Here is a 66981-nt window from a genome sequence, read left to right as displayed (position 1 = left end):
CTTGATGAACAGCCGTCGCTGTGCATCGTCATATGCAAGCTCACTAGGAGGAGGCTTTCAAAAGTACAACACACACGTGGGTGCATTCTGGTATTGCCTACTGCCGAAGGCAACGCGTTGCGGGCCTCAGGCTTTGCCAGCTAGGTCATCCAGTCTCATCCCCCATGCGCCACTTCCTGCCAGCCCTTTGGAACGCCACCACGTCGCCACCTCACGCCTCCGCCTTCTTTGCTGTCTAAACATATCTCAAGTTTGCGCTTTGCCACTCGGCACTTGTCATGTCGGTGTTAACAGGCGAAGAACGAGGACCCGGCTGAACGGCGGGCGGTGTTCGTGGTAAGGAATGTGTTCTAACCTTAACGGGGCTGCCGGGACAAGTGCCACTCGCGCTGTGCGTGTGTGTTTCGAAGAGCAAGCTTCTGAGCTCTTTAGGGAATGAAGTTGGAGACATGCACCCATGGGTTTTTTGAGGCACTGAAGCACCTGAAAGGATCACCCTCACGTGCGCTCGAGGCTTGGTGCTACATCCGCTCTTACCACGCCGGCGCCTCCATGGCGCCACGGTTTATCCCGCGTGCTCAAGGGGAACTCGGAGGGTGTGGCAGGCAGCGGGAGATCAAGGTAGCGCAGAGACCTGTCGAGCTTGGTGCGGGGTGCGCAAAGAGTGGTGGGGTTAGGACCGCACAGGATCGCACGGCAGGGCCTGGCGGTAAGGACCGGTGGTCGTGAGGGGTGCGGCAGGGCCTGGCGGTAAGGACCGGTGGTCGTGAGGGGTGCGGCAGGGCCTGGCGGTAAGGACCGGTGGTCGTGAGGGGTGCGGCAGGGCCTGGCGGTAAGGACCGGTGGTCGTGAGGGGTGCGGCAGGGCCTGGCGGTAAGGACCGGTGGTCGTGAGGGGTGCGGCAGGGCCTGGCGGTAAGGACCGGTGGTCGTGAGGGGTGCGGCAGGGCCTGGCGGTAAGGACCGGTGGTCGTGAGGGGTGCGGCAGGGCCTGGCGGTAAGGACCGGTGGTCGTAAGGGGTGCGGCAGGGCCTGGCGGTCCTGGCCTGTGCAGCATGGCCTCCCTCGAGCAGTCTGGAAGAATGGACATCGGGGGCTCTCGCGAGGTCCACCGTTTCATGTGTTATACCGACCTCTCTCTTTGCTTGTTGACAGTCCCCTCTTCCCATGCTGCCAAACAAAGCGCACGGGACTTCCGATAAACATTTTCCTGCCCTCCACACCCAGCGGCTCGAAGGGTGAATGTGACTGTCTTAAGGACTTGCTACTTAAGTATTTGGTGTCTACCCCACCCTACGTTTTCCACCTTCTCCCCATCCTATTACAACATTCACTCATATGTACGCGGCTCAAAAAGCTGTAACATGGCGGAACATACGAAGGTTGTTCATGTAACCTCCATCGGTATTTCCCTATATCGCGGCTCTGAAGATGATTACAACAACACACGTACGTACAACATGCCCGCCCAGGACGAGTTCACGTGCATTGGCTGCAAGCAGTGCGTCTGGTGCGCGCCAGCCACGTTCCGTATCGAGCAGGAGCATGGCCGGTCGCGGGTGTTCGCGCAGTGGCTCGATACGGAGGATAACCTGCAGGCGGCGATCGGTGAGTCATCATTACAGCGCGTTGAAAGGGGATTCCTCCCGTCTGCCTGACGGGGACGGAAAGGGAACATGGAGGGGACAGAACACGGAGGGACGGACTGGGCCCCTCTAGGCAATGGGGTTCCGACTGATCTTCTGAGGTGAGGTTCCCCTCTGAGAAGACGCAATGTGACGCAATGTGTGTATCTGAGATGGGGCGGTAAGCGATCTGGAGGGTCCCACCAGTGTTGCTTCAGGTAAACATTGCCCCCCCGTGGGGCTTCCTTCATCAGCCGCCTCCATGGCGCGTGATTGCCCGAGGCGGAGAGCATATCTAATTCGTGTCATTAAGCTGGTTTGGAGATCCTACATGGCAGCTGCTGTACATGCATAATGTCTTTTAGGTAGGGTTGTTTTAAGTTGTACGCCTCGGCACGCGCTCGCGCCCCCTGCCCAGCGTGTGCGTGTCCAGTTTTTTTCCAGCAGCACGCACTCACCGACCTGGGCTGCACACCCACCTATCCTCTTCCTTCCCACTCGTCTCCCCATAACCCACAGACGGCTGCCCGGTGAGCTGCATCCATTGGGTGGATCGGGCGGATCTTCCAGCGCTCGAGTTTGTGATGCAGCACAGGATGACCACCCGGTAAGAGCCAAGGGGCTACATTATTCTGGGCCAAGTGGTAGTGAGACCGGTGACTGGCGCAGGCGAAGGGTAGACTCAGGGGAACGAAGACCTTGCCCGCAGGTAGATCGCAAACCGGACGGAACGGAATTATTCCGCTTGGGAGTCCTCCGTTTGAAGATTGTCGGTCTCCCACGTACCCGCATCAATGCCAATGTACCGTCCATGGGCCCCCGGCTTTTTCGGAAACCCCTCGCGCGTGTGGGACCTGTAACTTGTATCATCAAGGACACTGTGGGGTTGGTCGGCAGTCCTGCCGAACGGCTTGTCAACGCCCCCTCCGGTGCGCGCTGGTGCACTCTCTGCAGGGTGAATGTGGGGGTGATGATGGCCGGGCAGGGGGCACAGTTGGACGTGTTTGCGGCGACGGCGTCTTTCCTGAAGGAGCGCCGCCGGAAGGAGGAGGCGCGTGCACGAGCAAACAAGTATTACAGTCCGCAGCAGGAGGAGGCGCGCAGGTGCGTGCATGTGCCGGGTACGATTTCAGTGCTTATTTTTTGGAGGGGAGGGACGCGTCCCAGAAAGGATTGGGTTTTTGAAGGTGCGAAGGTTACGAGCAAGCGATGAAATAAACATACTAAAATCGACAAAGAAAGCTTGCGGTGTCCTTGCGGTGGATTGCAGGTAGGTTAGCAAATAAAAGCTGGTCGCGATACTATTTTGTCGTGTTTTGCTGGTGTACGAGTTTCGAGGCTGCAGCATGAGGTCGTGCTGCAGGTCTAGTGATCTAAGGAGGCTTCTTCAACCCGCTAGCTTGGTCTTGCTGCTGCTCCTGCTACTAGCCCTGCTGCGAACCTGCCACTCCACTCCTTTCCACCGCCACATTTGAGCCATGTCACCGTCGTATCAACCGCCCTGTTATTTGCATCGCTCGTTTTGGTATCCCCAATCAATCCTCTGTTGGTCCTGCCGTTACTAATACTGAGTTGTATTCATTTTCCTTTTCCGCCAACTCAGACGCGCTGCGCAGGAGCTGGCCAAGCAGCACCTGGGGTTCTTTGCGCAGTTCACCAGCGCCTTCGAGACCGCCTTCGCGGGCATGAACCAGGTGGTGTCCACTGGCCAGGACACGGAGGAACTCAAGCAGGTGCGCAACTTGTATGATCCCTGGCTCCGTGGCTTCCTGATACCGGGGTGACCTAGTGATTGCTTGCAGAGGCGCCTCTTTTAAGGCAGACAGGTGGTGGTGCTTCCAATGGGCCATACCTGAAGCAGCGCACACACTCAGGAATGTGCCGCATGATATCATCATCATCATCATCTCGCCCGTGCTCGGCTTGACTCCAGTTTGTTGCGTCGTTCCTTTCTTCCCTTCCTTGTTTTCTTTCCCTTACATTCCCGGCCGACTCGGTGTGTAAAATTCCTTGGTGTCTTATTCTCACACTCCCTCCTTCCCTCCCTCTATGCCTACATGTCGACATGCCGGGGTCTCTCCTCGTCTCCTAGGTGGGTCGCCGTAAGCGGTCCCAGCGGGCTCGTTGGGACTGGCTGGAGCAGCAGCGGGCTCGGGGCGGCTGGATGGTACCTCCGGAGCGAGCTCTGGTTCCCATCAGCGTGTATGCCGAGTCCCTAACGGAGTGAGGAGGAAGTGAGGGTTTGGGTGGGTTTTGAGCACCAGGGGAGTTGGGCCAGATCGGTGTGACCCGGTTGCCCTCGGTCGCAGTTGCGGCGGGTGCGCGGCGAGGAGGGGCAGAGGAGGCGGGTTCATCCGCTTAATGGAGCCATCAGCTGGCAATGTGATGGACGGGCGACTGTGCGGCGGCATGGTGATGGATGTATGATGGCGGAACGTGAGTGAGTTCCTGGTTCATCCTGTGATGTGAAGATGGGGCGTTGCAGCTACTCAAGAGCCGGCCGGCAGCTGTTAGGCGCTGGGACGGTGAGGCATGCATGATATATGCTGCATGCATATATCGTAAAAGAACGAAACGAGCAAAGAGGCTGGAGCGATTTGGAAGCCGCGTGTGACCAAAACATCCATCCCTTATCTTTTGAGGTAATGCATCGTCGCCATAATGTGTAATTATGTGTCCGCAGTTTAGTTGTTGTTATTTTCTTTGTTTGATGAGAAGAAATCAAGATGACATTCCTGTCCAATATATATATATATATATATTTGCGGGCATGGCCTAAAACGTGTCTTCTGTGCGATGTCTCGTGTATAAGGTGTGCCACCACCAAGGGCTCAAATGAATCCGTCTATTCGTATGTATTGCTCGTCCTGCTCTTGCTTTAGTTTGTTTCATTGCGTGCTCGGCTTACGATGATGACATTGTCGTAGACTTGCCTTTGGGCTCTCTCGGCAGCGCTTGCATGGGCTCGTTACACCTTCGGAGAGTAACGCAATTCAAGGTGTGACACACGCACACATTATCTTGTTTGTTCACAAAATGAAGCCTTGGAGCGGTTCCTGCGGTCTGCGTAGGATTTGTGTATGTGTTGAAAGATTTGGGGGAGTGCGTGGTGTGCATGCATCGTTGGTGCTTACGAACAATATCATCATGCCACAGCTGGCAGCAGCTGTTGAGGCTACTGCAGGAAGCTCATGATGTTGCGTCCATTGCTCTCCGTTTGTTTTGGGTTGGGGGAGAAGAGTGGAAACAGCTTGACCGGAACTTGACCATGTGCAAGGGAGCACGGCGCACAACGAAGCCACATAGGCAAACCTGCTTGATTCCGTTAGGATTTAATGACGCGTAGATTGCAGTACCAAAACGTGTGTTGTCAAAAGACGGTGTTGTAATTTAATTGGTGCTTTGATTTGAGAGCTTTCCCTGATGTTGTTACAATAATGTGTGGACGGCAATGTCTGACCTCGGGGCAGCTGAAAGGTACGTGTTCTATGTTTCAGTTTGAAATAAATAGATATGTCTAGCGGAACGATGGAGACACGTTGCTATGCGGTGTTGTTCTGTGTAAAATTCGTGTGTCCCCAAGCGGAAGGGTAGCAGGAACTCCACGCTTCGAAACGAAGAGCTTAACAAGAGAGACTGATTTCAAGGTTTTTTTACCGTGGGGGGGAGATACGGGAGAAGCTATGGGCTCCCGAAGTCGGCTGTACGGCATAGGTGCTTTTGGAGCCCGAATAAATCCTTTAAAACACACAAGGCTAGAATCCCCGGTTCTGTATGTGAATTTCCAAAGCCATTAGCTTGCTATGGGTTAGGAAATCACCTTCGAATTTTGCACTCCTTTTACATCAGTTTAAAAAGATTGATCCTGTAACACAGCTGCACAGTGCCGATCCATTGTAGGGTGGAGTTGAGCGGTCGCGACCTAGGCACTCCCACCACCGTTTAGCGAGCTTCAGTAGAATATGGCCACATCAAATCGTCACAGACGGGGCCGCCACCGCTTTACTCTCGAAAAAGGAAAGCGGCTGTAACATAAAGCCAGGGACAACCACGTCACATCTCCCCCTGCTCCATGGCCTTCCCTGACCCTGACCGTGCGTGCGCTACCTCTGGGTTTGTACCATTGCCGGCATGATTGCGTGCAAAAGCTACCAGATTTTACGGCTGTACAGCCACTGCTTTCTGACAAAGAATGATAGCTTGATTAGGCAGCATTGTTATTAATTTGGTTGCCTTGCCGTGGTGGATCACTTGTAGACAGACACCTGGCGAAATGTGGATGGTCTGCGCCCAAAGAGATGCCGCAAGCTCCCCCATGAGAGGTACTTGACTTTTAGCCGACTGAGCACCTTCGCCAGGAGCGGCAGCAGTCGAATGAGGAAGTGGTCCGGACAAATCGTTCGCTGCGTCTATCGGTCGTAAGGCTCCCATTGGGCCCTGTGCCTTGCTGTGAAGTCAAAACGCCGTGCGACTGGTTTTAAATGATGCCTGGTCTCGGTCTCGACACTCAATGCACTAGCGGGGTCTGCATGCGGAGTGCGGCGAGGTGTGGCGCGCCCCACCGCCATTCCCTTCCGGAGGAAGGAGATTCTTCAGCGAATAGGATGCGTGAGGCTTTGGTCTTACACACCGCCCTGTGCTGGTCGAGAAGTGTGAGCAGCAAAGGATTCCTTGCTGAAAGGAAATTTAATGGCAGGGCTGTGGCTGGGTGTGACAGATACGGAACACGTTGAGAATGGGATGGCTTGAGGAGCTCCTGGTAGGATGCGCTTCGTCACGGTAAAATCATAACATATAAGGCTACAACTCATCTAATCCCGTAAAATTGTTGGCTTCTTTTACCTCCAAGAAGAATTGTCATCGATACTCATCGATCTCAGAATGTGAATGCTTCACATCTTCTCCCTGCCGCTCGCATCAACCTCGTACTATGCTGAACGTCAAACCTGGTACACACGAACTTCGTATGATGCGATCCTTGTCAACCTCGTATGCTGTTTCCACAAGAACCGCTGCACGGCACACCAAAACATTCATTGCGCTGTTCTGAGCTGAGAAGAGTTGTTACGTTTCGTGTAACAGTTAATCTGCTGCAGTTGGCGTTCGGTGAGAACAATCGACCTGGCAGAGTTGCCCAATGTTACGGCATATGACCCATGGGGCTGTCAATCAACGCGATATAACGCCACATGTCGATCTGGTCTGCAGCTATCGTGACTTATACAGCACATCCCGTATGATTCCTGTCTTTTGTTGGGCATGACTACGACAGCTGCGTGTCTTTTCATACAAGTTGATCTCTTCCGTGTATAATTGCTCAACGATCAAGGTAGCAGCTCTCGCGCCTTGCGCCACCAGCAACAGGCAAAGAGCTTCTAATATCGCAAACGAGTAGGTGTAGTCGCAGCAGCGAATTCTAAGTGAGAACCCAACCTCACACTTCACTGTCAGAGCGGACCGAACTCGTCTCCGAAATGTTCAAGTTCAAGTGTGACCCTGTCTACCTCCTAGGTACGCTGGCACACGCGAGGCGCAGGGACTGCTATGTGCGCATCCCTTGAAAGGAAAGGCTTAGGGACCAGGGTGCGCAGCGGGTGCCGGGACCCTTCATGCGGTGGAGAAGCGTTGGAGAGGGGAGCTCATGGAAGCGGGTAAATAGGCAGAAGGCATGTAGAAAGAACACCAAATATACGTCCTTGGGTGGAGGCAATTGCTGCTGTTGATGATAGATGTTACTTATTGCTGTTGTCGGTGCTGCTGTTTTCGCTGCGCTCAAGACTTTTACTGCTACAAGCCGTCCGAGGAGCTGATGGTGTCGATGGTGGACATCGATGCCGCATGGAACGAGAAGCGCAAGCAGGAGGGCAGCGTGAGTGATTACTGAAATTTGAATGTGCGGCGCGTGGTCTGGCCGGGGTCTTAGGCACTTGACTGAAAAGCCTTTTTATGTCACCTCTAGGCTCACCCTCCGATCTGAGCTGTGAACATAAGAATATAAAAAGCATGGTTATAAGTGAACGGCCCTTCAATTGAATTGCCATTATAGCAAGTTACGATAGACCTGTTCTCACCGTAAGCCTATGTTGTGCGGGCCCGAATTCCGTTCCGTCCTTCCGTTCCGTCCACATCCACATCCTCCCACAGATCTTCGGCAAGCATGAAGTAACGGCGGAGGAGGCCGCTAAGGCGGACGCGGAGGCCCAGGACATCATCGACTTCCAATATCGCGTCTGGCAGAAGGCAGGTCTGTCCGACAACGCCACCTACCTGCCAAAGTCCATCCACCCCAAGTTCTGTGGTAACACACCCCGCACCGATCTGAACGCCTCCGCGGAGGAGTGCCGCATGGCGGTGTGCGGCGCAGTGGAGGGCGTGCTGAAGAAGGTATGCGAGTAGGTCGATGAACAATCAGGGAGCCAGGAGCGAGCCAGCCGGCAATCTCACCATCTCTTCTCCTCGTCGCCAACGTAATCGCCAACGTAACCCACAATACACCCACAACGCTCCTAAAAGCAACCCCAACCCCAATCCCAACCCCAATCCCAACCCCAACCCTTCAACTCGCGCAGACGGGTCTACGCGCCACCGACATCGACTTCCTCATCACCACCACGTCAATTTACTGCCCCACGCCTTCCATCTCGTCTATGGTGGTCAACGCATTTAAAATGCGCAAAGACGTCAACTCCTACCACCTGGGCGGCATGGGCTGTGCCAACGGGGTAGTGGCGGTCAACCTGGTGGCGGACCTGCTCAAGGTGCGGGTTTTTGCCTTGCCTTGCTTGTAAGGCACCGCTTACAAAAAAGAATGGCGAACTGCGTAGAGGGCCATGCCCCCCTTAAAGCCGCACTTCAAGAACGCCTTTTTGTCAGCTCTTAACGTCTGGTACACTCTTGCCCTGGCAGCACCTTCACTCGTTCACCTGGTTCGTCTTTTTCCCCCTTCTGTGAGGGGGGAGCCAGCGCCAGCGCCGTGGATTTAATCCGTGTATGGGTGCCTCGAGATAGCGGCGCCCCCTTAGATGCTGTGCCAAATTCGCGCCCTGTATGCCTGCACTTAAAGTGCACATGCACAGGGTCGGGGGGTTTGTAGCGTCCACACAGCCCCCTAAATTACCGCACGGTCTCCCCCGCAGGCGCATCCTGGTTCCATTGCGCTTTTCGTTACCAACGAAACGACCACTCCCGCCTTTTACAAAGGCCGGGACAAGCATCGCCTGGTCACCAACGTGCTGTTTCGGTTGGGGGCTGCGGCCATGATCATCACCAACAAGCCCTCCTTGGTGCGCAAGGCCAAGTACCTGCTGGAGCAACGAGTGCGGGTGCATATCGGGGCAACGGATGACGCGTACAGGTGACGTTGACGGAGGAATGGTGACGGGAGTGGTGTGGCGTGGGCGGGAGTGGGGGGTTGGGTAGGATAGGATATTTGATCGCAATCCTGTAGAAACAAGTTTTGAGTAAGGGATGTATAGGGGGTCTGGGTCTGGGTCCAGCAGAGGGCACTTCGTTGTGTTGCGGCGGGGTGGCTGCGCGAGAAGGGGTTGCCTGCTGGCGTGCCTGCCGGCGTAGGGGGGGTTTCCTTGGACGATGGATCTCACTGCCTATAGGAGAGGAGAGGAGAAGAGAGAACGACGTTGGTACTCGGTAGTGGACGTGAGAAAAAGGGCTGGGCCTGTCAGTTCAGCGGCTTTGTGTGTTGTATGTGACCGATAATGACCAGGATGACCGATGTGCAAAAGAATTTGTGCATTCCGACGGGCAGGTGTATCTGGTACGGCCCAGACGAGGAAGGTCTCAACGGCATTTACCTGGGCTTGAACGTTGTCAAGGAGGCGTCCAAGGCTCTTACGCTGGCTATGACGAAGGTGCAGTTGGTGGTTGGTGACGGTTGGCGGTTGGTGGTTGTCACGGTTTTTGATTGCGATAGATGGCGACACACAGGAGCGTTGCAGTGATCCATTCGCCCGATGGTCTTCCGCGCTTCTCTGCTCCTCCTCTATTCCTGTTCTCTGTCGTGACCGGAAACCACGTAGGGCAGTTCGGGATCTCTTTGTTTTGTTGTTGAAGGGGAAAGAGCAAAGGGGATATAACACCAAAGGGGAACCTTTTTTGTAAAGAGATCCTCGAGGTTATCTTTAGATTGGGCTGCTATTAGGAAAAAGGAAGGGGAATAAAGTAGCGTTAAACACCCGAAAGAGAACACACCGTAACCTGTCGCGCGCGCGTGTTTTTTTTTTGTGTGTGTGTGTACCACACTTGTTCCGCGACGCAGGTGGGTTCCAAGATTCTCAACTGGGACCAGATCGCCGCCTTCGCCTGGAACCGCATCCAGCGTAAGGTCCTCAAGAAGCCCGGAGTGGAGCCGTTCATCCCCTGCTTCTCCGATTGCATCCAGCACTTCCTCATTCACGCAGGTGGGGAGGACAGCAACACGCTGGTGGTTGTACCACACCCACCAGCAGTAGTAGAGGAGGCGGGACCGGGCGAGTGGGAAGGGAACTCAGGGAAAGAGGATTTCCAGATTTTCAGAAGAATTGAAGAGGAACGTTTACTTTTAGTGAAGTATAATGTAAGCCAGTTGGGAGGCAACTTTTATTAAACTAACGTTTTTTTTCAGACCAACTGGCTGTTGTATTGCCGCTGGCGCTGGCGCTGCCGCTGGCGCTGCCGCTGTAGGGGGCGCCAAGGTGTTGGATAATATCGGCAAGAACCTGAAGCTCTCGGAGCGCTATCTGTGGCCCTCCCGCACCGTGTTGCGCTACTTCGGCAACGTGTCCAGCTCCACCACCTGGTACACGCTGTCGTGCGTGGAGAGCCTGCGGGGAGTACGGCGGGGCGACAAGGTCCTGCAAATTGGAGTGGGTAGCGGCATCAAATGCGGCGTCAACGTATGGCGGGTGCGTTTTTCTTAAAAAAAAAGAGGTGTGCCGCAGTATACTCTTTACAGCAATGGTGTCCACGTTCTTTGCTGCGGCCGGTAAAAAACAATCCTTTTGGGCCCTGTGATTTTTGACATATTCTTCTTCTCTTTCAACGGCATTTTTTTCTAAGAAATCCTCTTGAATGCACCTCAGGCCCTACGCGACATCGAGGATGTGCATGACGCCTGGCGAATGCGTGCCGACGCCGGTGACCGCACCCGTCTGGCCAATGTCTCCCACGGCAGTCTCCACATCGCCCTCCGGCTGCTGTCCCTGGCCATCTTGGCGGTGCTGGTGGCGGTCCTGTACCGCTTCTTCGTCGAGAAGGGCGGCATTGTGCTGCCAGAGGACGGCATCATCTCGCGCTTCTGGTAATTCAAGAATTCTGGTAATTGAAAAAACTACTACCCTACTCTTCAGGTGCACACTGAGGATCTACATCACGCTTTGCTGCCTAGGGGGGGGGTGTACCTGCTAGCGGGGGATATTGATACCATGTAAAAGGACACCGCAAAGGTGCGCTCCATGGATGCACACTCGCCCAATAGGAGCGCGAGGCATGGCGCGATGCGGTGCGGAACTCGCGTGTTCGTTCCAACTGGACATGGGTCGAGACCCATGGGTCGTAAGCGGTCTGTTGGGTGGCAAAGCACTTACTTGCCGTTTAAAACAACGGCTGCGGCGGCGGCTGCGGTGACTGGAGGTTCAGTCGCCAGGGAGGGTGGGTCGGATAGGTGTGAATTGGGTGGTGGGAGCTGGATAACACTGGCCTGATGTGGCACGGCGACAGGGCAAGGAGTCGCGTGCCGTGGAGGGGTCCTCGGGACCAGGAATGGTAGAGCGTGTTGTCTATTGCCTCCCCTGAGTGCTGTTGGGTCAGGATAGGAATCAAATATTTTTGCCCTTCGAATATTTTTGCCCTTTATCAATTAACCTACTAATGATTTTTTTGCGTAATGCGTAAATCAACGGTACGAACGGTATTGTGGGCTGTTTCCCAACAACCCAACGGGATTGCGTTTCGTATAATATATATCTGTATGTTTGACATTTGCCCGCGTGGCCAGTAAGCGTAAGTTAAGTGCATACGCTGCTTGACGCATGATAACGGTGGGTAAGGTAGTGATAATCTGTTGCCTTTGTGTCAGTGGTTGTCAGTAAATATTATAATCACGGCATGCGTCGTATGTGTATCGTATTAAAGCGACTGTGGAGTTGGGCGATGCGGGCGATGTTGAAAGAGGAGGAGCAAGCTGCTGCATCTGTGTACTTTGCGGTCGTGCCAATTTAAATGGATTTGTAAAGATGACTTTGTGGTGGATTATGGGAGAGGGTTGGAGGCTGTTGTGTTAATGGTGGGAATTGCGACTACTAGGCTTCTGGCTGCCTCGCCGCGACGCAACATGTCGCGAGCGTGAGCTTGAATGTTTACAAGCATTCCTGAACTGGTGGATTTGGGTCGTTACCACCTTCTATCATGATAATGAATCTTGATTGCCGCAAGCGGATCCAGACGATTTTCGTGAACACCGTACAGATGTATGGTCGGATTTTCCGTACCATGTTTGCAGGTTGTTCGTTGTACCCTTGAAAATTTCGAGGCTGATTTGCTGATGTTGACCGATATGCATTGACATACGGATATTAGTCTGTCGCATGTACTGCCGTACACCTGTACATGTACGTCCACAACACGTACAAGCCTGCTGCAGTAATTACCCAATTAACCACCAAGTCCGGACATAACTCTAATGCACTTGTGACGTATGCACAAGCACGCAATGCCGAATTTGGCCCTGACCGAGCGCTGAGTCCTTCCCTTCGCCACACGAGTTGCCACCGCACCCGCCGCGGCCGATTTACGGAATGTGACGACGCGTGTGCTGAGGGAACACAGCGTCAAACAAAAGACTGGTCCACGAATTAAATGACGGACCAACGGACAGATTGAGCGACGTGAACAGAAAGCCACAGAAGTTGAATGCACCACACACATAATCATCGTTGATGCAGATTAGTACAAGATATATACTAATAATTACGTTCAATGGCAGATGAGTATCGTCGCAAAAAAGCGCAATTCCGCTAGCTGCCTCCAAACAATTTCAACCCAAGCTGCTCAAATCGCTGCAGAGCCTCCTCGTAAACTTGACGATGTGCCAGGTTGGGAACAACTACCTAGAGCTCGTGCACCACGTGCCGCAAGAGGGGTGTGGGGAGAAGGGGAGAAAGGGATGAGAGAGAAGTCTGTTAGGAGCGGAGCAGAACAAAACTGCCTCGTAGCTTTAATAATAGATCTCAACCTGGTTGTCGCATCCGATTTATGTTTATGTATGATGAGGGTGTTAAAAAGATGGCAGCCCGCGCCTTCAGGATTTACAACTACACATCATAGCAATATATACGCGGTGATATCTATTTATTTATACCTACCTCGTTATGTAGGGGCGGTGGGTACTTGGACACGTAGGATGCTACGGATTCTCCCGTCACCACGGCAGCAGCCTGCAAGGGGCACACATGCGTACGGCACGTACGGCATGTCACAGCTGGCGCGAAGGGAGACGGGAGATGGAGTTCACAGAGGAAAAGGGGAAGGGGCCCAGCGTCGCCGTAACGCTCGCAACGGCGGGGGGCAACAAAACACATCTGAACGCACAAGGACATGACGACTACGCGGGTCGGTTAGTTGTGTATCGTTTGGTCAGGGAATAAATGCCGTACATGGGTAGTTGAACCCTCACGCTGCAACACACCCGTGTCAAAACCCCAGTAACGCCCCCCTTACATCCAAACACAGACGCACAGACGCACAGACGCACACACACACACACACACACACACACAGACGCACACACACACACAGACGCACACACACACGCACACATCTCCAAGCGTCATTGGGTCCATAAGGGTTCAGCGTTATTGGGTCCATTAGACCCATACCCTAACAGCGCCCATGCAGCTATCTCCCTCCACGCAACATCTAGCTAGACGACACCACGTGGGTCACCTTCATCCCCACGGCCTTCCGCAGCCCCCCCCCTACATCACCTGCAACGCCGCCCCCAGTGCCGCCGAGTCCGGTTCCGAGGGCAGCAGCACCTCCATCTGAAACACGTCCGCCACCATCTGCCGCCACAGGGGGTTCCGAGCGCCGCCGCCCACCAGCCGCAGCCGGCGGGAGGGCCGCAGACCCGCAGCCACCATCCGCCGGAAGCCGCTCAGCAGCGACAGCGTGGCGCCCTCCACGGCAGCCCGGTACACGAGACCCGGCCGCAGACAGCCTTTGGGGTTTTGGGTTCCAATGCGCGCACGTGTGTGTGTGTGTGTTTTGGGGGGGAAAGGACGGGGAGGACGGGGGGGAAGGAGGGGAGGGAAAGGAGGGGGAGGAGGGGAAAGGAGAGGGAAGGAGGGGGAAAGGGCAACATGGGATGCATGAGGCGGCAGTCAAGGAAAAAACCAGCGCCGTTAGCAGTTGGGCAGTTGGGCAGTTGGGCAGGCAGGCAGGCAGGCAGGCAAGGGAGGGCAGGAGCAGGAGCAGGCACGTGCACATATCCAAAGGCGCAGACTGAAAACAAACATACATACATACGCACTCCCGCACCCGGTCGAAGTCCCAGCAGTGCCCCGCTGGAGTGCGGCCAGCAGGGGGTGCGTTCGCCGATCATGTACGGCAGCCACGTCACCCCGCAACAGCCCGGCGGCTCCTTTCCTGCCAGATCCGTCAGCGTCGCGTGATCCATTCCGAAGGCCCCGCACACCTGCGAGTGGCGGCGGGGAGGACGACGAGGAAGTAGAGGAACTAGAACCGTGTGCGGATCTAAACTATGCACTATCCATGATGAACACAACGTTGCAACAAAAAGCAAAAAAGTCAAACACACGTAGAAAAATCGCACGAAGTCCGTACCAGTCGGGAATGACGAGCAGCTGAGGAGCCACATGCCGCCATTCCAAATCAGCGGACATCCTCACCACCACATGTTCACAATTCCGCAAGGTGTTTGTTACTTTGCTGGCCCCTCCCCTGCCTCACCCCCCCTCCCCTCCCCCTCCCCTTATCTCCCCTCCCCTTACCTCACCTCCTCCAATACCCGGGTGCAGTTCAGTGTACACAGCAGCGGCAGGTAGGATCCCGTGGTGTCACAGAAGGAGCAGATGACCCCCGTGCGGTCCAGCAAGGGGCGGGGGGACTTGGAGAATATGGTCCCGGAGGTGCCCAGGGACATTACCGTGGCGCCGTCGCTGGGGGGGTCTCACAAAGCGGTGGTGGGAAGGAGGGGGAAATGGTGGCGATGAAGGGGGCGAGGAGGAAGGGGGGGAGGAGGAGGACGAGAACGTTGGTGGTGGTGTGTGTTTTCTCAACAGAAAGGACGTGCCCTGCCTGTCACTCTCTCCCTCCCTGCTCTCGCCTGCTACGGAGGGAATCTCTCTAACAACTCATTCGTGTCATTCGGCTGCTACTGCTCCTCATTAAAACCCGCTCCCCTGACATGAGCCCATTAAGCAACGGCCCAGGAGAGGGCACCAAGATATGTAAAACCCTAAAACCCCTCCCGCTGCAAGGGTTCTGCACCAAGCCCTCCACACAGTCTGTCAGTCTGTCTGTCAGTCAGTCAGTCTGTCTGTCTGTCAGTCAGTCAGTCAGCCCACTTACCCCGCGGCACCCGCCCCCAGCGCGCTCATGGCATTGTCGCCGCTGCCGGGCGCCACCACCACCCCTGGAGCCAAACCCAGCTCGGATGCCACTTCGGGTAGCAACCCACCTATCGCCTGCAAGGATTTGTTGGTTTGTTAGTTGGTTGGTTGGTAGTAGTTGGTTGTGGTTGTTAACGCACACCTACCCACCTCCTCCGGACTGGCCACCAACGGCGGGAACATGTTTCTGACCCGTGGGTCCACCACCTCCATGGCCTCCTCGTCCCACCGCCGAGCAGCCACATCCAGCACTCCCGTGCCGCTGGCGTCGCCACACTGGGGGTAATGTACGACACACCAAACACACACACGCGACGGGCGCGTGTCTCGTGTGTGTATTGTGGTAATTATGATTACTCTCCTTACTCGTACCCCCAGGCCGAATCCTCGAAGCCCAACCACCAGGCCCCCCCCAGCCGCCCACGTCTTAATTAATCCCCACACGCACCTCCATGACCCTCCTGCCCGTCATCCAATAGTTGATGTAGTCGTGGGGCAGCAGCACACAACGAACCGCTTCGAACACGGCGGGCTCATGTCGCTTGAGCCACAGCAGTTTGGTAATTGTGAAACTGGGAACCTGGGGGATCAATAGGGATTTCTTGTCACATGACCATGAAAGCATACATAAATACATACATGTACATACATGCCCGACATACATACATACATACATACGCGCATACATACATACATACATACATACATACATACATACATACGCGCATACATACATACATACGCAACATTTGCAGCTTTGTCAGTATAAGCAGCGGCTCAGAAAGATGTAAAACACAAAAAAAAACACTGCCCCACCAGGGTCCACCCGAGCCTCTCAGACAGCTCCTTTGCCTCAGCAGCGCTCTCCGTGTCGCACCACAGCTTGGCGGGACGGAGGACCTACGGGTGCGGTTGCGGATGTGGCCGCAAGCACCGCGGTGGGCGACGACGCGGGTGAGGGTAAGAGGGTAAGAGGTCCTCTGGAACGGTGACAAAGTTCAAGTGGCTGCGGGCAGGACGTCCGGCATGCCGCTGCGGATTCCTACCGCCTTTAGCAAGCCAAGGAGCCTTAAGGCTGCAAAGATGTAGGTAAATTTGTCGTCATACGTACCTCTCCGTCATCTCCCAGAACCACCAGTCCGTGCTGCTGACCGGAGACGCTGATGCCCACCACGCGCGATGCATCGATGCCAGCTAGCGCCTGAGCGATCACTTCTTTGACGGCCTGTTGGGGAGTATGCGGTTGTGGACGCGCTGATGCACATTGACACTGTTGCGATAAGGGCTTAGGAGATCTCGCCAGAGCGTGCAAGCGAGCTGTCTCTGAATGGATACCTGTCGCCAGGTCTCTGGGTGCTGTTCTGCCCGTCCTGGAATGGTGGATTCAATAATGCCGTAGGAGTAGCTGCCTTTCGCTACAATTGCTTGAGTTTCGAGGTCATAGAGTAAGGCTTTTGTGCCCTGGGTCCCTACATCTAATCCCAATACTAGTTTGGAAGCCATCGTAGTATTTGTAGGAATTTTTCATTATTGCTGTTCGTTCCGGTCGCCTTTCGAGAAAGAATCGGGGATCCAGACAGGTATGACAAATGCACCTCAGAATTGCCCTCTCACAGTTTCCCTGGTCACTGCTAGGCATTTGATACAGTTACATACAATGTACAAGGTAATTTCAATGCCATAAATTAGCTGATACCTTTCCAAAACAAAGAAGAGCAGTGTGACCCCGGGGACCGTGTGTTTTAAGTAGACCCGAGAGGTTCAGGGTCAAGCCAAATCTCACCCAGATCACGTCCAGGGATAAAAGTTAATGAATAGAACACATCCGACCACCATATACGTCAAGCACCAGCGCCACAACGCAATCGCACACCAGCCACTGCCCTGCTGCCCAGCCACATCCCTTCCCCCTCCTTCCCCCTTACATTTATTTCTATGGCTCTGCACCCCTTGCCATGCTTCCTCATTCCCCCCGCCACCGCTACAATCCGCCTGGCTTGGGCTACGATAACCATGGCCATTCATGGCCGCATGGCCGTCACGAAGGTGCCGGTGCCTGTGCCGGTGGATGCATCCATGCCGGAAGCGGGCGCTGCGTGTCGCTCCGGGACCTCCATGGGCCCCCTGCCTCCCGAGCCACACATGCGCCATGTACCAGTAGAGCGGCGGACAGGCGGACAACAGGAACCGGGTCGCCACCTGAATGTGCATGGTGACCAGCGCCACGGCAAGGCTGAAAGCCCACGGATACATGAACACCGCCAGCTCAGGGTCCAGGTAGCCACCACCACCATCACCATCACCATCGCCGCCACCATCACCGCCGCGGCTGTTGCTGCTGCTGCTGCTGTTGCTGCCCACACCGAACGCTTTTTCCCGTCCTCCTTTTCGGTTGCCGTCGCGGCCACTGACGTCGTTGTTGTCGCCAGGTACTGCCACGGGGTTTCGGGACCCCCCCCCGACCCCCTCCCGTCGGCCCAGGCCAGATGGAGCCGCCAATAGAGAAGCAACCAAGGGCCCTTCGGCGCGGACGGCCGCCGGGCTCCAATCATGTGACCCGTGGGTCCGTGGCCCGTCATCCAAGGCTGATGACACAGCGGCGCCATCGTCAGCGGCAGCGTCGTCTTGAGAACAACCCGCCGAATCCTCCTGCCGCTGCCGCCGCCTCTGGCGGAGGCCGGTTGAGCTGTCGGGACCAGGCGCCTGGAATCTGGGCTGGCCACCTGGCTCCGCCTCAGCAGCCTTGCCCTTCTGGGGCTCAAAGCCTGCTGCTGACAAGGGCCCACACGCCGCCGCCGCGCCGTCTACCCCGACCTCCTCATCCCCTCCCTTGCCATCGCTGATGTCATCCTCCTCCTCCGCTGCCGCCGCCGCCTCGCCGTCATCGCCGTCATCGCCATCGTCGTCGTCGTATCCTGGATGTGCGCCGCGCGGCGGCGGCTCTGCCGGCTCCAGGGGCGTCAGGCCCAGTCGTAACATGACGTGGCGGCAGTTGGCGGTGCAGTACACCGCCAGGCCGGACACGGACAACAGCACCACCGGCGCGGCCAACAGGAAGTTGGGCAGCTGTGTAGTCGGAGCCCGAGGCAGAGAAGAGGGGGCCAGGTGGTGGCGTGTCGGGGTAAACTAGAGGTGTGCGAGTTATATACACACCTGAGGGGGCTGCGAGGGGTGTGAGCCGTTACGTTAGGCTGGGGGTTGGGGGCCCCGGTTCGTCGAACCTCGTGGGGTTCGCCCGGGTGAGGGAGAACCCGCCCCTGGAGCTCCGACGCCGGGTCACCCCCGGGGCCACTATCTCAACTTCTTACAAAAATTCACCAGCTTCCTAGGATAGGCGAGAAGAATATTCTCAAAGAGTAATACATAGAAACGCTTACAGGGTTCCCGTTCTTAAAGGGGCAGGCGTGACACGATACAAGGGTTGATTCCAGGGTTGAGCTTAAGTAACTAACCGCACATATTCTGAGGGGGTTGAGGTCTGGGAGTCTAGGAGGAACTGCTGGGACCAAATTGGCGGGCTCTGGTTTCCAACTAAGAAATATCGTATTTTCAATTCCCTCTCCGTTCCCACACCCGCTGCTCTGTCGAGGCAGACAGACAGATAGACAGACAGACAGACCTGCTGCCACGTCCAGTACCGAAGGAAGCCCACGTTCCAGTACTCGGATTGTACGAATCCGTACACGTACGGCACCTGGGCTGAGCACCAGGGCCGCGGCCAACGGTTATCGATGGTCCACTCCCGGTGTAGCTGCCGCATGCGGTCCATGTCGCCAGTGGGGGGAGATGTGGATGTGGATGTGGATGTGTTGCGGAGGCAAAACGTACTGTAAGCTGCGTGTTGGAAGGCGGCAGTGGGTAGAACGGCCACGACGGCAGTCATCAGGCCCAGTAGTACATGGCCAAGAGCCCTCGCCTGCGTGGACAGCATTTAAATTGTTTATTAGGATTTATTTTATTCGTTCTGTTTGGGTCTGTCCGTGAACCGTGGAGAATGTATTCTTCGTAGATGAGCATGATATGCACGGAAGAATGAGCACTGCGTGCAGAAACGGAAATGTACAGCACAACCTTGATTGAATCCATTGTACAAACAATGCCAGTACGACATGTACGAACGGAGCCCGGTGGCCTGGTATACCTTGCTTGAGGGCCAGACCGCGACTGCCCTCCGGCAGCAGTAATGCCCCAGGTAGCCGGCGTTGATAACCCCTGGGTGTGTGAATGGGGGGGTACGGAGACATGTACGGCATGGTGTGTGTGGGGGCCCCGGGAGTTAGGCACGTGGTGGACCACGACCGACGGTATCCCGGACGCTCCGAAACCACGATTGGCTGGCTCGTTAGCTGGTTGGCTGCGGCAGTGAGAGGACGGCATAATGACATACTGCTGCCATTTGCTGCCCGTTGCTCTGCGTATTCTGGTTGCTCGGACAGCCCCGTGCTCGTCGAGGTGCGAGAGGGGTGATGAAGACGAGCTTAAATGAAGAGGTGTGTGGGTGTGGGTGTAAATCCCCAATTATACGACGGCACTACCAGCCCCTCATAGTCAACATCCACTTCCACCACGGCGGACATTAGCAGCAACACGCGACAAGCCGCCCATGCTTAGCCCTTGATGCCAGATTAGTGCACCATATACCCTCTACACACGCAAACAGTTGGACCCACCATTGGACCGCAGTCCGCAGGACACTGCCACAGCCGCCACCGCCGGGGCCAGGCGGCCCCTGCAGTACAACCAGTAAAGCGCCGCCAGGGTAGCGGCGGTGAAGCCCGCCTCCGAGTACGGCGCCGCGTGAAAGATGGTGGCGGGGTTGAGAATGAAGAACAGACAGGCCAAGGCCGCCAGCTCTCTGTCACCCGTCAGACGCTTACCCAATCTTTCATCCGCATGGTGGGGTTGGTGGGGTTGCCAGGGAACAAAACCTGGTGAGTATGCAAAGCATGTACGGCATGTACGAAAGCGGCATGCATAGAACACGTTGCAGCTTAGGAATTCGGGATGCAGGAGGTCCAATCGCAGCTGTATGGGAAGCAAATCTCATTCTAACCAGGATACATTAAACTCGTGGGTCGGTGGGTCAGTCTTCTGCTTCTGAGCAGCGTGTCCATGTAAAAGGACACCGGGTTAGGCAGCCACGTCTACGTCACATCACGATCACGTCACAGGGGCCCCCGAATACGTGTGCCGTACTATCGTACATGTACAGCAGTACCGTGGCTAGCACTGATGCCGCCGCGTTGATGGCCAGCGCCACGACAGCGAAGAGGCGGGTTGGGGCGACCAGGGAGACAAGCCCTACGAGTGTGAAGAGGAGGGGGAAGTTGTTGGGATGGATAGCGGTGAGGAGAACTGGTAGTGGAGTGGCAAGCTGAATAGCAGCAGGATATCACTTGTGATGGCTGATGAGGTTGGTGACACACATGCGGGGCAGCGTCAGTTCAGTGTTGTGGACCCATACCTCAAGGATTAGGCAAAGCGGGGCCCCTGCACCATCTGGGTGGGCGACTCCGTGCGCAGAACAGGTCAAAAATCAAGAATCCTCAGAATTACCCATTACGTACGTTGTTTGTTGGTCATATCTGAGTCTATCTAGTAAAATTCTCGCTCCCACGTTGGGCTGGTGTAGCGCAGCGCAGAGAATCTCACCTGGCAGCAAGGGGAAAAAGGCATAGTACTGTTCAAATGCGTAACCCCGAGCAGCAATGTCCGCGAAGAACACCGAGTCCCACACCAGCCATCCTTGCAGGGGCGCCGAAGGAGTCCTGGGAAGCTGGCCAGCAGTTCTGGAGGAGTGCAATGGATCGCACATTCCACGGGCTGCCATGTCTCGCATCCCCACCCCGCACGGCCAGGCGGAAAGGCATGATACTTTCGTGAGTTTCAGGTATTTGGAAATCTCTGGGGTGATGAACTTAGAAGTGTCATAATCGGGCAGAGCTATATCCAGGGCCGTTGTCAACAGCACCACTCCGCTGCGAACGCAGACTGCAAGCAATGCGAGGCGTTTTTCGTCCGCGAGAAGCATGTCGTTGTGTATGGCAGTATCTACCTATCATTTATTCATAAGCCATCTCGACATGACCAAGGGCCACTCGGAGACGTGCGAATCTTGATCAAAAATGTGGGTTCGCAAGCCGCATGATCGTGATGTATGCACTACGAAAGATAGTCCTGTGCAAAACAAAAGCTTAACGAGACCGCACCAGGGATAGGTTTGTTTGCACGGCTCCGAAACTGAAATTCTACAGATACAAACAGCGCGATGCTGTCAAGGATATGACTGAGAAAGGAAAGCGCTGTTGCCTTTGACAGTAGGCTGGCATCAATTAAAGCGTGGCACTACATATTTAATCCCCTGTAGAAGCTTCTGCTTCGTGCGCTCCGAGGTTTCAGTAAATCGTGATTTCTTGGCACGACTGCACAGTTGCAAAAGCTAACGTGTTGCAACGATCAACCTGTTTTAAGCTAAAGTTGGCGACAATATGATGGCCCCCAACGTCCTTGCCATACCTAACCGTTCCTCTCGACCTCTCGTCGGTCGCCAACCTACACGCTGCAAGTGTTTTGTTGTTGCATCATTGCAACATCAGAAGGACAACAAGAATTCTGGAAACTCAGACAAATTTCCTTCTGCAGCCTGCGGCCGGCGACAGGCATTGACGGGCCTCGGGATCGGATTCGCTGCCCTGCAACTTGGAACCGTTGCACCAAGCGCGGCCATTGCAAAGGGCGCCGAGAAGAAAAAGGAGCCGACAAGTTGGGTATTGTTTTGGAGAACCGCAGCGTTCAAATTTCGAGGTTGCCCCAAGACCTCCTCCCCTCAGGACTACCGTACCCTCCGCACCTCCTTCACACCATCTTTAGCCAGTTGCACATATCCTTTCCCTTGCCTGTACCCAACGAGCAAATGAATACAATCCGACAGGCTACCGTCAACGCCGGGTGAACACCCTATCCTTTTCGGCTCGCAGTTATCAACGACCCAGTTGCTCTCAAGGCTCAGTTCGAGGCTCAGTACCAGCAGTGGTCGTCCGGCCAGTTTGAGGCCTGGCTGGCCACCCAGCCGGAGACCCTCAAGTGGCAATCCACCTACAACGGCACGCTGGTGAAGCTCAAGGGCAAGGCGGGGGCCCAGCAATACTTCGCCATGCTGAACGCGGACCTGGACATCCAGTCCTACAAGGTACGTGAGGAATAGGCGCTCCTGCCTAGGGTAAGGAGCATTCAGACGGTTACCAGGATGGCTGTGAGTATTGTGGCACTGAAGAGCTCCATGTTTTCTGTCCACCTCCAACCTACCTACATCAGTGGATCCATGTTGGCTCAGTGCCCTGACCCGGGCCGACCGAATGCCCTTAACCCCGGTGTACAGCCGCTGGCGATTTTTGTGGACAACGACGGAGACGAGGCCACGGTGGTGGTGGAGGCCGCTGGCATAAGCCGCCGCACGCAGCAGCCCTTCAAGACCGTGTTCCTGCACGCCTACACCGTGGGGCCCATGGGTCAGATCCTGAAGTTCAAGGAGACAACCGACACGGCCCTCATGGCGCAGCTCGTGCCGCCGCCGCCGCTGCCGGCTGCTGATGCTGCTACAGCTGACACGGGCAGCGCGGTGGGGACTACTGCCGCGACGGCGGGGTCGGCGGCGGTCGTCGTGGAACCGGGTTCGACTGCGCGAAGTGCGTGATCTGCAGACCGCTTCTTCTTCGCGGTCCTTACGTAAACCGGGGAGTCATTTCTGGAAGTAGTAGTAGTAGCTTTATGATGATAAGTATCCTGCAAGACGGATATTAGTTCTTTTTGCGCTTGGCGTGATGTGCATTAGGAAGTTTGGAGGATATTTTATTGAAGGTCTTAGGGTGGACTAAGCGAGGGGTGAAAGCGGGAACAGTTGTGTGAGTGGGTGGAAGGAAGCAGGATTAGGATAGGCTAGGTTTGGTCCCCCATGTGGAGGGATTGGGGTGAGAGAAAATTTGCCAGGAGATAGGAACATGGCCCGGCGGGACTTTGGGGGAAGGAGCGGGTGCTGTTTGGAGAAAAAAGAGAGGACAGCGGCTAAGGAAAAGCGCGCAAGAAAAGTGGAGGAGCATCGCCGAGCTGCATTGCGCTGGACATCTTTTACGCATTGCTGCTGGTTTTCTGCTTCATCGTAAGTCGGTGGAGAACAGGAAAGGGAACATGGGTCTGTGTTATGCTACCAGTAGGGTGCCATTTCAGAGCGGCGTCGATCCTTTTTTAGGGTGCAATTTCCTGTCACAGGATAAATTTTGATGCCGTGGGCTCCCGTATAAGGACTTACGGTGATGGCGTGATTTAATTTCCCGAGGATAAGCGATCCGCGGCACGTCTTGCACGACTGCAGGGCTGCAGCTCGGACTTATGGCCGAGAGTCCCGACGAGAGGAAGTAACGAAGGGGGTGTTACCTTGTTGTGTAACCTTGGGTGCCGGGGTTGGAGTTGCCTTCACGCGGGCTGGGAGAGACACTACTTGCAAATTTCAGCTGCGGTCCGCGGCAGCTGAAGCATGGTGTGTGCATCAGTCGGCATTGCGTGAGAGGTGTTAGCTGGGATTACAGGGTTGGGAGGCGGGTTGGGAAATAGTGAATACAGGCTTGGGAGGCGAGGTTGGGAATTAGTGAATACAGGGTGGGAAGCCTCCAGTTCGTGCGTTGCAATATTGCTGAAGACGTGCTAGCATTGCGCAAGTACTGTATAGTCTATGCTGCAAAAAGTACATCTGGTGCACCTTTACACGGTGCATAGTATCAGTTGCATTTCTACACCGTGCGCCGCTGTACGAGAGGTTTCGGAGGCGCTACGCGAAACCTGACACTAAGAAGAAAGACGTTTGCCAGAAGTTGCAGTAGATATGCGCAGACGTCCTTAAACCTAGGTTTGATCAGCGTAGCGTGCCTTCGCGTTGGACTCTGACCAACGGTCTAAAGCACGGCTATTTCAAGTGTGACGTGGCATCTCAGAGTCGGTGGCGATATAAATAGACGAGGATAATCTGAGAGTCTTGGCGCACAGGGCTGGCCTTGGAGAGCATTCGCGCGTTGAAGCGAGCTTGTAACCCTAGACCAGCCATGCACAGCCTTCAGCGAGGAGCGCAATGGCAAGTGACTGCAACCGATAGCTTTACTTCTGGCGCTCAGCTCTCTGTGCATTATTATATTTGACGTTCCTGCAACAACGACTTTGTTTCAGGCATGGTCGTCGCACCCAACAGCCATGCGTGTCATCAACTGAGCGCGAGGTAAGGATCAGAGACAGCTAAGAAAAGCCATGTACCATTTATCAGGTTCATGATGTACCCACGTCCGTCAGGTTTCCTTCCATGGGCGTTTGAGGAGCTCACAAGTGCACAGGAACATCCAGGTTTGTGGATAGCAAGGGATATTGCTTTTCCGGCGTTTCAACCACACCATAGCATCAGCAGCCAGAGCATCAGCAGGGCTTGTCACATCGTGGGGTTGCCTTGGTCACATTGTGGGTTGCGATGTTGTTCTCGTGTGATTGGATGGATAGTCAAATACCTTGAAAAAAAACTAAATCACATTGATTACTTCCCTTCCACTGTGCATTTTTGTCGCTCGTGCGGGTGTGCGTCCGTTGAGGGTTTTACTAAGACTTGACCTTGGTGTTTCGACATAACCCTACAGCAAAAGTCGCGTGCCATTAAATTCATAACCGCCGGTGCGACAAACTTCTAACTATCAGCACCCGGCCTGCAGCCTGCCAACGCTTGTCCCCAAAGCCAAGGGCGCCCTTTGTTCCTCCTTTTCTCTACAATTACATATCTCTCGCACCTCCGAACCCTCAAAGCCAACTCCTCATTCACCATCCAGGTTTGTGCAGCACACGCGCACCGCCCCTCCACCGACGTCGTAGAGCCCGGATCGGCAACTGGCTCCGCCACCGCCATCGCCGCGGCCTCAGTCTTCTCCTATCTGGGTGTCGGAAGTCGTAACAGCGACAGCATCGATGACGGCGTCAGTACCAGCTGTGCCGAAGACGCCGCTGGCGGCAGCGGCGCCGCCGCCGTAGCAGCTGGTGAGGCGCTGCTCCGTCAGCTCCGGCTCGCTAAGGAGCGGCTGGGCACCTCCTTGGAACAGCTCTTCTTCGATGGGGTTGCGGAGAGCCTACCTGCATGTTCCACCAGCCAGATGGCCGGTGTGCTCATGAGCCTGGCGCTGCTGCACCGCCGCCCCGACGACTCCTGGCTGAACGAATACTGGTCCCTTACCACCGCGCGACTGAACGAATGTACGACAGCCGACCTCGCGATGTTGAGCTATGGCGTGAGTGAGCTGCAGCTGCAGCCGCCGCAGGAGTGGACGGAGACGTTGCTGTCGGCGACGATTCGGCTCGCAGAGATGCGGCCGCCGTCGCCGCTGCCGGCGGCGGCGGCGGCAGCGGGATCTGACGTTGCGGCTGTGGCCCCGGAGGGTGCGGCGGAGCGATCCTCTCTGGCTGCTACACTTCAGCTGATGCTACAGAAGCTCACAGGGAGCAGCGGCATTACCGACAAGATGACGGCGGCAGCGGGGCGCCAGCGCCAGCCCAGGCCGAGGAGCCCCTGGCTGTCGTCCACCGCGTCCTCCACCTCCTCCTCCTCGTCATCATCGTTTTCAGCTGGCATTGCACGTCGGTACGGGCGGTCGCTGCCTGCGGCTCTGGGCAAATTCCTCCCGGCGGCCCCCGGTGGCCGCTGGGTCGTCACCGACCAGGTAACACCCGCCTCGCCCGTGTCCGGCCAGGCTGGAGATCCCGTGGAAATGCCCCTCCGGGGGGTGCAACAACGGCTACCGTCGGCATCGACGGCAGCATCGACGGCAGCATCGACGGCATCCGGCCTGAGTGGCGATGTCGCGCCCGCAGCTGCCGCGACCCGCCGACCGAGCCCCATCAACAGCGCGTACGATATGGAGGATATGTTTGGCGCCGAGGGTCCCGAAACCAGTAGCAGCATTGCCGAGTTGGTTTTGGAGCCAGTCCAGGCGCTGTGGGGTGGGCTGCGGAGAGCCACGGCGGCGGTGTCGGCGGCGTGGCGGCGGAGGCGCAGCGGAAGCGAGCTGGTGACGGTGGTGTATAATTTGACCGCGGCGGGGATGCATGTTGAGGAGGCGATGCTGGCGCGATTTCTAAAGGTAGTGGGGTTTTGCGTGGTGGGGTTGTTTTGTGGGGGGATGCTCTCTCGCAATGCGGTGTGTGTCTGGCCAGCCTGGCCGCCCTGGCCACACCCGTCCTTTCCTTGCGCCATGCTTCTTTATTCCCACCCATCCGCCCACACACCGTGCCGCGCCGCGCTCTGTTCGATCCTTGTCCTGTGCTCTGTTCGATCCTTGTCCTGTGCTCTGTTCGATCCTGTCCTGTGCTCTGTTCGATCCTGTCCTGTGCTCTGTTCGATCCTGTCCTGTGCTCTGTGCTCTGCGCTGAGAAAGCCGTTACCGCTCTTGAGAACCTACTGCCCTTTGTCACTGTGTTGCACTGTGTTGCACTGTACTTTGCGCCTGGGTTTGCTTGTATCACTGTATCTCATTATTAATATTGTAATTGTTACTGTCCTTACTGTTTTTTGTTGTTCTTGGTGCTCTATTTGTTGTCGCGGTTTTCCTGCTCTCAGGCGATGCGGCCCTGGCTCTCCGACTTGTCGGGTGACGACCTGCACTGCCTGCTGGTGGTGGCGGCGGGGGCCGCTGACGGCGGCAGTAGCAGTCAGGGGCTGTTGGAGGCGGCGATGAGCCGGGACTGGCAGGTGGCTCTGTTCGGGCGCATGGACGGAATTCCCTGGGCACTGCAGGGACATCACCTCGTGGGTGAGCTGCAGCAGGGGCTGGGATGGAGGGGTGCTAGCGGCTAGCTGTCTGCCTGCCTGCCTGGCGGGCTGACTGGGTGGAATCATGTACAGAGTTAATACAAAGGCCAGGGCAAACCTTTTAAAGAAAATTTACTAAATGTGCTGATGGGTGAGTGAGTGGGTGGGTGGGAATGGTACCGCCTGGTTGTAGGATGGGATTGGATCGTCATGTTGGTTTTAGGGTTTTTGGTTTTTTTTTTAATTTTTTTAACTTGGAAAAAAGACTCTTTACTCCCTCGTCCGCCTCCCCGTGGTACCCTTTTCGCCCCCACAGGCTGCCTGGCCTCCCTCAGCAGCCTGGGACTGCGGCCGCCCCCTCCCTGGGTTCGACGACAACTTCGCAGTCTTCAACCCGGACTGCAGTTTCTGCCTACCAGCTCTCTGGTGGCTCTGGGGGGCCTCCTGCCCCTGCTGCCCCTGCACTACGAGGGCGAGCTGAGGACAGCAACACCACAGCCTCCTGCGCCACCCGCAGCGACGGGGAGCATGGCGACGGCGTCCGCGCCAGTGTCCTCCGGCCCATGGGTCGGTGAGGACGACCACTTCTGGTTCGAGCGGTGGCTGGCGGAGTACAGAGCGGTGGTTTCGGAGCGCCGTACAACGATGGATGCGGCTGATCTCTTGGCGGTTATAGCAGGTGTTGCTGCCGTGGTCGCTGCCGTACCGCCGCCGCCGACCACATCCTCCTCCTCCGCCGCCTCCTCCTCCTCCCAGGCCGCGGCGGCGGCTGCGGCGGCGGCGCCGCATCGTGATGTAGCGTCTGTGCTTCTGCCTCGTGCCGGCGATGCGGTGTCGTACTCGGAGTGGCAGCGGGTGATGGTGGAAGCTGTGGTCGCTCGGCTGCCGGAGGCCAGCCTGGCGGGGCTGTGCGAGGCGTGGCAGGTGCTTGCGGACGCATCCTCGGGAGCGCAGCAGCAACAGCTGCAATATCAGCCGCCGCCGCCGCAGCAGCAGCAGCAATTTGTTCTGGAAGGCGTTGCGGATGTGGACGAGGTAGCAGGGCGTTTGGATGAGCTGCGGGACCTGGTGGCGAGCAGGTACGTGGCGTCTCGGTGCGGAATTCACTGGGTGATATGGTACGGGGCACCGTACCATGCTTTGGGATATGGATCAAGGCCATCGTTTTAATTCTCGATTTGTTTCTCTCACGACGGGCAGCATTACGGTCTGGATGCCCGAAAGGAGTTCGCGTCCTGACGGATTCTTTCCTGTGTGCTTTGTGTTTGGTCGGGGTCCCCGCCGTCAGGCTTGCCGTGCACCACGCGCAGCTTTCCACTTCCGACGTGGCGCCTGTACTGTCCTCCCTCGCGGCGGCGGGACTACCCCTGCCCGCCGCCACGCTCGACGCACTGCTGACGTCAGCACAGCCGCTGCTTCCTGGCCTTACCTCCTCGGAGCTCGTCACCGTAGCGCTGTCGCTCGTACGACTGTCGTACAAACCAAACTTGGCCTGGCAGGCGGCGTTTTGCGCCGCCAGCCGCCGCCGTCTAGGCCTCATGACTCCCCCGCAGCGTTGCTCGTTGCTGGTGGCATCCGCCAGCCTGGGTTTGCACCTGCCTGACCCATGGGTCAGGGACTTTTTCGCGGTTTCGGAGCGTGGTCTCGGCGAGCAGCTGGACGGCACGCAGCTGGCCAATTTGCTGTGGGCGGTATCCTGTGTGGCTTCGGAGCCGGCAGCCTCCTGGCTTGAGCAGTGGGAGTACGCGTCCATGCCGAGGTTGAAGGAGTTGGGTCCCAACATGCTCGCGGTGGTACTCAAGGTAGGAATTGCGACTTTGGGAGTGAGTCAGGATTTGAGTCAAGAAGAGAAGGATTTGTTTGGAAACGCGGGAGGGAGCTGGCGAAAGAGGAAGGACAGGAAAAGGGAACGCGGAGTTTGTCCAGGTGAATCGGCAGTGAAGGGAAAGAGGAGGAGGAGGAGGAGGAGGAGACGACCCAGAGGCCGAAATGCGCGACACGGTCAACGCCGGAGGGGCGGCGGCGTTTGGGAGCAGCCATGATTACGGGCGTTGCTACGTATCTATTGTGCGGCATCTTGTGGCATATGAGTTGTGGCATATGACACACACCAAGGAGAGAAAGTTTTGGAGTCGTCGTCGTACGTCGCCATGTTAGGCCGTCATTCTTGACTTGAAACGTGATTTGGATAATTGGGTTACGGTAGAGCTGATGGCCACCATCTGGTTCCACCACAGTTCACGAAACCTCAAGGGGAGGAACACCGGAGCCTTCCCCTTTGACTCGGGCGCTGTTGTACCGGTCAGCTATTTGCGAACCTGCGCGAGCCCATCGCGCCCTGCCCTGTCTTGCCATTGGAGAGCCCTGCGCCTCCCTCCCCCCCCCCGCTCTTCCCTCCCCCCCGCTTCCCTCCCTCCGGCGGCCCCCGTCAGGCTATGTCCACCTTGCACTACCGGCCGTCCCTAGCCTGGCAGAGCGCCTTCTTCACCGCCTTGCAGCGCCGCCTCTTCGCTGCGGGTGCCGCTCAGCTGACGCCGTGGGAGGTGAAGGAACACCTAGACGCCGACAGCAACGACAACGGAGCAGCTCCATCATCATCATCATCGGCAGCAGCAGCAGCAGCAGCAGCAGCCTCAGCAGCAGTACAACACGAACGCCAGCCCTTCGCAGTAGAAGGCGAAGACCCGTCGTCCTCCTTCGCCACTAGATCACCTTTGGCATCCTCCCTCTCCGCTACTAGCAGTAGCAGCAGTAGCAATACCAGCAATGGCAGTAGCAGCAATGGCAGTAGTGGCAGTAGCAGTGGCAGTGGCATGCTGTCCTCGACGGTGACGGTGGAGGCGCTCAACAGTCTGGTGTACAGTCTAGCCTCCCTGGACTTATCCCCGCCGCCCGCGTGGCTGGACGAGTTGGCGGACGCCATTCGCTGCAAGCTCAGCCTGCTCAGTACTCTGGACCTGTCGGTGGTGTTGGCGTACCTTGTGGCCAGGTCGCACAGACCGAATGACGAGTGGTGAGTGGGGACGGCAGTGGGGAACTTGCGGCGCAGTATGTGTGCGAGGGAGAAAGCGGTGACCAGCCCCACTCTCAACCACACCTCCTTAGACCTCTCAAGAATCGCTTTCATCATGCCGTTGGGAAGCCGCTGCCGATGCCGATGCCGATGCCGATGCTGTTGGGAAGCCGCTGCCGCTGCCGTTGCCGTTGCCGCTGCCGTTGCCGTTGCCGCTGCCGCTGCCGCTGCCGGCTCCCCCTGCATGCCCCCTCTTCTTATACTTTCTGCTCCCTCCCCAATGGCTGTGTGTCGCGTCCTTGGATTAGTCCTGGGGCTGCTGAGGGTCCCCTCCTCCCTTTGCTCCTGCTCCTGCTCCTGCTCCCCCTCCTCGTTGCCGTTGCCGCTGCCGCTGCCGGCTCCCCCTGCATGCCCCCTCTTCTTATACTTTCTGCTCCCTCCCCAATGGCTGTGTGTCGCGTCCTTGGATTAGTCCTGGGGCTGCTGAGGGTCCCCTCCTCCCTTTGCTCCTGCTCCTGCTCCTGCTCCCCCTCCTCGGCCCCCTCCTAGGTGGGAGAGCTTTCTTGAGGCTCTGGAGAGCCGCTTCGACTCCCTGTCCTCCTCGGAAATGTCGTCCCTGCTCGTGATGCTCAACGCCCTCCGGGTATCCCCCGCGGCCCAGTGGCTGGACGCGTTCTGCACCGCCACAGAGTCGCGTCTGAGTTTCTTCCAGCCCAGCCACCTGCTGCAGGTGCTCAGCTGCCTGCACCTGTTCCGGCACCGCCCCGGACAGGCGTGGATGGGGGCGTACACGGCGGCGGTGGAGGGCCAGCTGCCGAGGTTCACACCCACGGAGCTGGCGCGTGCGATGATGTTGTTGGATAACCTGAATCAGCGACCCAGCGTGGGCTTCATGCTGCGGTTCTATGACTATTCCAGACCGGGGCTATCGCAGCTCGACACGCAGGAGCTGGTGAATGTGGCTTGGGCGGTGGTGAGCTGCTCCAGCTTGCAGCCGGATATCCGGTGGACGGAGGCGCTGGTGGAGGCGGCGCGGCCCCGTGTGGCCTCGCTGCAGCCGCCGCAGCTGAGGGTGCTGGTGGCGGCGCTGGGGCACATGCAGCGTGGGGCGCCGTGTGTGGCGGCTGAGGACTTTCTTGCATTCGCCCGGGAGTTCTTGCTGGCGTGAGGGAAGGATTGCTGGTGTGGGAGGGAGTGTGGCCACACTGTGACTGTTCCGATGGTGTGCTTGCGATCTATCTTATTCTCCGGCCTGTCCTACGTCGCAAACTTTAATTTGCTCTGGGAGACAGGAGGGGCCTAATATATGCAGCTAGGAGGCAGGTGATGGCAGGCTCCTCTTCCACAACCATGTGGGCCGCTCCACTCAGCAGCAACGTCCATGTCTCCTGGCTCCTCCTTTGTGACTGGATTGGTGTAAATCCACTAAGAGCAGCAAGCTGGCGATCGCACACACGGCTTCTGTCTGCCGATGGAGAGCATTCCTGCACCCCCCTGGAATACAAATTTCCCCCTCCCCCAGCCGACTCGCTGGGTACCTGCCTAGGCGGTTTCTCCGTCGAGGGGTGGGCGCATTAAGAGACGTGGAGCTGGACGTGAAAATCTGTGTACTGTATCTCTTGATCTGTCTGGACTCGGTAGTGTATAAACTGAGAGTTGCGCCGGGTATGTATGTATGTATGTATGTACGTATATATGTGCAACCCGCTGAGTGTCTCGCCATACGATATTGATTGGGAGCGGTCGTTTGCTTGGCTGGAGGCGTGAGAGGTCTGAGAATTTAGAGGTTTGAGAGTTGCTGAGTTAAATAAGCTGGGCCGCGTGATGGAATCGCGACTGGGGATGTCAACCAAGATGCGCAACCTTACCCCAACACGAGTAAAGTAGTCCAGCAGCACAGTGGTGAAGTGACTTTTGCTGCGTGTCAATGTGAACACATGCTACAAGGCAGGGTGCTTCAAAGACTTCAAAGAGAGAGAGAGAGGGAGTTTGTGTACCACACCATCGCTCCCCTTGCCTGGGGGAAAAGCTATGGTGTGTGCGAGTACGTCCGGATCCGCGGTACGTACTCTGACACGGATAGCGCGGTACTGGCCCCGCTAAGGTGGCCTCGTGCGCGTTCCGGTGCTCCTTGAGGCGGCGGGTATGCCGCCAGCAAGCCGTCGTCCAAGCCGCCCGTGTTGTAGCGGTGCGCAATGCACAGCAGCAGGAGACCGAGTTTCCGCAGAGCTGACTTGCTGGCGGCATAGCCCCGTTGCTGCTGCTGCTGCTGGTGGCTATCAGTGGAGACGCGGACGGCCGCGAGTAGGTTGAGTAGAGTGTGTATGTATGTATGTATATATGTATGTATGTATGTGCATGTATGTATGTGTGTGCGGGTTTGTGCGAGAACAAACTGCGAGTTCCTAACCGAGGAGAGCCCGGCAGGAGGAGGCGACGAAGAGGGAGAGGATGAGCGAGAGAGGGTGGAGCTTGGAGCGAGGGAATGTCGGGACAACGGCTGAGGGGGGAAGGCTCGTCGCGAGGACGGGACCCTCTTCGCTCGATCAGCGCGTGTGAAATGGGGGATGGCGGTTGTGCGCGATGTGGGTACTCGGGAGAAGTCGTCTTGAACGAATGTTAACGCCAGTCAGAGGGCCAGTGTACGTACGTACTACGTATGTATGTATGATTATTCGGGAAAGGTATGGCCTTTTTTACAGTTGCCCACTTCCCTGTATGTATGTATGTATGTATGTACGTATGTTCGTTTTTCATGTGGGCCGTGTGGCATGAAGAATGTATATACATATATTAATGCATATCTACCCTGCAGTGGCCCAGTCGTACTTCCGTACCATTTTCCAATGGGAGCGAGGAGCGAGTACCTGTCAGATGGTGGGAGTGGTGGGAGTGGCGGGTTGCATGGAGACCCTTATTTAATGATCGTCTCCTCTGCGGCGGTGCAGCGGTGATTGCCATGAGGGGTGTGACGCTGGTGCCTGTCAGGGGGAACACAGACCCAAGCTGAGCCAAGCCGCGTGTCACCACCACCACCACCACCACCGCAGGGAGTGTTCTGAGGTGGCTTCTCGTGGCCTAGTGTGCTTAGTCTAGGTCTGGTGACTGGCGGAGTGGCTGGTGTGGTGGCGTTGGGTATATGCAGGCGCCGGGGACACAGGCGCCCAGAGCCGGGGCAAGTCTTCTCTTTGGTGGTGTGGAGAGTGGATGATGAAAGTTCACGAGTGATAGGAAGAGGTCAAGAGGATGGGAGGAGTCACAGTCGCACAGTCGCACTGCAAGGTGCATTGTGCACGACGACAGGAAGGGAGCGGGAGAGGCAGAGGCAGCCGAGAGAGAGAGGGAGGGAGGGGGAGGAAAAAGATCGAGGGAGAGGAAGAGAGAAATGGCGCTCATGAATTCAATACCCCCTGCGCGAAGGGGGGTCGCCTGGAGACTTAACTACCGTACTGGCTGATATCAGCAATGGTCATTCACCTGACCCACGCGTTTATAAATAATAATTGAATCCACCATTTCCGTAGCACACGTTCCTGAATGTAGATCGCCAGTGTCGTACGATGGTGCAATGTGAGCACTGGGAACCGAGCAGGAGAGCTCCGGTGCGTCGTCGTCGTCGTCCTTGTGTTCCGCTTTTGTCCGCGTGCTTGTTCTGAATCCCGGTGGGGCCGACCCTGACTCTTTTTGGCGGGTTGTTCCTGCTCTTGCTCTTGCGTTGGGCCGTAATCCCCCCAGTATATATTCCAGTGCTGAATTCCACTATGTATTGCGTGCGGAGCGAGATGAGTCCAGGGAGCGCTTACCATTACCTGTTGGAGGAGCACCTATGTGCGGAATATACCGTTTATTTGTGTAAAGTAATATAGATATGATGTGGAGGTGGGCTGAGCTTGCTCTCTAAAGATAGTTTGCGAGAGGAGCGCAGGCAGGAGGCAGCGAGAGCGTGCGTACGCCGTGTATGTACGTATGTATGTGATTATGTGATGTATATGTGTAGAGCGAAAGGTGAGGGTCCTCTGGCAGAGCTGTCTATTTATCTATTTAGCTGTCGGTCCGTTTGGCAATGCACTGGGTTGCCTGTGGTTTGTTTGTTTTGTTGCTCCGGATGCCGTCTTTTCTGCAGTGCTTGCTTTCGCAGTTTGATGATAGTGGCATCCCCTTCGCGCCTGCATGATGCGGCTGGTCCGTGCGGTGCACCGCTGCTTTTTTTTGAGAGTAGTAGTAGTGGTGGTGGTAGTGGTGGTGGTTGGGGTTTGTGCTTGGTGGTGACGGAATGTGGTAATGGTCGAGTAGACGTGCGTGCGCGAGATTACCTCTTGCCCGTCGTAGCAGCCCGTTCGTAAAATGCCCCTCGTACATTCATTTCCCTCTTTTTTCCCTGCGCCTCTTTTACATCATTCATCACCCCCTCGACCCTCGATGCATTATCCCGATGCATCACCTGCGCCGGCTCCCCAAGCGTCTCCTCACCCGCCAAAACCTCCCCCTGCCCGTGAACACCAACCACAGCTCCGAGCGGCTCCCCGTTAGTTACGGACTCCATCATATGCAAATTTTGACTTTCTTGGTTTTTTCCCCTTGGCCAACTCTGGCCTTTGTATGCACGTGACCAAACGTAGCCATGTATAACCATGTATCAGGTTATATGGGTGTGTGCGCGCACGCATGCATGCAAGCTGCAGAGCCCTTCTCACCCGCGAGCTCCATCATCGCAGCCACATCAGCCGCCGGCAGCCGCACCTTGACACGTCCACTCGCGCGAACAATGTCGTGCATTCTTCTTCTTCGTCAAGAATGCGTATTGCACGTGCTTAACAAACACAGCGCTCCTGCGAGCTTCGTCAATAATCATCATGCCAATCAGCCTCCCGAAGCATTCTCATTTTCCCCCCTCCCACTGCCGCTCTGTTGCTCATTGCGCACGAGGTCATCATCTCTATATCGCCGTTCCGTCACCCTCCCCCTTCCCCCACCAGTACGTTCCGCACCGCGGAATTGTTTTCGACTTTCGTTGCGATGTGTGTATGTCTATCCCGGTCACACAGGGGGGGAAAGTAGGGGTCTTCTGGGGTTTCACCGGGAGGGAAGCTGCGTCCCTCCTGCGCCCTCGTTATGGGCCCGGGGGAGCTGCTGCTCGCCGGAGGTCGTCAGGTCCTGCCGTGCGACGAAAAACCCAGCCAAGGGATCAGAGGGGTTTTAGCTTAGGGTTTCAATTCAAATCCGCGGTTTAATTTCAAACCCTCCGCAGTGGGGGGAGGGGGTTAAACTCAGGAGGCGGAGGAAGAAACTTCAAGAGCAAGAGCCCCTCCTGCAGGTCGACTGGTTTGGGCCGTTCGTGATCATCACGCAAATAGTTGTTGCCTTCCATTCGTCCATTCGGTCTGCTTCCTTTATCCATCTCTTTCCGCCCTACCGCATCCATATCATTACAGCGCACCTGCAACGCCACGCTCCCTGCGTTTCGCCGGTTGGCTTGTCGGTTGCTGCCAAAGTCGCGAGTGTTGGACACTTTGCCGATGCGGCTGCCGAACTGGATGGCTCGCTTCACACGGGCCGCCGCGCGAGGCAAGCCCAGCAGCACCAGAGCGCGCCGTAGCAGCCGCTTGTCGCCCTGGCCGGGAGGTTGCCGAAGGTCTGCGCAGGTCCCACATCCGCGGGACCATGTTTGGGACCAAGTCAACCCCCTGATGAGGTGATGTGAGGTGCTCTTGAGGTGTTAGTGGTGCGGCGTGAAGGTAGGGGTAGGCTTGCGTTGGAAGTGAAAATAGACGTATAAACGTGTGACGTCCATAACTGACTTTCAGTTAAGTCAGTTAAAGCAGCGTTACCACCTCGTTGATGCAAAGACTACCACTAAATTTTTAATTTAGGATAGAAACTGGTACAATGATTGAGTTACCAAGAGCTGCTCTTATGGCCGATAAAATTGCACAGAGAGAAGCGCGAGTTATACCACAACACAACAGAACAAGGACTACTTTCACCAAGCCAGCACTTACCCACGATGTGCTCGAGCGGCGCCTGCAGCAAAAACCGCATCACGTCTTCGTCAAGAAAGGGATGCCGGCCCTCGCGGCCCCAGTCCGCCACCAGACGGTCATCACGACCCAGGTTCCGGAGCCACAACCGCCGTACATCCACCTCCAACTCCTGCGACAGCCCAACCCAACCACCGCTCCGAAATCGCGTACGGTGACGGCCGTACCCGCCGCACTGCTCATCTGCGCCGTGTCCCAGCAGCACCACGCGAGCGGCGGAGCCGTACAGCGCGCCGGGGGCCGGCATCAGGGACTCTGGCGCGCCGCCGTTGGCGGCGGTGGCGGCGGATGGCAGCCGCAAGCTGCCCTGCCCGGAAGCTGCCAGCCACAGCGCTGCCCCGATGTTGAGGTCCATAACGGTGTGTGCGGGTCGTAACAGAGCTAGCAGCCTCGAGCTAGGGTGGGGAGATGTGAGGGAGGTGAGAGGTGAGAGGGAGAGCACAGCTGCGGGTTGGCCTGACGCTCGGCAGACGCACGGTTAGATACGCATATGCGTGTATGTGTGCGTATATCATAGAAAGGTCGGGAGGTTGTAGGTACGAAGCCCGTACATGCAATCCTGCTGCCCGACACCGGCCACGAAGGGGACCTCAAGGAGCTTCCCAGTGCCCCTACCACCGCCGAAAGCGCCCTTGGCAGGTAATCGCACAGCACAGCACAGCACAGCACAGCACAGCAGGAGGTAAAAGGAGAAGAAACACACACAGCCCCATGCGACCAAACGTAATGGGCCCAACACGGTCGGTGGTCGGTGGGGAAAAGCTAATATCGATCCAATTAATTGCATGTCACAAAAAACTGGACCCTCTCCTCCACCCCTGTCCTCCACCCCTTTCCTCCACCCCTGCCCAATCCCTACCGGTGCCGGTCCACATCCCGCAACGACGCATTCACCTCCACCAGCCGCCAGCACCGCCCCGGACAGCTGCTGGCTAGCTCCTCCAGCGCATCCCGTGCGGCCTCCCGGTCGGGTGAGGGGGAGCCGCCGCCCGCAAAACACACGTTGGACAGGTCTAGGGATGGGAAGGGAGTGGTTTATTTCTTTATTGTTTTTTGCATCACTTCATTTTACAGCAGTTTTCAATCCTTCCCTTCCTGGACCTGCTGCTGAGGCGAAGATGCGATGTTGATTACGTTACAATGAGATGTTGTCATAATGCGATGTTGATTACGTCGTAATGTTTTTCTTCCCAGGGTAACGGTGCATCCCCCGCCATGCTGTCCGCCCTCTCCCTTCTCCGCCTGTCCTTCTTCCTCCATCTTCCTTTTTCCCTACCTAGCTTCGTCTCCTTCTCCTACGCCTCACTCGTCTTACCAATGGGGACCTCCAGGGGCAGTACTCGGTGCGCCAGAGCCGCCAACAGTACCGAGTCCACCCCCCCACTGAACAAGATCATGACAGGCGCGTCCCGCCAAGCTCCTGCCTCCCCCACTGCGGTTGCGCTGCTCCGAGGATGGCCTCGGTGGGAGGCGGCCCCAGGTGGGGAGCCGGCGGTGGTGCTGCAGCTGCTACTGCCGTCGGCCGAACCGACTGTCCGCAGGCTGCTGCTGCCGTCGCCGCCGCCGCCACCGCTGATATCTACATCGACGGCGGCGTCCGACGCCACCGCAGTAGCAGCAGCAGCAGCAGCAGTAGCAGCAGCAGCAGCAGCAGCAGCAGCAGTAGTAGTAGCAGCAGCAGCAGCAGTAGTAGCAGCAGCAGTAGCAGCAGCAGTAGCAGCAGCAGTAGTAGTAGCAGCAGTAGCAGCAGCAGTAGCAGCAGCAGCAGTAGTAGTAGCAGCATCTTGCTGATTCTCATCCGGGGGGAAACTAAAGTCGAGGGGGTCTTCCCGTGACCAGGAGGGTCGTGACTCCTGGGTGATAACTGCTGCTGCTGCTGCTGGTTGTGGTGGTGATAGTAGCGATGATGATAACGACGACGACGACGCTATCAGCGCCGCCGTCGCCTTCCGTAAGGAGCAAGCCGCCGCGTACGCAGCGGAGGGGTGTGGCGAGCGAGTCTCCACGCAGGCGCAGCGGACGCGCACCGCGGCCTGCAAAAACGGTCACCACAGCGCGGGAGAGAGGGCACAGGGCGCCGCCGGAGAGATAAAGAAAGGAGTTGCGGGAGGGGATTGCAATACTGTACTCCCGGACTAGGTCCCTACCTCCTCACCAGCAGGGCGTTAAGAAGTGCGTGAACCAGGTCGTCATCCCCAGCCGCAGCCGGTAAAGGCCAGCGGCCTGGGTGTGCCACCAGGAGGGCATCCCCCGGGTGACCAGACGATGCCCCGGTCGGCCCACCCGCCGCCTCCGCCTCTGCCGCCACGGACTCGTCAGATGCACCATGCGGGCGCACGGCCGCCGCCACCGCCGCCGCATTATCCGCCACCGCCACCGCCAGAACCTCCGCTTCTCCACCGGATCCCCCGCCGTACACCTCCCGCACAGCCTCTCCCTCCTCTCCCTCACTCGCCACCGCCACTGCCGCCGCCGTGGCCACAGCCACAGACGTATCCACTGGCGCCTGCTGCCGAAGAAGTGAGCTCTCCGTGCGGCAGTACGACTCCAGCTGCCGCAGTAGCGGATCGTGCCAGTCGTACCGCTCCAAGGACAACCCCCTGGATCCCACCATCACCAGACGTCTTCTTAGGGGCCGAGCAGATGGAGACCCCACAGGCTCGCCACACGGGCTGACTCCCCCCCGCCCCTCACCCCCCTCCGGCCCCATCATCGCATTCCAGTTGGAGCCGTCTGGCCCACTGCCCTGTACTGCAAAGCTGATACCGTACAATCCCGGCGGCATCTCAGTCCAATAGCCGTCGCAGCCCGACGGCTCCGCATCCTCGCCGTCGGCTGCACTGCCGCCACCACCGCCTGGCGGGGCTGTCCCGGCGGCAGCGTCACCGCCAGCGGTACCCAGCTGCCATCCTCCTTCACTCCCACAGGACACAACCCCACCTGAGCCATCGCCACCAGCGGCGGCCGCCGCGGCGGCGGCATCTGAGGCTGTGGCAGAAGCTGCCGGACCACCGCCGCCTGCTGCTGTAGTGGCTGCTGTGGGTACTGCTGCTGCTGCTGCTGCTGCTGCTGGCGATGCAGTTGTTGTACTGCGCGGGGTTTCCTCCAGGGTCCGCTCCGAAACCGAACTGATGAGCAGCCTGGGGTCGGCGGCGTCCGGGAAGTGCACCAGGAGGCTGCGACGTCCTGAAGGCAACACGAGTACACAACGTGTGCAACCCGGGAGTGATAGAAGGCTGAAGGGGATGACAGAGCAGATCACCGGATCAGAGCAACACATCAGCCCACATACATACATACATACATACATACATACATACATACATACATGCATACATACATATATACATACACCACACATACATACATATAGGCAGGCGGCTGGCAGAGGTTAAGGCCTGACTTCTGCTCCCAGTCGACCCAGTCGACCCGGGTTCAAATCCGCCTGCCGGCTCCTCGGGTGTTTGAGGAGTGATGAAATGGGAGGTGGCCCCCCATCATATGGACGGTGTAGGACGTGATAATATCAACTTGCGAGCTGACCAGGAACTAAGTTGATGCGCCGTTGATCCGCTAGATTTGGTTGGATGCTGGTGGTGAGTTGCCGAACCCAACGAATACATTCTGAAGTCGGATGGGGTGACGGATTAGGGTGCCCCTCTAGCAGGGGAGAGCAGGGACTGCCCCGGGAAAGGGGGCCGCTGGCGAAGTTAACCACCCTGTAACAACATACATATGTACCCACGGCTTTTCCACCCCTCTTTCCTCATACACCCATATGCACGAAGTTACGTGTGCGCCACCGTCAGCGCGTCATTAAAATACACACACACAGGCACACAATATCCCTTTCTCACCCAGCGCATCCCGCCCAAACCACAGCTGCTGGCGGCTAGGGTCCCAGAACAGCAGCGCCCATGGGCCCCGCAGCTGGCTCAGCACTTGCGGCACTGCAGTGATGAGAGGAAAAGGGAGGGAGGCAGGGAGGAGGAAAAAGAGGAGGACACAACGCCGAGGGTGAAGCGGGTGGATGAACGGCGGAAGACGGGCGGCAGGAATTGGGAATTTCCTCCCCCATCGGTCATCCATCCAACGGGCTGAGCTGCCGGGGAGACGAAAGGGCGAGGCCAACGAGGCGGAATTTGGTTCTTCCTCCCCTTGACCCCGGGGTGAGACCACTCCCCATTAGGTGTCCGGTGCCACCGGCATCCCGGGGTATCAGCCAGTAACTCCGACGATGGTGGGAGCAGCAGGTCAAGCCGGGCAGCGGTGAAGCCGGGCACCTGGTCAGCTCACTAGCTGCCGCCAGCACGGCAGGCATTAGCCCCAGCAACCCCAGCCGCAGCCAACCAACCCGGCCACATGCACATCCGCTATTCCCTCCGTCCGGCAGCCAATCTGGCCGCCCACCTATAGAGGCGCTGAGGAGGCCTAGCCCGCCCTCGGCCCCCAACCGGACAGCTAACCAACCAGCCAACCAGCCAGGTAGGTAGGTAGGCAGTGAGGGACATCAAGCGAAGCTTCCGGGCGGGAGCCCTACTGTTACATCACGACTTGTTTAGAGAAGAACCGATCGGTGGATGCAGATCCCGTGATATGCCTAGGATACGACAGCCGTACATTCGTACCGGACGAGGTGGACGCGGTGGAGGACGCGGAAGCCGCTAACGCCGCCAGAAGACAGGCGCCATCATTCTCGCCGGGGGGGACCTCCAGCCCGCCAAACAGCTCCCCTGCAGACCGGCAGCGAGGGAGGTAGACGGGGGTTGGGGCTGTGTGAGGTGGGAGAGGTGGGCGGGGCGGCAGGGGTTCGGGACGGGGTGCGCGGCAGTGGCAAGCACAGGCAGCTTCGTTCTGTTGTGTTTTGTCACCCCCAGGGATCTAACGGGGCTCAAGTCACCTAGGCCGAGCGAGCGCGAGGGGAGCTTCGGCAGAAAGCTGAATAGCGTTCGCATCGCGGTGTGGAAGTGGCGGTGGCCAACACGCAATTGAGGCGGCTCGGTCGATGGGGTCAACCCCGCACCGGGTCATATAGACTTGGTATCGCTTTGTTTTGTGTGTTTTGCTCGCGTTTGGTATTTTTCCTGTGTGGCGTTTCCGCTGCTGCTGCCTGCGAGAGGCTGATTGCTGAACCTCAAAGGGCGCACGCACCGTTGAAGCACAGGATGTGCCCTTGGCTGCTGACGCAGGGGCTTGTGCGCGGGACCAGTCCGCGCAGCTGCAGCAACGACGCGAAGAAGTGGAGGCGACATGCGGCGCCGGGAACGACCACCTGCTCATGTGACCCAAGGACCGGAGGATGCTGTGAGAGGAGCGTGGGATGTCTGGGCAGAAATTGGCCGCACTGTCGTTATATCACAGTTTCATTGGCAAGTAACGCTGCAGTTAAGAGTGTAAGGGAAGGTCTGTCTTCTGGAACGACAGGACCGACCACGCCCGACAGTGTTGCAACAATTTTGATTGATCCCATAGCCAGGAAAAGTGACATACGCTTAAATTGCCTAGGAAGTCTGGCCCTCGAGCACTCAGCGCCGCGAGCAGTTGATGCGACGCCGTTTTTTTGTCGCGGTCATCCGATACTATATTTCCACAAGCTGCGGCAGTTTCATCTCCTATACAAGCAAGGGCAATGCCACACATTGTGCGTGTAGTCAAATTCGTTAGACTAGCAAATTTGGACTAAGTCCTAATGTACACAACGGATGCCATGAACGCGGAGGATGCCAGGAAAGTCGTCTTCATTACAAAGATATGGTTCGGGGCGTCGTGCTGATAACTGAATCGCAGCAAGGCAGTATCGCAGGTGACACCTCGTCCTAACGTGCAACGACTACCGAACCTGTTGCATTGAATCGGAACATACGTCGGCAGAAACGACCGAAAAAGACATCTACCGAAACACCACGTTACACTGATGCGCTTCAGGATAAGTGTTTGGCCCTTGGCTGTCAACCGACCGCATGACAGAGCGCGTGCGGCAAGGTGGTGTCGGATCTGTAATGGATCGTCAGGCAGTCGGTTGAGGGCGAGCGATACGTGTTGTTCGAATGTTCTGCATACGCAGACATACGCGCTGAGCGTTGGAACTTAGGAGCGGCGCCAGGGGTGACATTGGATGCGGTGCAGGGTGTTGACTTAAGGATTATCTGTGCGGAATGTAGCCACTGATGTGACGTACTTTTCACATCTAGCAGCAATAGTAACAGCAGCACACTTTAATGTTCGGGTCCCGGTCCCTCCGCCCAGCCGGGGTCGATGAGTCAAAATCCCTGCCCGTTGAGAGGGTTCGACACCTGAAACGAGATGAAAGCAAAAAAGGCTCGCACGTGTGAACTTCAGGCTGACGGCTTCCCTGATCGTCCTCAAAAGGCTTTTGAGTCAAAAAACGACATACCAAATTGTTCAGACAGTGCATTCGGCAATATTCGGCAATTGTTCTGCTAATAGCGTGACGACCCAAGAAAAACATGCTATGCGTCCTCAGTAGGAGGTGGCATGGATGGTAACATGAATGATGAGGCCACTTGCAAACTCGTCTGAGCGCTGCGACCAAACCATGCGACACAGCTTCGAAGTAATACCGCAGCTCTGTGCTGCATGATCCAGATATTAAACAACAACCTTCATAAGGAAACATGGCCAACCAGCTCGTCGCCGTCCTTGGCCATAACGAAATTGCATGTCGCCGTGTTGAAAAGGAACTTTTTCAGCTTTTCATGGATAGGCGAATCCGCGAGCCAGAGGGTTGCAAAAACGGTCTAATCCCCCAATCCCGGGGGGTGGTAGTGGTCAGCCATCCCCCCATCCTGGCTGGGGTGACCGACTCCCATCTCCCATCTTAGAGGCCCGGTGCTAATCCCATCCCTTGAGACAGGTTTCCCATCCTGCCAGCCTGGGTCCCATCCCCAATCCTATGGCCAGGGTTTCCAATCCCATCCTGCAGCTGTGTTCCCCCAATCCTCATCCTGCCAGCCAGGGTCCCTTCCCAATCCCTTCGACCAGGGCCATCCCCATCCTGCAGCTGTGTTCAGATCCGAAAGCTGTCAGCCAGGGTCCCATCCCCATCCCTTGCCAGCTACAAACCTACTCCTTACGTTTACACAGGTGCTGTAATATCGGCTTTCTCTTTAGGCGTAAATCAGGGGAATGACCAGGGTTATTTTCTCTTTCCGCGAGATATTTTTCTCTTGCTCTATGGCTTATTTCCTCTAGCGTCAAATTCCGCCCGGCTGTGTTCGTTCCGAAGCAGACTGAAGCGACAAACGCTCGTTGAAGCGGATCTCGACTGAGGAAGAACTCGCATCACAGAGGTCTACATATCTAATTGCACACTGGCTGCTATTGCAAATCGCGCGTCCTAAGGGGGGAAGGACTGTTATGTTCGAAGGACGGCCACAGCAACAAATTATAATGCTGTGGTTAGAATGGCAGAACGTACAAGGGTGTTCTGTCAAAATGTCCATGGCTGGGAACGTGCACCATTGGTTCAGGTTCATAGCGCAGGAGTTCAGCTGCACATTCCGGCGTCAACATTCCACGTTGGGTGCGCCAAAGCGCTACGATAAACAACCTGATAACATTACATCAAGCCAGACAGTCCAATTGGAATGCTTTTGAGTCGACTTGGACTTCTGCGCAAGAATTGCTCCTATGCACTATAATGTGCAGAGTTACGTGGAGTTGTGCCACAACAAAACAATAAAGACTGCAAACTTTCTCAGAGTTGTGCATACTGGCTTGGGAATGCGGTGCGGCATGATGCGGCCAGCATCTTCGCGCCTTGCAATTTCAGCTCAGTTTGCATGAATAAAACCAATAAAACATCACAGTACTAGAGAAGCAGTTTGTATGAGCAAGTAACATGAAAGCTTAACTTTGTTGTCAACTAACTCCAGGGTGGGCCTCACTTTGAGCCAGGACCCCCAAAGCGGCTTGCTGTTGATAACGTTTTGTTGGCTTAGATGCGACGGAGCGAAGCGACCGGATCTTCTAAGGCTGGTTCTGTGGTGCTGTCGTACAACTGGGTCGCAGTGGCGACTTCATTCTTGCTGCTCTCCTGGTGAAGTCATTATGCCTTCACGCAGAAGAGCATACAGCCTTGTCCAACTAGTCAGCGTGACAGGCTGTACTTGGACCCCAAACCGGCTTGCTGTTGATAACGTCTTGCATGTTGATACGCCTCCTGCGGACTTGTCCCCCAGTAGGGTCTGCAGATTGCATACAGATTACGTTCGGGTCTTATTCAAAGTGTCCCAAACTTCGTCTTGGAAGACGCCCACCTTCTTAAGCGCAAGCTAGTAACAGCCCGACGATCGTTTGTTATCTCTTCCAGAATGGCATCCGATGGTGCCCTGGGTGTGGATGTGCATGGGCCGGACAAGGTAAGAACGGGGTTGGACTGCGTCTGACTGAAGAACTGGCACCAATGGTGCACGTTTCTCACATTTACACCAAGTCGCGTTCCATGCCTGTTCTATTCCCAATGGTGTTAACCTTCTGCAGAAGCGTCAAAAGCTGGCAAAATTGACGGGGTTAGGCTTCGCCAGGGACATGGCCGAAGTCATCGTGGAAACGCTTGGGATGGACCCCATCGGGCAGTCGGCCGATGCCGGAGCAGGACTTCCTTGTGTTTGAGTTTGGTTAGCTATGGGACGCGACTTATAAGCAGAACTTCCTTGTGTTTGAGTTTGGTTTGCTATGGTACGCGACTTGCAAGCAGGACTTCCTTGTGTTTGAGTTTGGTTAGCTATGGGACGCGACTTATAAGCAGAACTTCCTTGTGTTTGAGTTTGGTTAGCTATGGGAAGCGACTTGCAAGCAGGACTTCCTTGTGTTTGAGTTTGGTTTGCTATGGTACGCGACTTGCAAGCAGGACTTCCTTGTGTTTGAGTTTGGTTAGCTATGGGACGCGACTTATAAGCAGAACTTCCTTGTGTTTGAGTTTGGTTTGCTATGGGACGCAACTTGCAAGCAGAACTTCCTTGTGTTTGAGTTTGGTTTGCTATGGGACGCAACTTGCAAGCAGAACTTCCTTGTGTTTGAGTTTGGTTTGCTATGGGACGCGACTTGCAAGCGGAACCTCCTTGTGTTTGTTTGAGTTTCCATGTAAGCAACTATGGACAACTAAACCATCCATCCTTGGCCTGTTTTGCAGTCCTGTCAGTATTCCAAGTTCTGCACCTGCAGCCTCATTTTACAGCAGAACACCCAATTCTATCCTCCAACTGTGTTCCCAATCCTACGGCAGCGACCTCATCCTAAACTTGCGAAAGCCTGCAATCCCCGTCCTGTCGACCAGGGTCCCATCCCCATCCCTGGCCAGGGCTCCCAATCCCCTCCTTGGTCAAGGTTGCAATCCCCATCCCTCAGACAGGGATCCCATCCCCATCCTCACCCCTGACAGCAATCCCCATCCCAAAAGTAGTGTAGCACGCCTAATCCCTAATCCTCGCCCTGGGCCCCACATCCCATCCTGACGTCGTCAACCCTATTCCCCATCCCGCCTGACCAGTACCTGCCCCCAATCCCCCATCTCTGCAACCCTCTGCGCGAGCCAGCAGGTGCCGAGGCGGAGAGGTCAGGTCGCAGCCTGGCCCCATACACCATAATGCTGAGAAAACAACTCCACACAGCATTCAAATTCTTTCACTGTCACCTCAGCCCAGGAGGGTATATGTAAACTAGATTCCTTGAAGTCGGGCCGGTGCACATCGGTCATCAAACGCCTTTCAAAAAAGCTTGGGCTTCCATGCGTCTGCACGCAATGACCTTACGCTATATCGACTGGTCTTAATACCACGTATATAGTGGTCGGGGATGGGTCTCCTTAATCCTGGAGACAACAGAAACCGAAGCAAAACCGGCATTCACTATGGAGCCCGAACAAAAGCGAATTTTGTACGTATTTGAAAATGGATCAAGGATGGCAATGTGAATGCATACATAATGAATCCCAGATGAGCCATACATCGCGTACCGTATTACGGCATATTACCGAATACGGCGAGCAGGCCAAAACCTCTGATAAACCATTTATGATATCAGCGCATTAACCGCAGGATCTTATCTTAGGATTAATAACATTATGAAGAATCCGTAATTGTTCAAGGGAACTGTTGGAAAGCTGAATTTTACTACCGTAAAACCGTTGTGCGATCCGGGCAGAGGATTAACTCGTAAGACAACAGTCCACAAAGCCAACTTTTCGCCCAAAAATTTTCCCATGATTGATTTCTTATAGTACGGTGAATGGAGTAGTTCCGGGCGTGGCGCCCATGCCCGCTACAGTCGCAACCAGGTAGGAAGGGCCCATGTCTCCCCTGTTCGACAATCGCGTGGGCTTATCGTGCGAGACGTGTCTCACGCGAGGTATTTTCTTTCTGTGATTCCCTCGACCGGGAAAACAGAAGGAGGACACAGACTTTTTCAACGGAGATTGGAAAGGTTTGGCGGTCGGGCTACGTCGGGCTGGAAAGAAAGCAAGGCAAAGGCTGCTTAAACACTTGAGGTGCATCAGGCGCGTGAGATGTCAAGTAGTTAACCTGGCCGCGCATATAAGGAGAACGAAAAGACAAAGAGCACAGCACAATGCTCGCAGTATCTCAAGCCGGATAGCCGTCCAGGCACTAATTTCAAAGACTCGCTTACGAATCGGATTTCATGCTTTACCTAAAACACCAATTTGGCGCCGTTACCGATGGGCACCTCGTCGTACGAATAATGAACCTTCACTGCTACTGCTCAATGAGTGCCCGTAACAATCATTCTCTGAGCGGCCAGGCTCCGTTCACAGGGTAGAGGAGGGATTCGCGTTTGAACCCCATGATGGGTCGTTCGTTTCTTTACACTGCTCACCAAACCGGGAGCCGCGACCTGCATTACAAGCCCAAATGGCAGTCATTGAGGATCTCGAACTTTGATGGAATGCAAAACCCAGTTCCATGGTAACAGCCCGGCGTATCCTCCGGCAATATGCAACTGCGGCCAACAATGCTGAGCCCTACTTGCAGCCCATGCAGGATCCAGAAACTTACCCCAACCACTACATCCAGTTCACAATGAGGGGTCAACCAGAAGTAGGAAAAGCGATTATCGCTTGGCACGACCAAGGAAAGAGCGCATCGGACTCTCATGAACCTGTGGTCACATGCCGTACAGGCATAGGTCATCATCATCATTCACTCAGTCACATGCATGCAACCATAAAGACAAAATGCATTGGTCGATCAGTCAAGAGGCTTCAGCCATAGTCATGCCTAGTTCCCAGCAGGGTTCGGTGATAATCCTCCAACGAACACCACTCATCTTCCACGATGCACATAAAAGGACGAGTCCCAGCACCACTGTCAAGAACGGGGACGTAGACAAAAAGCCATTCCCATCCTCGTCAGGAAGACAACAGGAGCGACCAGGAAGGAGACGACCAGTCCAGTCGAAATGAAATACTGGGGTCATTAGCCAGCCTACCATCAGACATCATCAGGGTGCACCCAAAGCAGCAAACTGTCAGCCCGCACCCAAGCACCTTCCTTCACCGCCCTAAATGGCTCGGAAGCGCGCGAGACAATCCCTTATGCATACAAACATGCACGGGTCATTCCCCACACCATGAGTCAAGCAAGCAAGCAAGCAAAAGCAGTTGTCGCCCGGCGCTTAAACAAATTCGCCTGGTAGTTGTGGGCAGAAAGGCTCCTTTTCCATCCCCACATATTTAGTACACAACACAGGACGACATTCCAAAGCTCAAGCCAGGTGAAGCCCATTGTCATTGCTCCGTCCATTCGCGACAACCCAACGCGCACTCTTAACATCATCAAACCCGCGCGCGACTATTAATGAATACAGTCCATGTGCCGCGATCATGCCCCAACACCCCATCTGCCACACGCGGGCGTCCAGCGAGCACCATCACAGCCGTCAATCAAAGCACTACGGACCAATTTTTGGCCCTTAGCCAAGACTCCTACTACAGGCCCGTCACTCTAGAAATGACCGGGGGGCCCCAGTCATTTCCCCACAGAAACGCTGCACCCAGCACCAGCGCCACGCATTTCCATTTCCCCTGAGACTCAGAGTAACGCCATGTGACCCTCCCGGACAATTTCTGCGAGATCCAGGTCCTCCTCCTCACCGCTGGCGTAGACAATCCTGTGCCAGAGAGGGCGCAACGCGTACGCCGCGTCAGTCTAGCGAGCCGCGTCGCACAGCCAGCCAATTCAACGAATTGGTTTACAGGACGTGTTGGACGCCTCTTCTTCAGGTCCCATACCGGCGAATTCATTTCGATGGAGACATGGCCGGGCGTATGGACCCACATCGATGTGAAAACTGGGGTTCAGGAGGTAACCTTCGTCTCAGGTCAAAGTGCGACACTGATAGTACTTACTTGGCCTGCTTTGTCTTCGCGTTGACACTAATAATTTCCACAAGGTACCATAGCTGGTTGTCAGGCCAGAACAGCTGTCAATGGGACCGGGAAGGAAGCAGGGGAAGCCGGACCATGCCTCTCAAGTGTGAACATTCGTCGCGCAACGATGTATGCACGACAATACGATGCGGCTTTTCCAGTTCATTGCACGTGCCGCCCTCACCAGCTTATTATTGCAATTTCGCCCTTGATCTTTTGAATTTGGTCTCCTAATTTGATTTCTGAACCAACCGTTCGTGCATTACAAACACCTGCCGCACACAAATACGAGGCAATAGGGAAACCGCCACCGCCCATCCAGAGCTTCGCATACCTCAGCTTGTCGCCCTTTAAGAGCCGGAGAAACATCATCGGCCTTTAAGAGCCGTCCTGACGGATACTTGCTTTCCACAGGCCGGTCCTCGAACTTCTTCTTTTTGACAACAGGCCCCGGCTGAGGTTGAGGAGCTGATGATTTACTGTACTTGTTACGCTGGCTCACACTCTCAAACAAAGTTGGCATAGTGTTGATGAGCTTGAAGAGCCGCATCCTACGCTCGTAAACGCGTGGTTAATGCCTGAATATCCTTGCCTCTAGGAACTCAGATGATTGTAAAACATGCATCTAAGGACGCTATAAACGCCAGTTGAACGCAATCCCCACCTGCCGGCTGCATCCAACTTCACCGCGTAGAAGAACGCGACTGCGAGAAGCCATGAGTCCGAGTGCACTGCAACGAGTGCAACCCAGTCCCTCTGCGCGCAAGCAACGTGAATTGTCGTAGCTGCTTAGTCGGCCAGGGCGACGAGTCAAGGCCCCTAGTTAGCGACAAGAAATCCGAAGATACCTTTGCCATTCCATCTCGCGCGAAATTGATGCCCAGGCACGGCTCGGGCAGCTCAGGTGGCACTTCATCGGCCGGAAGTTCCACCGCCCAGGTCCCTTCTCGCGTACCTGCGGGGAAAAGCAAAGCGTCTGTACTCCGCACAGCCCTACTTAGCTATATCTAAACCTACTTTGGGCATGTTGAATTCCACGACAGCCTTTACAAGCGAGCGTGACGCCCACGACTGTTCAACGCGCCCATGGTCCACAACCCGCCCCCGCACGTACCATACAAACATAAGTTCTCACGCTCTGGGTCTGCCTGTTGGTAAAGCTCCTCAAGGTCTGCAGGCCACCAGCTTGGCAAGTGAGCAACGCGCCTCCCGGCACGCTCTTTATGTGCCCACGATAATAGTACTTGCCGTCCGTTAAGGCCCGAAGCAATCCGCTCCTTCGTCGCTGATAATCTTCAAATATCTCCTCGACAGTCTTCGGAAAATCCATGGCCTAAGCTGAGTCCACCAGCTCCCAAGCGTTCTACGCGGAAGGTCAAAGTCAGCCACTGTGCGCAGTAGTAGTCATAGCGCTAGGGACGGGTTCCTTTCCAGCAATTGCTGTCCTCCTGACTCTGGTTAAGGTCTTCGGAGCCGGCGTACAGCGGTGTTACAGAAGTCAACATGTTGCTCATTGTGCATTTTTTACCAATGTAAAAGTTTTGATTGCTTACTTTCCAAGCTTTTGATGCCAAACCTGTGGCAGCATGCACGCACTTGCGAGTTTGAATCCTCTTGCTCGACCTGAGGTCCCGAGCAGCTCATTTTGTCCTCTTAAGGACAAGCAATCTCGAAAGTATGTCAACAATTCAAGGCTTATAATAAATCAGACAGTACCTTTTCGACAGGGGTGTCAGGAAGGACGCATAACCGTGCGCTGCTTTGCGTCTTATCAAGAGGCACAGCAGCATGAGTTTTCTTGGCAGCATGAGCAGCTTCTTACGGGTCCGCAAGAAGATTTCTCAGGTCCCCGTTCTCCGCCGTCAAACCGAGCTGTTGTCGCAGCGGCGGCCGCCACACGTCGCACCAAGCGCCGGTGGACTCAGCTTGGTCTTGAGAAGCCATTCAATTCTGGCAGCGCTGCGGCACCGGTATCTACGTTTCCAGCTTATGTCCCAGTCACGGCGGCAGCCCTTCCGCGCAGCGTCACGCGCGTGCGGCACGCCGCGATCCCCCCGCCTCCCAAGCCTGCTACCAGCAGCACCACCCTGAGTGACTCGGTCCTTTTACGTTACGAGCGCGATGGTTTTGTCGTGACCCGCCGCCTATTGCAACCCGAGCATCTGGCCGCGCTGCGTGCTGCGTGTGAGGTTGAGGTCTCCGCGCGGCGGCTGGAGTCCTTTCGCCATCGCGTGCGCGTCCTGTGCCCCGGAGTAGACCCCGCGACGTTGACCTCAGAGGCGGAGGTCGAACAGGCGCTCCAGAACCATGCTACGGACGCACTTGGCTTTCTACAGTTCTTCAATCTGCACCGGACCAACCGAGCGGTTTGCCAGGTGAGGGAAGCTGGTGTTGTTGAACTGGGCTGAACTGATTTGGGCCGGGCAAACATTTGCCCTGATGGCACCTAAGCGCATTGGGCGGCGTGCTATTGAAGCTATTGAAAAGGGGCTATAAATTCTGGGTCGTTCCCGGTGGTTGGGGAAGTTGCGCCGGCAGCTGTGGTCCAAGATGTGCGTCGAAGCAGAGACCGCCAAGACAGGAACACTACATAAGCTGGCTCCACCTGCGACCCAGATCAGGGCGGAGTGGAGGTGGAGTAATGCGTGATTGCCTAGCTCGTAACTGGCACGTGCAGAAAATAGGTGCATGGGCGCCCCACGGCGGGCGCGGTCTGGCCGGAAGGGTCAGACAAGGCTTGGACCCAACACCACACGGAGGGCTTGCCATCTGAGCCCTGCGTCAGCCGTTAACCTGCCCAGCACCACAATCCGCCCGCGCCTGTGCCTCCCCAAAACCGATAGGAAGTTCCTAGCAAGGCGGGCGGGCATACATTACTGTTTTTCGGTAATCCGCCACGTGGTCCCAATAATGAGGTGACCATGACGTCTTGCACGCAAACAGGACTGGGAAATTGCCACCAGGAAACCGCCGTCTTGAAAGTTTCCCACCTTTGGTGCCCCGTCTTGTCATCTGATGCAGGTTGCCCTGGGGCCGGAGCTCGCAACGGTTGCTGCTCAGCTGCTGGGTGCTCGCCGTGTGCGAGTGTATCAGGTGAGGGGTCCAAACGTTGCAACGTGTTATGAAGCGAGGCGCCAGGTTGGATTAGGCTGGAAATACCGTGACGACACGGCGGAGCCACACCGCGTGATGTCTCGTCGGTCATTTTGCAGGCCCTGATGCCTCCACGTCAGGCGTGAGCATCTGTTGCTGATTTGCTTTGCCACAGTCCCAGTCTCGACATACCTCTCCTTCACTCTTGTCCTCCAGCATTTGCAGTATCTACCCGCCATCTGGGGTGACGGGCATGGTCTGGCCATGCGAGACGCCGTGCATAGTTGGCGGGATTCAGACAGCAACACTCGTTGCGGTCCGACGTTCTTGCTCCGCCTTCAGCGTCTTTGGAATTAGGTAGCCGTTTTTTTGCGCCTTGCATATGATTCTTCACTCCTCTGCACATGTCGGCGGCTTCCTTTCCAACCCCTGTACTGTCTGTAAAACCCAGGACTGCCTGTTCCTCAAGGAGCCGGGCTTTGCAGAAACCAACTGGCATAGCGACCTGCGTATGGCCCCGCTGGACACCAACGACTTCGTGACCGCCTGGATTCCGCTGCGACCCGTCCGCGGCGCCTGCGGCGGCGGCTCCTCCAAATCTCCACCGGACTCGGGGCTTATGTTTGCGGCAGGCTCACACCGCGATTTTGCGTTGCCTTTTTGGCACAACATGGAGGGTCGCGACTTATCGGACCGGGGATATGCCATGAAGGACACCGGTGGGTGGATGGGTGGAGGCCTGGCTACGTGGGTGATCGTATAGGTGCTGGCTTGGTGATACGGGTAGAGGGGTGCCAGCCTGAGGGCAACGTCGCTGTCTGGTTCATTATTTGACAAACACACGTCTGGGCACATCGTGGCACTTGCCTACTGTTCGCTCTGACACGTCCCCTGTCCACGCTCAGGTCCGATGGAGGTTGGTGACGTCAGCTGGCATCACGGCTGGACGTTGCACTGCGCGGCGCCACAGCCCGTAGGCACGCCGCCACGCCTGGCACTGACGTAAGCTTACGTTGTGGGGCCAGGGAAAGGGCTTGCGCGCATAATGAGGACCGGATGCGTGGTTATTGCTATCTCTGGGGGCCCCCCAAACCCGTGGCATGGGGCTGGGTTTATTGCTGGCCTCATCTAGCAGTCCTCGCTAGGTTGAGGCCTGCTGCCCTCATTGCGCCGCTGGGTGGGTCTGGGTGCCGCTCCGGCCGAGATTGCCGCTTGCAGTCCCATTTGGGTTTGCAGCTCATCATCCATTCCTTTCCGGTCGTTGCTTCTCCGCTTTCCAAAAAAAAACACCGCAGGACAATTGAGCCTTTTCATTGCCCATATCTCTTGCGCGCCCGCTGTCTCCTGCTGGCCTGAGTGTGTATGCGTGTCCGTGTATTGACTTCGTCGGCGGCTCGCCATCGCGGCAGCTGCACCGGGGGTTCCGTTCCTCTTGTCACCAAGCTTCGGCTCTCCTAAAGCTCCCTAAAAGCGAAGCTGCGTGTAGTGCAGAGCATGATCAATTATACTGCGGGGCCGCGCACCGGGTGCGTCGGCAATACATGTGCCTGAGCCCGTCAGGCGCGCGTGTGTGCAAGGACCCGCCACATCGCCGACCAGTCCCGTTATTCTGACATGGATGGCGCGCCAACGCCGCACGTGTATTTCACCGCGGGACACATTCTCTTCCTGTTATGCTTGTTACTTTTAGGTCAGACCCAAACTCAACGCAACGCGATTTCCAGCACTTCCAAAGTGGACGACGGGTTTTCGTTCCTCTTCCCAGTCCATGTTTCTCGGCTGGCACGTTACGATCATTAGGCTTTCTTTAACAGAGTATCTTAAATTATTATTGTTATTATATTAAAAATCTTTAACAGAGTATCTCGCACCCCCATAAGCCTGTATGTATATATGCGCCTCTATATGCCTGAGCATCCCAGGCGCGCACGTGCTTACGCCGGGACCCGTCTCCTGTGACAGATGCCAGTGCGTGTAAATGAGCACTGAGCCTATGCATGTGTGTGTATTTGTGCGCCCCATCCGGGGTCCTGCCCCCGCAGTGTGGCTTTCTTCGCCGACGGCGCTCGGCTGCTGCCGCGCACTTCTGATTCCTCGGTGCGCTCTGAGCTGCTGCATGACGAGGACGCGGAGAGCTACTCCGCCTGGCTGCCTGCACTCGCCAAGGGCAAGGGCCGCGACGGTGCTGTTGCGCGTCACAAGCTCCTGCCGGTGGTATGGCCTCTGGACGCCAACGAGGCAGGCAACTTTCCGCTGTCCTAACCACCTAAGCAGGGCCGTGGGGGCCTTAGCTATGTCTTGCGACAGGAAACCGAGTCCTCCCCTTATATTGTTAGAGAGAAAGGAGGTCCCATATTTCCCTCCGCGGAGGTCAGGGGCATGGGACAGCGGGTGGACGGGCGAGCGAGTGACAGCGTGATCATGGACCAACGCTGACCAGCGGGGAGTTAAGGCCGGTAAGAAGGAATGCCCTTGGCAGCGAGGGTGGATAACCTTTGCGCTGCTGGGGAGCGTGTGCTGCGGTTTTCTGCTAGGTGTGGTGCACGGTCCCAGCTTTAAACTTGTTGCTTAGTAGAAGGGTAGGTGACTGGGCATGCTGGATGGCCTCTTTGATTTGGTTTGGTTTCCGTTGGCTAGTGTGCCTCCCATACGCGGCTGTCGTGCTTTGCTCATAGGGAGCGCTAAGTACGATGCAGACGCAGCCCTACAGGAATCAGGCTGTTAGATACCTAACGAGGTTGGAGTTTTCCGATTTGTATTGCCTAGAAGTTTTGAGCGTGTTTGCTGCCACGATTGTGAAGAGAGGGAAAGAGGAAGTGAGAAAACGAGCTTAGTGACATAATCATCCCCAAGAGGTTGTCTTTCGACAGTTGTGTATCAGGACAGACTAGTGATATCCGCCAGCCTAGCCCAGCAGAGTAGGTAACGTACTTGTGATTAAGGCACAATGCCAACTGTATCAATATTTCATCCAAACCCGCTGCTCCGCCTGCATTTTGTGCATCAGCGGCAAGGGTCTTTTTCTTTTATTGCGATTCGATTCGTTGTTTTTTCCCAAGGTTCCCGCGGGCCATTTACGTTGGAACCGGAAATGGTCAGCGATAACATTGTGATTTGGCCAGCTGGCAGTTGCCATAAGTTGGCATCGTTTCTAGGCTTTAGTGTTGCGTTCTGGCGTTATCACGCTGGCATTCACTAATTTGCATGACGTTGCCTTGAGCACACGACGAACGATAGGGGGATTGATGGAGTGAGAAACAGGAGCTTATCTTAGTGTGCGGTGTGTACGTCAGACAATGGTAAGGACGTGTGGACAGATCAGTGCATGTCACACGGTACGGGGTAAGCATGTTCGTTCTTTCCCCTATCAATCATCGTCAATTGTTACAATAAGGATTTGATCCACTGATATATTACACGGCATCGTATGCATTGTGGCCTTGTCCTCCTTACTATGACGTAAAACTGTTTGTGCTAAAGTAGCATTCCACAACCCCAGTCATGTCCCGGCACTATGTCAATACCTAACGCTGTTGTGCCGTTTAACGGACAGGTAACGCGTAAGCACCTCACCCATTCAAACGGGTAATTGACATTATCGTGCAATCCTAAATAATAATACGACGTCGGTACGACCAAAATTCCTCGTCTGCTCAAGAGGAGCTGCCATTAGCACCCTGCTTTTCGAAGAGCAGGATTTTGCGTTCAGCCTAGAGACAACCCGCGAAAGTGCACACCGTCCGACACTGGTCACCCTCACCCTCCTTTTCCCGAGTCCTAGGGACATCACTTGTCAACATTTTCACAAAGATCCGCACCCAGCGAGCAATAGCCACGTTCAGCAGCACTGGCTTTTCCCCCTAGGCCGTCGACGTACCACTGCTGCCAACTCCCGCGTGATCCCCGCCAGCACCTTCACCAACGGCACCACCACAGCTGCTTGTGCCGCACGCAAACTCTGATGCAGCGCCCCCAGTCCGCCGTGCCGCACATCAGGACCCCATGACGGCGACAGCGCCGTTCCCCCCACCTGTCGCCGCAGCCCCGCTGGCAACGGCACATGCGGCCACACGGTTTCCGCCAGCGACGACCACGCCGCCGACAGCTCGTCCGGCGTGGCTGCATAGCGCCGTACAAGCTCCAGAGAGCCTTGCCGCAGCCGCCGGCCAGGCCAATGCCTTGCCCTCGCCTCCGCCTCCGCCACCGCCCGGTCTGCATCGCTGTCCAGGACAGGGCTAAGGAGAGCGACGGCACTGCTGCGGCCGGTCGCCGTCGTCGCTGGCAGCGAGCTTGGCTGGGAGACGCTGATGATGGTGACCGTGGCCGTTGCCGCGGCGCTAGGACCCATGGTACCTCGAAATGGGGTTAGCTCAGTGACTCGCTCAAAAAGATCCAACTCGTCGTCTTCGTTGACAGCGGTCATGACATCTGATGAGGTCTTGACGGCGGCGGCGGCGGCAGCAGCAGCCGCTGCGGCGTTGACCTGCGGATGCTCCGGCGCCTCCGTCCACTCGAAAAGCCCGAACCTGTGAAGCCGCATGTTCAAGGCCACGGTGCGCAGTGGCGGACGGTGTGGCCCGTTTTACAGGTTTTCTAGGCATGTCAGGAAATTGCCAGAATTGTCGGCTGCGGCATTCGGCAATCAGTTCGGGTCGGTGCGCTGCGCTCTGCAATCCCCGTATATCGCAACTGTGGACTGCCACCCAGCCCGCAATCGCGAAACATCTGCCATGAAGAAAGCCCAATAGCCAACCAAATGCGGCGGGCCACGAAGTAGAACATGCAAGGGAAAGACGCCGACGACCGCTCCATTTTTGCACTATTAAAAAATATAGACGCCATCGACTGCCAAACTTTTCGCCGCAGGAAGTACGGCACACCCACTTCATGTTGTAGCCCAGGTGCCACTCGAAGTTGTCGCACAAGGTCCAGTAGTAGAAGCCGCGCACGTCATGACCGTCCGCCACCGCACGCGCTACCTGGGCGCATGGAGATGGGCGGGTCTCGGTGAGAAAATGGCGCGTCTGGAGGGTCCTAGATGCGCGCGCGTCTCTTCAAATTTTGCGCTATCCTCCCGCCCAGGCCCCCTAGTCCATTCCCTAACCTTGCCCTGCCGCACCCTCACCACCTCTGGTGCCCATAACACCAACTTTCGTAGCGCCTTTTTCGCCTTCTAAAGGAACACTTATTGCTTTTATACAAGCAGCGGATGTAACATGCTGGTGGTGAGTTGCTGAACCCAACGAATACATTCTGAAGTCGGATGGGGTGAACGGAATAGGGTGCCCCTCTAGCAGGGGAGAGCAGGGACTGCCTCGGGAAAGGGGGCCGCTGGTGAAGCTTAACCACCCTGTAACGACATACATACATACACATGCACACATATGACACACACCTGCTGCCAGTAAGCCGCAATCAGGGGCGCTCTCCTGTCATCTCGGCCGTCCGCAATGCCCGTCTCCGTGACGTACAGCGGCAACCCCAGCTCGGCGCTATGGGCAATGGCGTCGTACAGCCCCTCCGGTACGACAGGCCAGCCCATGTCCGTGAGCACCTCCCCTGGACGGCACGTGAACCGCAGCCGCCAGTCCAACACCACTCGTGTGTAATAATTGATACCCAGCCTGAGACGATGAGTGAAAGAAAGGTACAATGAAGACGAATTCCGGAAAGGCTCTCTTTAACAGGTTGAACGGGAGAAGGGTGCAAGGAAAAAGGGAGTACCAAGGAGAAGGGAGAACGAGAATGGGAGGAAGGTGGGATTTAAGAGGAAGGATGTGCGGAAGGTGAGAGGTCACAGTCCCTCACGCCCACACGCCCAGCAACCCACCAGTCACAGGGGGGTCGCCCCTCCGGCTCCTGCACCACCATCTGCCGGCCAGCCGCCCTCAGCCGCCCCAACAGCCGCCACACGAACCGCCCCGTAGCCAGGTATTCGTGCACGAGGTGCCAACCGAAGCAGTGGGTCAGCCAGTCCGCCGTCCAGCGAGACGCGTGACTGAGGGCGCCAGAGCCTGCTGGAACCAAATGTCGGAGGAGGAGGAGGAGGAGGAGGAGGAGGTGCGGCAACACGGTGAATGTGGGTGTGCGGGTGGTCAGGGTATGGGTGGGCAGCGTGCAACAATTAAGTTGGTAGGTTGTTCGGGTGTTCCGGCGGCTGTACGGTTGTACGGATGGTGGTGTGAAAGGACCATTTAAGCTCCATCTGCCTTTTTTCTCATTGGACTCATTCTCACTTACACCCCTACCTACACCCCTGGCAGGTACGGCGTGTGATGCGATCTCGTCTCGTAAGCACACACGCATACACCCATGCATACACGTCCTACCTACCCACCTACCTACCTACCTACTACCTACCTAGCTACCTACCTACATACAAACTATATTTGGTTGGATGCTGGTGGTTGGATGCTGGTGGTGGGTTGCTGAACCCAACGAATACATTCTGAAGTCATATGGGGTGAACGGATTAGGGTGCGCCTCTCGCAGGGGAGAGCAGGGAACTGCTTCGGGAAAGGGGGCCGCTGGTGAAGCTTAACCACCCTGTAACGACATACATACAAACATCCGCACCTACCTTCGGCCTCGAAACGTATTTTCTGGTGCACCAGCCCCACCCGCATCTCCTGCCCGCCGGGCTCCTGCTTGATGGCCCGATAGGCCGCACTGTGCGCTCGGAGCATGTGAAGCAAGACAAGTCCCGCGCCGCGCACCGCGCCGCGCCGCCCGGGCGCATGCACCCCCACTATATGCCCCGTAAAGGCGGCGCATGTGGGTTCGTTGAAGGTGGCGATGAGGCTCAGACCGTGGGCGCGAAAGAGCCGGAAGGCGGTCACGGCCCAGGCCACGAAGTGCCTGTGCCCCGGTTTTTCCATGGAAGGTGATGGTAAAATTTTTTGTTTAGAAGGGCAGGGTGGGGATGAATGCATAACGCAGATATGGCGCCGGTATGTGTGTGTGTGTTGTTATTGTTACAGGGTGGTTAAGCTTCACCAGTGGCCTCCTTCCCGAGGCAATTCCCTGCTCTCCCCTGCTATAGGGGCACCCTAATCCATTCACCCCATCCGACTTCAGAGTGTACTCCTTGAGTTTGGCAACACACCACTAGCATCCAACCAAATCTAGCGGATCAACGACGCGTCAACTTAGTTCCTGGTAAGCTCACAAGTTAGTTTTATCACGTCCTACACCGTCCACAAGATGGGGGGCCACCTCCCATTTCATCACCGCTCACACACACGAGGGGTCGGCAGGCAGATTTGAACCCGGACACTTTCGGCGCAGAAGCCAGGCCTTGTGCGTGTGTGTGTGTGTGTGTGTGTGCACGTGTGTGCTATTTATCTGCGCCATGATAAGGAACAGGCCGAAGTGGGTGCACACATAACCTGTGTATGTGTGTTTTGGTGCTGTGTATATTAAGAACTCGGTGCTGTTTGTATTAAAAAAATATAAAAAGCGGGCCAGAAGGGGCTTTGACAGACGCCGTGTGGTGCCCTGGTTGCTGTCATGCCGTACCTACCTTTCTTCTCCCGCGCCCCACCCCCACTCCACTGGGGCGCTTAACAGTTCTCCCAGTAAGCGGTACGACACGGTTTGCATGCATTGCGTCCCGTTCTTATATGTTAAATTTGGATATTGATAGCCGGCAGTTAACAGTCGATACTTGAAATGACCGCAGCCCCAGTAGCAGGGTATGAGCCCGCAACCGGCAGGGGTGCACGCGCCAACGCCTGTCTATTTTACAATACAAAGGTAAAAAGGAGCAACTATTTTTAAAAATATTATTCCCTCGCTTTTGACTTACGTAATATTTTCTTCGCGCTCAAACCCTCCGAGCGCCTCGAACCACTGAGGATGTACGAAATGGTGCAATGTAACCATGGGCTCTAAGCCCGCCTCCAAGCATCGATCCAGGATGTCTCGGTACCGCTGTACGGCAATCTCATCCACACGGCCGGGGCCGTACGGCATGACTCGCGACCACTCTAAAGAGAGCCGCAAACTGTTGCTGCCTAACTGTCGGGCGCAAGCGATGTCGTCGTAATATCTGTGGATTGGAGCGGAGGTAAAGATGGGAGAGTTCGGAAAAGAGGCTAGAAGGAAATCTGCACGACTTGGGAACAGGTGCAAAGAAAACGGGGTGGAAAGAGAGGACCTGGAGAGGCTTTGAAGAAGGTTTGCTGATTTGGGTGATGAGGAGTTGCTCTGTCGCCTGCATCCATGCTGTGCTGTGTTGAGCTGGGCATTAGGAGCAGCAGGTGCAAATTGCATCGGTGGTGATGTGGCGACGGTGGCGATGATGTGGACATGTATGGCAATGGCGGTGGCAGTGCGCAGCAGCGAAAAGGGGCACCGCGAGGATGTGGGTGCAAACCCAGCAGGGTTTGCCGGGCTAGGTGCTTGAGCCTCTCTTGAGTGGAGGCTCAGCAGGGCGGAAAAAAAACTCCGCGACATGGCGATCACTGTAAGATGACTCTGGGCTTGCAGGACCTCCAAGAGTTTCAACCATGAGCTGGAATATTTTATGAAGTGGTGGGCTATGAGAGTTGACCAACAAAGACTCATTAGGGCGTTCCGGACTCATTCACAGCAAGGCTTGCTAACGGGGAAGCACGTTGTTTTCGAGCGCGGCCAATCAAGCTTTCCAAGATCCGCGATATTTTTGGAGAAAAACTTATAATAAGAACAGCCAAGGGTAAGGCTTGTTGCGGTGATTCTATGTGAGGTTCCAAGAAATGGAACATAAACCTGAAAAAGGCTGTTCCGTCGCCGCTGCAGGTGCTGCGTGAGCAGGTGCAGTTACCTGTTCCAAAAATCAGGTGATGTGTCGATGGCAAGCTGTTTGCTTTTTCCGCGAAGTCGCTCCAACAAGCTGTGGGGCCGACGGGCGAAAGCTGTCCACTGCGATGCCTCATCGGGCGCGTTCTGCCAAACCGATATCGCTGCACCCTTTAGAAAGCGGCGTTCTGCAGGCAGCTCGTCTCGCTTGGTTCCAGCGTCTCGGTCTGTCAACAGAGCAGGGGGAAAATCGTTTATCGTCGCCGGGAATGAAAAGCAGCGGCCATAGTGGCCGATTTTAAGCCCAGTGCACGTGTTGCGATCTGGGTTCCATCTTTTGCCGAAGGACTTGCCTGGATTTATTACTTGTGCGTCGCTTAGCCTCTCGACGGACGATGCCGGCGCTCCGTGGCCTACGCCTCGGCCAGGCGGGGACGGCGAAAACGACATTACGTCCGAGGGCTTCTGCGGCTTTTTAATTAAAAATAAACCTAAACCTTTTTCTGTGCTCACGAAGGATTTAAATACGAAAGGGGTTACATGAATTTACAGTGCCTGGAAAACGTTGCGCGGGGCTCGTTGTACGAGGTTTCGCGCTCCATGGAAGATTTTGGGACGTACGGCAAGGCGGGAAAGGATGCTCTGATGCGGTTTCCCGGCTGTCATTCCATCAGCTATTGGATTGCAAACAATCAAGTTATTGGTTTCCTATCTTGATTTTGCACGAAATCATGGCTAGTAACTCATCCGAAGACGATGTTTGGCGAGTTATCCTGCTCCCAGGTCTGATGCTTGGCGTCATCATGTGCACTATGAAAAGCAAAAGATGACTGTTTGTACTTATGTTGGTGTCAGGACTTGAACGGGGACAGGCGACGACCATCAAAAGTTTCACGCTTCCAGACCCACGGACAGGTACACAGCGGGCTGCAGCCGGATGAAAAACAGCATCAACGGAATTTATTTGGTGCTAGAAGCACTGAAAGTCCCAGTGCAATAGGCTTTGGCCCCAGTTTAAGTGCTCCGAAACCGGCACGAATTGGCAGTCAAACCATGCAATCAGCCTCCTTATCCAGCACAGCGTACAAGCTTTGGGCACAATGCTCTAAATCAAGCGCATTCTGCCTCCTCCTTTTGAGCCAATGCCAAGCGAAGAGGTCTTGTGCAACATTCAATACTGCATTTATCCCCGCTCACCGGCACGCGGCTGCGTGCGCTTTGGATTCCCCACGGCTCCCTCATCTGCTCCCTCGCTCACCTGCTTCTCACTCTGCTCATCGCCAACTGGCTCGCTCGTATTGTTGTTTGGGCTAAGGTCAGTTTGTCTTTTCCTCGGCCTTTACCTCTTAATACTTCATCCTCCCCTGTTCCCCCTGTTCTTCCTGGTAACGCATCCCGGTATTGCAGCCCTGCAACAAGCAACACCGTCCCCTTCTCCCCCTTCTCCCCCTTCTCCCCCGTCTCCCCCTTCTCCCCCTTCTCCCCCGTCTCGGAGATAAACCCGACCACACACGCCCTGCGGCCCTCCCACACGACGTGCATGTGCCCCTAACCTCCCCGCAACTTCGGCCCCGGTCACCCATTCCACCCTCAGCGCGGCCCCAGGGCTTCCTGCTGACCCACGGGTCCCTTTTGGAGGTAAACCGCTTCAAGCAGTCCCACAGCGCTTGGCTCGTGGGGGATCGCCTACTGGCCGGTGGGTGGGTGGTACTCGGTGGGGCCCCCCGATTAGGTGGAGGGGATGCGCACTTAAGCTGTCGACAGTGGGTTCGATACCTGCTTGATCGCCAACACATCTGAATGCAAACCCCGGGGGGCGGCACGGTAGGGGTGATGATGATGATGATGATGATGATGATGATGATGATGATGATGATGATGATTGCGGTGCTGCTGATGCCGCTTCTGTTGCTGATGATAATTTTGAACCTGACTATTGGAACCTCCGAGAAATCTGAACGCCGTTGTTGTCTGCGCGCCATGATGCAGACGGCGGCGTGTTTGTGGCGACCGCGTACGACCCACTGTTCGTACTGCTGCCCCTACTGGACCGCGCAAGGGACAAGGTACGACATGTGGGGCTCTGGCAAGCCGTGGTCGATACACACATATCTTCGCCGCGGATGTCACGGCGAATTTTCCGTGTTGCAGTTCTCGGGGGTTGCGGGTTGGGCGGCGTAACGGACGCAGTGATGGAGACCAGCCCCAAGCGGCAACAGCACTGAGGATGTCAAGGTGGCTGTGGAGTGTGTGTCATGGCACACTGTCCGAGGCATGCGCGCCTTGAGCTCATTATGGCCCAGTTGAGAAGCGGTTTTGCATCACGTGGTATTTTGCCGTACGTAAACTGTAGGATGAGGGCTGTCCAGCGGGCAAGTTTAAGGAGCCAAATGAGCTTCTGTACGACGGAGTCACGCCGGGACTCAACGAGCTGCTGCCGTACGTTCAGGGTAGTGGCGGCACCACTGATCCTAAGCCTGCCGTCGACGCTGCCATTGCCGGTAGCAGCGACAGCAAAGCGGCTGTGCCAGGGTCCTTGGTTTCGGAGCGTGAGCCTGCAGGAGGGGATCATCATCATGGTGATGCAAAGGAGGTGGAGGAGGCGGAGGAGCTGCGGTCCATTCCCTTAGCGACGCTGACCGGCCTGGACCAGCAGCTGGCATGTATATGTGACGTACGTCGGATCGATGACACAACCTACTATCGCCTCAACGAAGATCGGGTGAGTCAGGAAGGAAAATATATTTGGCATTGGGTGAGCCCTGTGGTTGGCCTGGGGGGGTGGATGGGTGGGGATGGGTACATAGGCGTTGGTAGGGTTGATGTGAACCAACATAACCGTATGGAGAGCTTCAGATGTTTACGAGCACCTCCGCTGCCAATGTCAAAACCCTAAGCCCCCATATACCCGGTCCATGAAACCGCATTTACCTTCCCACCCTTAACCCGCAATCCGTGCGTGCCAACCCCCAACTGGCAACTGCCAACCGGGCGGAAGGTGCTTGCTTGGCTGTGCTGCAAGTTCCGCCGCATGCGGGCGGCGCTGTCAGCGCAGCTTATGGGCATGGACGCACCCCATGCGGCTGCCTACGTGTTGGGCTTCCTGTCGGAGTACGTAGGTGACCCGTGGGTCCGTCGCGTGGCGAAACAAGTGGGCATCAGCGAGGAGCTGCTCGCTGGTGGGATGGGGAGAGGGCGGGAGAGAACGAGGTGCCCCTCGGTTTGGGCCCGCGTATGGACACGGCAGAAAGCATACTTGCTCGTAGCGCTAGCGAGGGGGTGCGTTGGGCGGATGGATACACTCCATCAGGTTGCAAGCGACAAGTACACAACGTGCGTCAACGCTAAAGTGATGAGGCATTAATGGAGGGCTTCGTTAGTGTTGAAGGTCCATAGGTCCATCAATTAAAGGGGGGGGCCCTCTTCATTCCGTTCCGGGCCCGCCCGAGGATCCACACGCTCCGTTTCGTTTCCGTGAGAAGTCTTCGTTACAACAAAAAGGAAGAACTACCTGCAAGCTATAAAAGCAGTCTTCGTAATAGGATAGGGCCGGGTGTGGGAAAGCACTACCCCGAAGTAAGCGACAGAACTAGGCCTGCAGACCAACCTACGCGTCAGCGCAGCACCCAAACATAGCTCTACGCAAACCCGAGGTAACCAGCACAGCCCCTCGCAATGTGTAGTAGCTGGCCCAGCTGAAAAGGCCTCTCGAGATGCTGGTGGACGCGCTTAGCGCGTGTTTGCAGTTGTTCACGGTGCCGTACGGTGTACCGGCTACTACAAAACGACACATAACCACGCCAGTCCGTACATCGTATAGTGGCAATCCGACTTCACAGAAAACCTTGGTTTTTTAGATACATCGCTTAGAAAACTATCAGTTCTGTTCAGTTCCGGCAGGCCTCCCTTGCCATTTGGCGACTCGTAGCCTATTTGCGAACACTGGCACCACGCATCCACCATCGCCTGTGCGAATATGGTCTCCACTGGCCCCGGGCCCTTTTTTAATCCTATAAGTATCCCAATCTACTTTCCGTGTCCCTATGATTTGTTGCCTCTGCAGGCAACACGACACTGAGGCTAATGGACCCAAACAACATGCAGGCCGCGACCCGGCTGGCGGCGCCGCCGCCACCGCCGCTGGCGGGTGAGCCGCCGGAGAAGAAACAGAAAACCCAGGACCTGCGGGTCGCTGCCAAGCAGGCTGCCCTAGCCAAGCAGGCTGTTGGCACGAAAAAACTCACGTCTTTCTTCACCAAGAAGTAACGGCTACCGCAAGAGGACAGCCTAGCAACCTAGTACTCGCGTAACCGATGAGGATGAGCAGCGCTGGGCTGTGCGCTATGTGCGCTATATACGCATCGAATTGAGCGAGTAAAACGGTGCGACCGCGACGCAAAACAGAAGCATTGCGTGCTGGCAGCGAGGAGCACTGAGTGCTGACGACGCGCGGCGGCGACGGGAGGAAAGAGGGGCATGTGTGGAGCCCCTCGGGGGCAGAATGGCTGTGATCGTCTCCGGATCCCTGGAGCTGGGTTGGTTCGTTGAGGTGGCTTGGAGTGGCAGGTTTGTAGAATTTACTGGACGGAAGGTAATGGACGGACAACTGGCGACGTGCTCGCTGCGGCTGCAGCTGCGGCCGCAGCGACCACTAGCTGGTGGCCCATCAATGCGGATTCCTCTGCACGAAGTACGAACACGTACGCTAGTGCTGAAGTATAGCAAGCAGTTGGTTACAGAGTCCAGTAAGGGAGAGGCGGATACATGACCCAAACTACCCCTTATGTCCTGACGAGGCAAGCTGGTTACGTTGAGGCGTTGTGATGGGCACGATCTCGTTGCTTGGGGAGAGGGCCAAAACGAGGAAGAATGCACGTTGCAACCATGGCCGGTTCTGCGATAAAAGAGGGACTGCAGTACAAGCCCATAATAGAGCAAACACGGACCAGGGACGCACAGGCCAATGAGCTGCTGCTGCAGCTGTATCATAACTCAGCCAGACACATGTACCCCTGGCCATTCAAAGTTTTCACACGTACAGCAAATCTTTGAGGCACCCCCCATAACGGGTATTCATGGATAGCTTGGATCAAAACGATGCTCTTCATGCTTATAGAAGCTATGGAGGCATCCCGGAGGATGGATGGCCTAGCCAATTTGGGAGACATCGTTCTCCTGGTCTCGCCTATTGCTCCCCAGTGGAAGGGGCTCTGGGACCGACCACAATGATGAGTTTAAACTGTGCCTTAAACGTTGCTTTAAAAACGTTTTCTCCTTAAAGACGCCTGCACTGGTCGTTGCACCCGTCTGAGTGGCGCAATAAATGTTGTTCTGGGTTAATGATCATTTGGCGGCGGAAAAGAGGCCACCGTATGGCATCCGGGGTGGCATACAGCATGCACACGTGCCCAAGACCCAACAACACGGCAGCACGCCCCCCACCAGGTTACGCCCTTGTACTGAATCTGTCTGTGCAACACAGCGCATGGCGGACAGCGCATCCAAGCCATATCAAAGTTTCGTTGAAGACTGGGGTCCCAGGCACACAGGCTCTCAGAATCCCAGCATCCCAGGAGGGCATGTTCGAAGCTTGTTTGAAGGATAGCGCAGTCCAGCTGCAGATTTTATTAATGAGGCAGGTAGTGGGGGCGGCACGGCCATCCCACCGGTTGTTGTATGCGGAGCTGGCTGAACTCCGCTTACAGTATTACATGGTGAAGCAGATCCTCCGTTTCTGGAACCGCCTTCAAAGGCAAGTGGGGTCCATTGCTCATGCAGTTTAATGGCAGGAGATAACCGATGCTTTGACCAACCCGGAATGGGAGGGTTGGGGAACCTCAATGTTACGACTGTTTTCCTTCTTGGAGTGCAATATTTGGAGCGGAATACCACAACAAAACACGGGGGTAAAGGAGCGTGTTGACTGGTGGTTGAGTAGACCTCTCCCTGAAGGAGCGGTGATAACGGCACTAAGGGAGCGTTTGATGAGCGGCTGAGACCCTGCGCGTCTGACTGTCTTGCCAGAGGAGTATCCATCAGATGGGAAGCAATCGGGAGTGCAACTGGAAAAGTATAAGCACTCGATGGGGCTGCCCTTTTCGGGAGCCGCAGCCGTCATGTGGCCAACACATGCTAAGGTTTTCATTCCTCGTTTAGCACATCGTAAGCTAATGCAGTTTCTTTTATGTTGCTGGGCTTTGGAGGCAAACAGAGCACGAAGGGGCAACTACCATGTCCCCAGGGGGCAGCGGTTTTGCCGCTGTTGTGGTACTAATAGCCAAATCGAGGATGAAAAACACGTGTTATTGGAATGCCCAGCCTATTATGATATTCGTGCGGAAAAGGGAATCCATCATCAACAGAGCATGTTGGAGGCCATGAAATGGCAACCAGTACGTCTGGCGAGGATGTTGGAACGTATGTGGGCTCACCGCAACTCAGTTATCCCCTTTGGGCGCTATTGTGGGCTGATGTGCGGTGTTTCCTGTTCTCCGTGGATTTTAGGCGTATAGATATTGCCCTTGGGCCTTCGGCTCGTTTGGGTAGTTTTACAGGTATGGGGTCACGCACCCCCAAC

The 66981-nt window shown here is 56.1% G+C and overlaps 8 protein-coding genes across 8 annotated transcripts in view; 5 read left to right on the top strand and 3 right to left on the bottom strand.

Moving 5' to 3' along the window:
* Positions 1 to 3851, top strand: part of dnj40 (molecular chaperone) — a gene marked incomplete at its 3' end in the record, with an annotated part of 4791 nt that extends 940 nt beyond the window's left edge. Inside the window, exons 6-11 of the mRNA XM_002951365.1 lie at positions 295 to 336; positions 1472 to 1607; positions 2144 to 2231; positions 2579 to 2728; positions 3228 to 3357; positions 3717 to 3851. Coding sequence (XP_002951411.1) covers positions 295 to 336; positions 1472 to 1607; positions 2144 to 2231; positions 2579 to 2728; positions 3228 to 3357; positions 3717 to 3851 — 681 coding nt within the window. The remainder of the gene's footprint in view (positions 1 to 294; positions 337 to 1471; positions 1608 to 2143; positions 2232 to 2578; positions 2729 to 3227; positions 3358 to 3716) is intronic.
* Positions 3852 to 7098: 3247 nt separating this feature from the next.
* VOLCADRAFT_91861 (uncharacterized protein) lies at positions 7099 to 10923 on the top strand (the record flags this gene model as incomplete). Its single annotated transcript, XM_002951364.1, has 9 exons — positions 7099 to 7135; positions 7402 to 7493; positions 7769 to 8008; positions 8194 to 8382; positions 8761 to 8978; positions 9390 to 9492; positions 9900 to 10041; positions 10304 to 10524; positions 10702 to 10923. 9 exons carry the CDS (start codon positions 7099 to 7101, stop codon positions 10921 to 10923), a joined length of 1464 nt encoding a protein of 487 aa, XP_002951410.1.
* An 823-nt stretch (positions 10924 to 11746) lies between these two features.
* On the bottom strand, positions 11747 to 21280 carry VOLCADRAFT_91860 (uncharacterized protein; the record flags this gene model as incomplete). The annotated part of the gene is made up of 17 exons (XM_002951268.1): positions 11747 to 11755; positions 12982 to 13053; positions 13603 to 13835; positions 14156 to 14312; positions 14634 to 14796; positions 15209 to 15324; positions 15400 to 15525; positions 15698 to 15829; positions 16066 to 16149; positions 16361 to 16474; positions 17713 to 18315; positions 18403 to 18411; positions 18869 to 19083; positions 19391 to 19461; positions 19920 to 19978; positions 20468 to 20550; positions 20902 to 21280. The coding sequence occupies 17 exons, from the start codon at positions 21278 to 21280 to the stop codon at positions 11747 to 11749; spliced, it is 2625 nt and encodes an 874-aa protein (XP_002951314.1).
* Positions 21281 to 21737: 457 nt separating this feature from the next.
* On the top strand, positions 21738 to 31254 carry VOLCADRAFT_105066 (uncharacterized protein; the record flags this gene model as incomplete). The annotated part of the gene is made up of 11 exons (XM_002951363.1): positions 21738 to 22011; positions 22227 to 22438; positions 22628 to 22867; positions 25104 to 26405; positions 26882 to 27074; positions 27390 to 28152; positions 28362 to 28896; positions 29506 to 29616; positions 29983 to 30086; positions 30636 to 30816; positions 30859 to 31254. The coding sequence occupies 11 exons, from the start codon at positions 21738 to 21740 to the stop codon at positions 31252 to 31254; spliced, it is 4311 nt and encodes a 1436-aa protein (XP_002951409.1).
* Positions 31255 to 33304: 2050 nt separating this feature from the next.
* VOLCADRAFT_105065 (uncharacterized protein) lies at positions 33305 to 49901 on the bottom strand (the record flags this gene model as incomplete). Its single annotated transcript, XM_002951267.1, has 22 exons — positions 49779 to 49901; positions 49645 to 49701; positions 49379 to 49485; positions 49195 to 49286; positions 48865 to 49081; positions 48510 to 48583; positions 48255 to 48271; positions 47158 to 47165; positions 46979 to 46996; positions 45639 to 45668; positions 41276 to 41396; positions 40753 to 40896; positions 39982 to 40074; positions 38408 to 39064; positions 38152 to 38157; positions 37440 to 37583; positions 36984 to 37137; positions 36086 to 36519; positions 35524 to 35720; positions 35164 to 35240; positions 33564 to 33663; positions 33305 to 33361 (listed from the first exon to the last, which is right to left on the bottom strand). Exons 1-22 carry the CDS (start codon positions 49858 to 49860, stop codon positions 33305 to 33307), a joined length of 2886 nt encoding a protein of 961 aa, XP_002951313.1. The 5' UTR covers positions 49861 to 49901.
* Positions 49902 to 50318: 417 nt separating this feature from the next.
* On the top strand, positions 50319 to 53885 carry VOLCADRAFT_91857 (uncharacterized protein; the record flags this gene model as incomplete). Its single annotated transcript, XM_002951362.1, has 6 exons — positions 50319 to 50500; positions 50611 to 50905; positions 51552 to 51623; positions 52075 to 52342; positions 52529 to 52625; positions 53666 to 53885. 6 exons carry the CDS (start codon positions 50319 to 50321, stop codon positions 53883 to 53885), a joined length of 1134 nt encoding a protein of 377 aa, XP_002951408.1.
* Positions 53886 to 54300: 415 nt separating this feature from the next.
* Positions 54301 to 59673, bottom strand: VOLCADRAFT_120960 (uncharacterized protein). The gene is made up of 7 exons (XM_002951266.1): positions 59431 to 59673; positions 58204 to 58424; positions 57541 to 57637; positions 57019 to 57247; positions 56508 to 56602; positions 55501 to 56149; positions 54301 to 54837 (listed from the first exon to the last, which is right to left on the bottom strand). The coding sequence occupies exons 1-7, from the start codon at positions 59595 to 59597 to the stop codon at positions 54775 to 54777; spliced, it is 1521 nt and encodes a 506-aa protein (XP_002951312.1). The 5' UTR covers positions 59598 to 59673; the 3' UTR covers positions 54301 to 54774.
* Positions 59674 to 61083: 1410 nt separating this feature from the next.
* On the top strand, positions 61084 to 65039 carry VOLCADRAFT_105063 (uncharacterized protein). Its single transcript, XM_002951361.1, has 7 exons — positions 61084 to 61187; positions 61260 to 61319; positions 61999 to 62100; positions 62394 to 62470; positions 62758 to 63126; positions 63403 to 63583; positions 64468 to 65039. Exons 1-7 carry the CDS (start codon positions 61136 to 61138, stop codon positions 64668 to 64670), a joined length of 1044 nt encoding a protein of 347 aa, XP_002951407.1. The 5' UTR covers positions 61084 to 61135; the 3' UTR covers positions 64671 to 65039.
* Positions 65040 to 66981: the final 1942 nt, after the last annotated feature.

The sequence above is a fragment of the Volvox carteri genome (assembly GCF_000143455.1).
Source record: "Volvox carteri f. nagariensis unplaced genomic scaffold VOLCAscaffold_23, whole genome shotgun sequence".
In the NCBI taxonomy this organism is placed as follows: Eukaryota; Viridiplantae; Chlorophyta; class Chlorophyceae; order Chlamydomonadales; family Volvocaceae; genus Volvox; species Volvox carteri.
The sequence above is the reverse complement of the archived record's forward strand: the minus strand, read 5'-3'. Positions and strand labels throughout refer to the sequence as shown.

Excerpts from the sequence above, each read along its gene's own strand:
- VOLCADRAFT_120960 (XM_002951266.1), bottom strand. The coding sequence starts at position 59,597 with ATGCCGTACGGCCCCGGCCGTGTGGATGAGATTGCCGTACAGCGGTAC. Across the intron at positions 58,425-59,430 it reads GAGCGCGAAGAAAATATTAC|CCTCATCGCCACCTTCAACG; the intron begins GTAAGTCAAAAG and ends CCACGGTCTGAG. Across the intron at positions 54,838-55,500 it reads CGCGGGAGTTGGCAGCAGTG|GCAACGTCATGCAAATTAGT; the intron begins GTACGTCGACGG and ends CGTGTGCTCAAG.
- VOLCADRAFT_105063 (XM_002951361.1), top strand. The coding sequence starts at position 61,136 with ATGGCTAGTAACTCATCCGAAGACGATGTTTGGCGAGTTATCCTGCTC. Across the intron at positions 62,101-62,393 it reads GGGGGATCGCCTACTGGCCG|ACGGCGGCGTGTTTGTGGCG; the intron begins GTGGGTGGGTGG and ends GCCATGATGCAG. Across the intron at positions 63,584-64,467 it reads CAGCGAGGAGCTGCTCGCTG|GCAACACGACACTGAGGCTA; the intron begins GTGGGATGGGGA and ends TTGCCTCTGCAG.